The sequence below is a fragment of the Bos grunniens genome, chromosome 5, assembly GCF_055505025.1.
Source record: "Bos grunniens cultivar Pamir isolate PY7600 chromosome 5, Bosgru_T2T1.0, whole genome shotgun sequence".
Taxonomy (NCBI): Eukaryota; Metazoa; Chordata; class Mammalia; order Artiodactyla; family Bovidae; genus Bos; species Bos grunniens.
The window spans coordinates 119,975,580-120,046,762 of record NC_141169.1 but is presented as its reverse complement, the minus strand read 5'-3'; the positions used below and the strand labels follow the sequence as shown (position 1 = coordinate 120,046,762).

At 54.1% G+C, this 71,183-nt stretch overlaps 1 pseudogene; it reads left to right on the top strand.

The window, feature by feature from the left end:
• The first annotated feature begins 27,933 nt into the window (after positions 1–27,933).
• LOC147373280 (large ribosomal subunit protein eL38 pseudogene) lies at positions 27,934–37,264 on the top strand (annotated as a pseudogene).
• Positions 37,265–71,183: the final 33,919 nt, after the last annotated feature.

Genomic DNA, 71,183 nt, shown 5'->3' with positions numbered 1-71,183 from the left:
CCTTCTCCAGGGGATCTTGCTGACCCAGGGATCAAGGCCAGGTCTCCTGCACTGCAGACGGATTCTTCACCCTGAGCCACATTTGTTGATTATTTCGTTGACGAGCCTTATAGTACTAGAAAGAGAGAAAGGATAGAAGAAATCAAACAAATAAAACAAAGGCACGTTCACGGCCAGGTTAGGCCTGCCGCTTCAGGGATATAAAAATGATACAAAGCATTGAACAACCTTGTACCTTGGGGCAAGTTTACTCATAATAAATACACGGTGAGATAGAGAGAGGGTCCGCGGACATTTCCACTCTTATATGCACCTCGAATTATGACTAAGATGCCCCTACAAATAGGTGAGGAGCGGGTGGGCATTTCAATAAGCCAGGCAGGGACAACTGCATAGCCATATGGGAAGATAAAATTTTATCTCTCTCCCAAGCCACACACAAAAATGAATTCCAGATGGCATAAAGACCTAAACTTTAAAATCCTAGAAGAAAATGTGTTTTCTTATTCTTATTCAGATTCTTATTTCTTAAATAAGACACAAAAGCAAAAAATCTAGAAGAAATGAATAATGTATTTCATGACATCAAAATTTAAAACTTGATACAGCAAAATCGCGATAAATAATAAAGAAGGAGGAGGTTTTTATCCAATAAAATCAATAACAATTTTTATCGGGAATACACAAACAACTCATACAAAGCATCAAGGGGGAAAAGTAATAAAAAATAAAAAGGAAGATATAAATATGCAGTTCAGAGAGGGCGGACTCTAATGCCCAACAAACATGTGAGGAGGATTTAATGTCATTCATATTTAAAATGGCTAGATAACCTTGGAGACTTCAGATTTATAACCAGACAGTCGCAGGCACGGGCAGGGACGTGCTCCCGGTGGAGGCTCACGGGCCAGCTGAGGACCGCTGACGAGCGACACAGAAGCTGGGAGGCACCTCCACCGCCACCTCTAAGGCAGCTCACCCACGTGCCGGGGAGACAGGGACGTTCAGGCAGCATCATTAATACAGCAAATCTGCAGAAACAACCAACGTGCCCATCGACAGGAGAATGGACACATAAGCTGGAACATAACAAAATGGAAAAGCTTACAGTTGTTTAATTGAATAAACTGTGCGTGGGTACCTCGAGGAGAAAAGATCTCACAACACTGTGAGAACTGAAGATGCAAACTGCAAAATCCTACGTGTATAGCGCGTGGCAGGCGTGCATGCTAAGTCGCTTCCGTCATGCCTGACTCTATGTGATCCTATGCACTGTAGTCCGCCAGGCTCCTCTGTCCGTGGGATTCTCCAAGCAGGAAAACTGGAGTGGGTTACCATGCCCTCCTCCGGGGCACCCTCCCTACACAGGGGTCGAACCCACGTCCCGTAGGTCTCCTGCCTTGACGGGCGAGCTCTTTAGCACTGCCGCCGCCCGGGAAGCCCGTATGGCGTGTTACGCTCTGCATAAACGGCAAAACAAAAGCTGTGTGTGCCTCTGTTCACAGCCACAGGTGTGTGTAGAAAAACTGCAGAAAAAAAGAGGAAAAACACAAGGTTCACTGTAGGGAAAAGTCCTGGAGGCGTCCAAAGATGAGACCGGGACCGTCCAAATCCCGCTGCTCACCTAGGAGAGCTCACTTCCTATTTTCATCCTGATTTTCTGTGTTTAGGGCATTTTAGATTTACAGAAAAACTGAGCAAATGCTACCGCGGGTTCCGCATACCCACCCCTCTCCCACCGTCAGGGGACAGTGCCGTGCATTTGTTAAGTTGATGAGCCAGGACGGACAGCCCCCTGTTAGCGCGAGTCCACAGCTGACGCGCAGGGGATCACCCTCGGTGTATCTTCCATGGGTTTGGACAAGTGGACAATGCCGTGTACCCACCATTATCAGTGTCCTACAGAGAAGCTTTACTGCCCTAAAAGTCCTCTAATCTCCTCCCATTAACTGCTCCCTTGCTTGCCTGAAACCTCTTATAAACGCTGATCCTTCTACTGTCTCCACAGCGGTGCCTTTTCCGGAACGCCAGAGAGTTAGAATCGCACCATCTGTAGCCTTGTCAGACTGCCTTCTTTCACTTCAGTGCAGTCTCTCAGTCGTGTCTGACTCTTTGCGACCCCATGGACTGCAGCACGCCAGGCCTCCCTGTCCACCACCAACTCCCAAAGTTCACTCAAACTCATGTCCGTCGAGTCGGTGATGCCATCCAGCCATCTCATCCTGTCTCACTCTTTCACTTACTGATATGCATTTAAGGCTCCTCCGTATCTTTTCATGGCTTAGTAGCTCATTTCTCTTCAGGGCTTAATAATATTCTACCGTCTGGCTAAACCACCGTTTTTTATCCATCACCCACTGCAGGACACCTTGCTTGCTCCCAGTTCCGGGTCATGATGCACAGGCTGCTGTCCATGGTCGCCTCCAAGAACTTGTCCAAGCGACCGTGGATGGGTTCCGCCAGTGTGCGGCCCTGGAAGCCGCCGTCCAGGCAAGCAGAGCTCTGGATTCACCCGCGTACCTGAGGTCAGCTGTGAGCTCCCTGCCACCTCAATTCTCAGATGGCCCAAGAAGTCACTGACTGCCAGTTTGCCCAGCACTCCTCTTGCAGGGATGGAAGTGAGGGCTTCCGAGTTGTTTACAGGGTCCAGCTCCGCCCACAGGCCCTTGTCAGTTCCTCCCTTACTTCCGTGCTCAGTCTCCGCTGCAGGACGAGACCTGCTGACCTGAGATGCTTCATGCTCAAAGGTCCTCCGGGGAGTCCAGCGGTCGGCAGACTTCCCGCATGCCTGCCCGACACCCCCACGAGTGAAATGCAGCAGCTCAGAGTCTCCTCTTCCCCAGCATCTCAGAGCTCCTCCCGGCCCGGCCACAGAGCTCGCGGCCCAGGAGGGCCGGCTCTGCCTGGGGCGCCCGGCATCCTCTGGGGCACTTCCGCAGACTCCGGGCGCGGGGCTGCGCACAAGCGTGCCCTGTATTTGAACCTGACTGTCTTTGTCTCTCCTCTTCACATGAATATTTATCGCGAGGAAGGCCCAGCCAGCACGCCAGCGGCCCCATTCACGGAATCCATCAACAACTCCTTTGTGAAACCTGACCTGGGGACGGAGGATTGAGAGGGAATGAATGTGTTTCGTTTTCTGAATCACAAGGACTGTGATCAACAATGTTCAATGGGCTTTTGTTCTTCTATTTCTGTGGGACCCAGAACTTCGGGAGGGCAAAGTGATGGTGAATTGGTTGCAAGATTAAATGGAATCTTTGCCAATAGGAAGGGGGGCCCGGGGGCTTCTGTGCTCTGCTCCTGGGACTCAGGCACTGCAGCCCTGCAGGAGAAGCCTACCTGTGCAGAGCTGGGGCTCAGGGTCCCCCTTCATAGCACAGCCTTAGGGGCCAGCGCACCTGCCCCTGACCCCGGGGCCTTAGGGGAGGGCCCGAGTGCCAGAGACCCTTCCAGCCTGGACTCAGGACTCCTGTCCAAGCCTCCATCTGTTCACTGTCCAAACAAGTGCTCAGCCAGCCAGTCTGGGGGGAGAGGCATTTCAGACAGTCGGCGAAAGTCCTGCAAAGCAGCAGGGGAGCTGCGAACCCCGCTTTCAGCTGGGCCCCCAACGTCACACATGGCTCCCCAACCTCTGCGGTCCCAGCATCCACACGCAGCAGGGTCCAGAGCCCCCAGACCCTATCCTCCAGGGGCCAGGCATTTCCCCTCCAGCCTCTTCATCCAGCCAGCAGGAGGGAGGCCCCCACCCGCTCATGGCTCAGGACTATGCCTTCTTTCCCAGGAAGCCCACCTCCTTGGAAGCTTCTTCCCCAGCTCCACTGTATTTCGTCTTCCACAGCCCTTCAGAGAGATTTCTAGCAGGGACCCTGTGTGTGGGTGTGTGTGTGAGTGTGTCTGTCTGTCACACACACACACACAAGCACACAACCCACTCCTCCTATAACACACACCAGCTTCAGAGCCTCTTTCCCAGAAGGGTCCCAGGTGCCCTGGGCCGGGTCTTTCTCCCCAGGAGGTGAGAGCACCTCCCCAGGGACCGAAGCCCTGGGCCGTGAGGCTGCACGCAGGGCTGGGAGGCTGGGCTCCGGCCAGAACATGCGGTAGCCACCGCGGCATCTGTGGGGCCCTGGGGCACAGCTGGGCATGGATGTCTAGCTGGCTCCGGGAGCCCCGGCGCCCTGAGGAAGCAGACACATGTGTGATGAGCCGTGTCTCTGCGAGAGTGGAGCCACTGCGGCCGGGAGAGCTGTGGGCAGAAGCCTCCACCCCCGGTCCTCCCTGAACCTTCCAAGATGGCCATCAGGACTGGCTCCGTGACACGGCACTGAACCGTATCCACCTTGAGGAGGAGTTTATGGGGACTTAAATCCCGTGGGGTGAAGAAGTAGATTTTTGTCATCAACTGCACAGGAAGTTAGATCACAGCTTAAACATCCCGCAGGGCCCGGGAGTGGGTCTCCAGGCAGACGGCACATGGGCTTCCCCAGTGTGACTGCAGCTGTGGTCCACGCGGCTCCGGAGACGGCTTTAGGGCAAGATGGACGCTTCGACAGGACAGGTCCTGACGGCAAGGTGGCCGTCGGGAAACAGCTCCTCTCGACACCCGTGACCCCTCCACGTCCGGTTCTGACGGCCTCTGCACCAGCACCCTCCGATGTCACCTGACCAGAGCTGCCCTCTCCCGGCTGCCACGGCCAGAGGGCCCTTCCCTGGTGGGAGACCGGAGAGGCCTGGGGGCGTCGCCCACACCCGCCTCCAGGGCCATCCGCACCAGGGGCTTTGAGGCACGATTCAGGCTCCAAAGTCCTCTGTAGGGTCAGGCTGGGGCCAGGCTGCCCCCCAGCCACGCCCGGACACGCGGGAGGGGCCCGGCCAGCATCCTCACGGGAATATCCAGACCCTCCGAGTCCACCCATCCAAGCTGAAGTCTCATCTCCCCTCACACCGGAGCGTCTCTGACGCCTCCCATCTGAGAAACCGCACGGCTCACTCGGGCGCCCTGACTCGGCGCGATCACTGCTCCCATCTCTAGCTGTGGTTTCGTCAGTGAGTGCACACCCCTAGACGTGGAAGGCCTGCCTTTTCTTTTCCTTGGCATCCTTCACACCTCTTTCAATCCACAGCTGACCCAGCCTCTTCCTTCTCCTTACCACCGTCAGCTGGAGAAGCCACAGCCCCATCGGCGGGCTTTGTCTTCCGTGCTTTGCTGGTGGGCCCTCGGGTGCAGAGCTGCGTGTGCTTCTGTCCTCCAGGCCTCTGGGGAGTCTCAGAGTCGGCGGCATCCCTGGGCTCAGGGGCCAGCACCTGGGCAGGACCACAGGAGTTTCTCGGGTAAGGAGGCACCTGCTATCCCGTCTTCACTCTTTCTTTGACGTCAGCGTTACTGATGCTCAGCACTGAGAGGCACTGGTTCCCTGGGAGACGACAGTGGTACCTGTCTTCCTGTTAGCCGGACACACTTTGTAAGGAGGGCTGTCCTCACGTTCACACGTGTGACTCCGGCTCAGGTAAGGGTTTACTCTCGAGGGATCAAGGCCGGACTCTTCCACAGGATGTACCTAATCTTCAAGAAAATGGCTTTCTCTCTGCTGTCCACTGAGCGTTCTTTCCACACCGTCACCGGCTGTGTGGGACGGGCCTCGATCGATTGCAGGTCTTAGCACCTGGATGCACAGGCTGTGTCGTCTGGGGTCAGTGGTGGCCTCGTCCAGCCCCGGCGGCCCCTGAGTCCTGCAGACGTGGGCTCCTTCTGTCTGAATGTCCAAAGGCCCTGGGTCAGCCTCAGCCTGGGGAGCCAGGCTCACCTTGCAGGCTGCCCCCAAAGGCTCTGACTCCTCCCGGCAGGGCCTCGGGTCCCAGCTGCCAGGAGCGCCTTCTGTCTGTACACTCCTCCGATGTCCTTTACGTGAACTGGGGGAAATGCAGAATCTCTGCTGCTACCTGACGCCTCCAGCCCCCAGAGTGCAGCTTCACTTCTTTTCCATCACTCGACATCAACGGCAAAAGCCACTGCTGCGTCCTGAGCGTTCCCTCCTCAGGAGAAAAGTGTCCTGTGAGTGAGGACTCGGCCCTGTTCAGTGTGAGCTCCCGATCTGGGCATGGAGCGCATCCAGTGCCATTTACTAACTGAGCGAGAGAGCATTTACTGGGTATTTACTCTGTCTAAGCTATGCACACACACACACTCGCATTTACAATTCCCAGCAATATTATAAGTTAGGTCTTGTTATTTAACCCCATTTTAGAAAGGAGGACACCACTGCCTAAAGAGATAGCAATTTGCCCAAGATCAAATTTCCAGCCGTGCCGCCAGTTGCTGGCTCCAGGCTGCATCCCACGGACATGCTGAACCACAGGGGCACCAGGTCACCCCTCAGAGCCCAGGGTCGTCCTCACAGTGGCACTTCAAGAGGGAGGCGGGATGGATGTCGCAGGCAGGGGGCCAGCCCGCTTCTGTGGACGCCTCTATCGCACACTGAGGGAAGGTGGGAGGGGCCGCAGGGAAACGCATGGAAATGAACAGGTGATTCTTGTCTGGGGTGACCGACGATGTGTGAGTTTTATCATCATTCGTTTGTTTTGAAATGGAAACATCAGACAAAAATAATTTAGGCAGATACCTCAGGGTCAAAAGCCATCGCCCTGTGTCTCCACACTGGCGGGGTGGGGGGGTTAGCGTCCATGGGCCCCTGTTGTAGCTCAAGGGCAGGAAAGAGGCCCTTCTGCCCATTTCTAGAATAGCCTTGACTCACGGCTGTCATTTCCCGTGGGTTCAACGTGGCGTTCCTGGGCACCTGTTGTGAGCATAAAGCCCGCCGGTGAGGAAGCCCAGCCTCCTTTGTCAGACACGGGCCTCGGAACCTTATCGACTGTTGTTGGGCACCATGAGAAATGCAAGCTAGAAAGACAGAACCCTAGTCTCAGCTGTTTGAGCTGAAACAAGAGACAGGAGCACATTGGGGATGCACCTCACTGATTGTTCCTCTGTGTTTCGTACCCAGGAGCCCAGCAACGAGCCCACCCTGAGGGTGGTGACCAGGATGAGGAAGGGCTCAGGACTCCTACGTGAGGAGCTGGACACAGCTGCAGAGTCTGGTAGCGCCTGGTCGACCAGCAGTTCTCAGGGAATGTTGACTCAGTCGAGTGCACGTCTCTGTGACCCACAGATGCCCAGGCCAGCAGGTCAGAGGGGAGAGTCCAGCAGCCCCTTAGCGAAGGACACTCCCGGTTGACTGCTGCCTCTGCGTGCCCAGCAGCAGGGAGGAAAAGGGGTAGCAGAGGAGCCTTAACTGCTGGTGGGGTCAGTGAAATGCATTGGCCCAGAAGCTGAAAATCTGAATTCCAGAGAAAAACCTGTCTCCGTGGATGACAAGGTATCTATGTCAGCCTCTGTCCAGGGAAGAGGAACCCGGTCTGGGTTTTACAACAGAACTATAGGAGTTAAAAATCACTTTGAAAAAGAAGAGCAGATTTTCAGGACACATACCACCTGTTCTCAAGACTTGCCGAAACGCAGCAAACAGAGCCAACATGGTGAGCGCAGACACATAGATCAAGGGAGCTGAGCGGACTGTCCAGGAACTGACCCACAGAAATATGGCAGATCGATTTTTTGACAAGGATGCTAAGAAAATTTGTTGGGAAAGGACATTATTTTCAACAAAGGGTCACCAAGAATATATTGTTCTTGTTGTTCAGTCACTAAGTCATGTCCGACTCTTTGTGACCCATGGACTGCAGCATGCCAGGCTTCCCTGTCTTCACTGTCTCATGGAATTTGCTCAAGCTCATGTCCATTAAGTCAGTGATGCCATCCAACCATCTGTCGTCCCCTTCTCCTCCCGCCTTTAATCTTTCCCAGCATCAAGGTCTTTTCCAACGAGTGGGCTCTTCGCATCAGGTGGTCAAACTATTGGAGTTTCCGCTTCAGCATCAGTCCTTCCAATGAATAGTCAGGACTGATTTCCTTTAGGATGGACTGGTTGGATCTCCTTGCAGTCCAAGGGACTCTCAAGAGTCTTCTCCAGGACCATAATTCCACCATAGTTCGACCATAATTTCGACCATAGTTCGAAAGCATCAATACATATCATATCTGTATGAATAAGTGATGAAGCTGCATCTCTCACACCACATAGAGAAGGTAACTTGAAATAGATAGAAGGACTAGGCTGAAGTGATAAAACTGTGGACTATTTGAAAAAATAAAGATAAAAACATGTACTAACCTTGTGTTAAGATTTCTTATTAAGGTAGTAAACATGTGAATTATAAAAATTTCTTTTATTGTAAATGAGGCTTTGTCAAAATTAGAAGAAGACAATGAGGAGGTAAACCATGAACCGGAAGAAAAGAAAAAGTGGCAAAACAAAGACAAACGGCTTCTGCCGTGAATACAAGCAGAATTCTCACCACTCAATAATACGATGATGAACAAAACAGTGAAGAAACAGGCAAATATGTGAACAGATGCTTTACCAGAGAGGATAAACATGTGGCTAATAAGCACGTAAAAAAATGCTCAACATCATTAGCCTTCAGAAGAACGCAAATTAAAACCATGATGAGATACCACTTCACGCCCGCTGGGAGGGTGCAAATGTAAATGACTGAGAATACCCAGCGTTGCTGAGGGTGCGGAGCAGGTGGGATCTCCACGTGTTGCTGACGCGGATGGAGCAGGCCGGGCATTTGGAAAACGGTTCAGCAGGGTTTGCGAAGAAACTGGATGTGCCGTTACTGCTGGATCTGAGAATTCCAATCCCAGGTATTTTTTTGAAGCAAAGTGAAAACATATGCCTACTCAAAGACTTGTGCATGACTATTCATGCAGCTCAGCTTTATCTGACTAGCTAGGAACTGCAAAGAACCCAAGTGCCCATCGAGCGGTGCCTGAATGAACGCATCTTGGTGTGTCTATATTAAGGAAGAACACTCAGCGGTAAAACAGAATAAAATAATGATATTTACTGATGCCGCAGAGCAACATGACTGAGTCTCATCAGCATTATGCTAAATGAAGGAAGCCAGATGTGAAATCCCAGTGCTGTATGAGTCAAATCATATAAAAGTCTAGAAACACTGAACTGCGTTGGTAGAAAGCAGATCAGCGCTCGTGAGGGGCTGGGGTGAAAGGCTGACTTGATGGCCAAGGGCACGGCAGAACTTGGGGTTGATAGAAATGTTATATATCTTGTTATGCTGGTTGTGGTCGTGGCAAAACCCACAAGACTTTATAGTTTAAATTGGTACATCTTATCATACATAAAACATAATGAGGTAAAACAAAAATAAGCCATTAGAAGAGGAAAGCAATAACAACCTATACTCATTAATCCAAAACAAGACAGGAGTGAGGAGCAAAGAATAAGTGGGACAAATTGAAAGCAAATAGGAAGATTTGTTGGTGTTGTTCAGTCTCAGTCGGGTCTGGCTCTTTGCAACCCCGTGGACCTCAGCACGCCAGGCTCCTCTGTCCTCCACTGTCTCCTGGAGTTTGCTCAGATTCACGTCCACCGAGTCTATCAAGGGTGGTTCTATCTAGCCATCTCATCCTCTGCCCCTCCTTCTCCTTTTGCAGTCCACTCGAAACAAATCAGATCAAATATCCCTTCACCTATAAGTGATCCGAAGGCCCCAAATAAACGTCAGAGAGGGTTGGAGTGGATGAAAGCGCAACTCAGTTATGTGCTGCTTATAAAAGATGCAATTTAAATGCAAATAAGCAGGGGAGTTACAAGGAGAGCAAGTGAATAAGCGGCAAAGATCTCCTGTGGCGCACAGGGACAGGGAGATGTGGCCCTTGTTTTGCAACAACTTTAAACGGAGTCTAATCAATAAAAAGAGTCTAATCAATAAAAATATTGAATCACTAGGTTGTATACCTGAAACTAATTTTACATTGTAAATCAGTTGTATTTCAATTAAAATAAACTTTTAAAAAAGTAAAGGAGGCATACAGTGGAAGCCCTGTCGACCATCCGATATCAGACCCAGACGGCTGGGACAAGAAAGGGGAACGGGTAAAGGGAGGGCATGATGCGATTTAATGAAGAAGAATTCATTAAAAAAAAAAAAAAAATTACAGTCTTTGACGTGTGTGCTCACACACGAAAACGCGCTTCAAGCACCTGAAGCACAAACCCACAGAACTGAAAGAGGAAATAGATGTGCAATTGAGGGGGAGCTGTGACTGGTCCTGTCTCAGTAAATAACAGATCGTGCAGGGTAAACACAGCAGCAGTACCGCTAGTGAGGCAGAGAGGATGCGACCACAGCTCCACCCACTCAGACTGAAGTCTAGAAAACTACCAAACAAACGAGTCCACATTCTCCTTTAACGTTCACAGAATTGTCACGGAAGCATGCCATAAACTGAGCCTTACAGTAAATCTCAGTAAAGTACAAAGGACTGAAATCATATAAATAATACAGGTTTTAACTTTTTGATCATTTTTTTGATGCTTATTTATGTTGGCCGTGCTGACCCTTCCTCACTGTGCGGCCTTCTCCAATTGCCGGGCCTTCTCTTACCGCAGGACTCGGGCTTAGTTGCCTCACGCCGTGTGGGATCTAAGTTTTCCAATCAGGGGTCAAACCCGTGTCCCCTGCGTTGGCAGGTCCATTCTTAACCACTGGACCGCCAGGGAAGTCCCCCAGTTATATTTGCTAAGCACAGAAGAATTAAACTTAAAATTAACTATAAGATTGCTATATATAAATAGCCATATATGTGGAAGGCAAATAACTCACCTCGACATAATTCATGAGCCAGAGAGGAAAATCCAAAGGAATACTAAAAGAAATTAAGCCCAGTAGTAATGAACATAAAGCATAAACAAATCAGGGAGGAGGGATGTTAACTCTGTGAAAGAGTTAGTCACTCAGCTGTGTCTGACTCTTTGCGACCGCGTGGACTGTAGCCTGCCAGACTCCTCCGTCGTCCATGGAGTTCTCCAGCCAAGAATACTGGAGTGGGTTGCCCTTCCCTTCTCCAGGAGATCTTTCAGACCAAGAGATTGAACCTGGGTCTCCCGCATTCCAGGCAGATTCTTTATGTCTGTACTTAGAGGGAATTCTATAGATTTAAAGTGCAACTTCTAAAAATCGCATTAAAAAATAAAAGGTGTGTAGTGAAACAAGACAGAATAACAAGAAAAAAATTTTTCAATTTATAAAGAAGAAATGCTGAATTCAATTATATGTAATGTTATTTAAAGGAATTACAGAATAAAGCTGGAGAAGGAAATGGCAACCCACTTCAGTATTCTTGCCTGGAGAATCCCATGGACAAAGGAGCCTGGTGGGCTACAGTCCATGGGGTCGCAAACAGTTGGACACAACTGAGCGACTAACACACAACACACACAGAGTAAAGCAAATTAAACCAAAGAACAGCAGAAAGAAAATATTCAAGATCGCAGTAGCAATGGATGAAATTAAAAAAAAAAAAAAGCAGACACTGGAGAAAATGGACAGAGTCAGAAGGTTATTTGAAAAAATAAGTATAATTGATAAACTCCTAGATAAGTTAATGAATTAAAATGTTACAAAACACAAATTACCCATCAAGAATGAAAGGACTTAGCCACTCAATAAAAGTATAATAGAAAGATATCATGAACAACTTCTGCCAATACATTGTACAACTTAGCTAAGGTGGAAAAAATATGTGAAAAGCACAATTTATCAAAACTAACAAATGAAATAAAAAATGTGAATAAAAAACATTTCCAACAACAAAAAAAGTGTCTAGAAACTCATGCTGTATTACAGCCTTCGAACATCCATTTAAGAAATAACACCAATTGTGCAGAAACTCTTCAAAAGAATAAAGAAGGAAACTCTCCCGCACTCAATCTACAAGTCTAGTGTTGGTCTGATACTAAAACCCGACACAGATATTTCAAGGAAATAGAATTAGAGACCTCTATTCCCAGTGAAAGCGGAGCAGAAAATTCCAAACAAAATACTAGCAAGTAAAATCCTCCAGTATATCTGGCAATAATACATCATTACCAAGAATTTAAAAATCCATCACAATACTCATAGCTTTAAGAAGAAAAATAAAGGAGTTCAACTTTGTAAGATGTATTAGTTACAAATTTCAATTACAGTTCTATACATTAGAAACAAAGAAAGGAAAAGGAAAAATTTTAAATACTATTTCTATTTGAAATTTCATTAAATACATAGCATGAAAAAGTGAAAAAGTGTTAGTCACTCAGTTGTGCCCATCTCTTGGTGACCCATGGACTGTAGCCCGCCAGACTCCTCTGTCCATGGGACTCTCCAGGCAAGAACACCAGGGTGGGTAGCCATTCCTTTCTCCAGGGGAATCTTTGTGATCCAGGAATTGAACCCAAGTCTCTGGCATTGCAGGCAGATTCTCTCCAGTGTGAACCAAATTTTTATTACATTCGTAGCATGGAGGAATAAATCTGAGGAGAGATGTGCAGGTCTCTATGATAGAAACTGTAAAAGGTGATTGACAATGAAGAAGACGTAAACGCAGACAGATTTATCTTGTTCAGACTGGAAGATGACATTTATAAGATGCGAATTTCCTCCCCAATTTATCTGTGTTTGTGTCTTAGGGCTGTCGTAACGAAGGCCGAAGACTGAGGGGCTTTAACAGCAGAATCGAGTTCCCCCGCCGTCTGGAGGCTGGCTGTCCAGAACCCGGTGTGGGCAGGGCGGGTCCCTCGGGCTGTGGGAGGTCCGGCCCATCCCCACTCCCGCTTCTGCACAGGCACTTCCTGACACATGGATGGTCTTCCTCCCAGCTCCACACATCCTGCCTTTGCGTGTGTCTGTCTCTGGTCTAAACTTCCCCTTTGTACAAGGACATCGGCCTACTGGGCTAGTGGAACCCTCGCTTCCCCTTAGCGAATTTTTCTGCCAAGACTTTCTTTCCAAATGAGTTTGCCTCCACAGGGCAGGACGGGAAGATCCCAGCAGAGGGCAGGCCGAGGGATCGGCCCACAGGGCCACTGCAGCGGAGCAGGGTCGGCCGTGGCTGCAATCCACCGTCCTCCCCGTATTCCGTGCGGCTGCAGCTCATCAGGACCACAGACGAGGTGCTGCCCCGGCCCCGCGGCCTGACGGTCCAGGGAGGGACGCAGGCCGGGGACCCTGCCCGGCCCGGAGTGAGGGCCCCGGTGCCCCCACACGGGACCCCCGACAGCTGCCCGCTCTGATTGCCTTTCTCTGCCCCAGGACCCTCGTTACAGAAGCCGCCCACCTTCACGCCTCTCCTGCCCACTCACCTCGCCTGGGAACAGCCCCACTGCTGAGAGAGCCTCTGCTCTCAGACTCCAGCCCTGGCGCCCCAAGGACGGGACTTACAGCAGCCTCCTGGGCCCTCAGCCCAGCCCCAGGCCCGTGCTTCCGCCAGCACCTCAGTCCGCACTGCCCTTGGAGTTCTGGCCCCGGCTCTGCAATGCCCCCCACCCCCGGGGGGGCCCCCACTCCCGGCCACTCAGCCCAGGCGTTAGGAGGGGAGAGGGGCTTCTTCAGATTCTCTGGGGGGCCAATTCCTGAAGGAAGAATGCAAGTGGTCCCTGGTCGGTCCAGACCCAGGGCCCTGTAGGTCCCAGCAACGCTGTGCCGTTCCCACGGAGTCCTAACCAGTCTGTGCAGGACACAGGCTGCCGTGGGCTCTGGACAAGTGGACGAGAGGAGGCGGGGGGAGGACACTGGGCTTAGGGTCCACCTGGGCACGGGCGTGGACGGGCTGTGACCGGCCCAGCAGCGTCCTCCTGGCCCAGCAGCGTCCTCACCACGGCAACCACACCTCACAGTGAGGCACTGGGCCACCGCAGGGGTCACTGTGGCCACGGCTGGTCCTCAGAGGTTCTGCCTGGACGTGGTGGGTGCTCTGTGAGCTCAGCAGGGTGGGGAGCCTGGGGTCAGGTGCAGGGCTGGCCTCCCAGGCCCTCCCCTGAGGCCTGTCTGCCTCCAGACTGTGGTGAGGAAATGAGGCTGTGCCCTTGACTGTCTCCGTCGGTGCGTTTGGTCCCCAGTCCTGGTGGAGGACCAGAGTCCCACCCATATGGAGGTGATACCACTTCACAAAGAGTTGGCCCGTGTTCCCTGGAGCCCAAGGCCTGTTCCCCAAAGGGGGCTGGACTGCGGCCACCCACCCCCACCCCAGGGTCCCCAGTCTCAGGCTTTCCGCCTAAAACACGTGTCATCTTATGCACATCTCTTAGCTGCTGAGAGCTTCAGAAACACACAGGGTGGTGGGCTTCCTGGGCTCAGCCTCCCGCGGCCCGGGTGCCCTGGACAACGCCGTGTGTCCTGAGACACCCGGGCACAGGATCCGGGGTCTGATGCTGAGTTCTGCTCAGTCACCACGAAGAGAGCCCTGCCTTCCTCTCACGCAGAGAATGAGGGGTCTCCCAGGCGGGCAGGAAGCTGCCCTATGCGTCCGCAACAGTCGTGCCCCCGCTGCCCTCTGCCCCCAGACGGGCTCCATTCCAGAGCATAATGGGCAGAAGGTGTTTCATTTTCCAATAAGCAATTAAAAAAATGGAACACTGAAGCTGCGCTGGAACGGGGTTAAGCGAGAGAGCCCGGGTCATCAAGGAATTCTGGGTTTTATTTTATTTCCATGTAAGCATCCTAATCGTCTGCCAACTGGATCCGTCTCTTCATTGGAGGAGTTGGAGGGACGGTGCGCTCTCCCCCAAGTCTCATGGTTCTCCTTAACGGCTTACGCTCTCCCATCGGCCAGAGCCACGCGGCTCTGGTCAGGGCAGTTGGGGGGCGGTGGGAAGGACAGAGTGGGGGCCTTTCCGCCTGTGGAGACGACGCCGCACACACCCATCGTCTGCCTCCCCTGACGCCGTCACCCCATCCATCTCCTGTCGCCACCAAGACGGCCAGTCTCAGGCAGGGGGCGCCCGCGACCTTGCCTCTGTGCTGGGCATACAAAGGGCGTCTCTGACCTCTCAGGGCCCTCGACTTGAAGAAGCTGGAGCGCCTCCCTGTCAGGGACTTCACAGGCTCCCGCCAAGTCCCCACCTGTGTCTAGATGTGCGCTGGGCCTCGGGTGTCCTATCAGCTGTGTGGAGACCCAGGCAGAAAGTAGAGCAAAATCCAAGGGGTGGGGTGTGCACGTGTGCTAGTCGTGAACAACTCTTTGCAACTCTGACTGCAGCCCGCCAGGTTCCTCCATCCATGGGATTTCCCAGGCGAGGACACTGGAGTGGGCTGCCATTTCCTCCTCCAGGGGATCTTCCTGAGTCAAGGATCGAGCCTGAGTCTCCTGCTTCATGGACCCTTTACCCTTGAGCCGCTCCCCAGGGAAGCCGAGACTACCTGGGAAGGGAGGATTAGCAGTGAGCAGGTGGCCCGGGGCGGCCAGCGGGGTGTCCTCACCAGGGGCTGAGAGCCGGGCAGAGCCAGGCAGAGCCTTCTCCCCACCCCCACCCTGCTGCCAGGTGGGCTGGCTGCAGCGGCTCCCTTCCAAAGAGTGCAGTCAGGAAAGGGGAGGAGCAGGCGGCCTGGCACTCAGAGACACGCCCCAGGGCCTGGGTCCCAGGCGGCTCGTCCCGAGGCCAGTCGCCCCCAAGGGTAGCCCCCGTGGCTGAGCTCATCGGTGGCCCCTGTCCCCAGAGCTGGGTCCGCGAGTCTGTGTGACACTGTCCTTGGCCCATCTGGCGAGACGGGGGCCAGCCCAGTGCCACCAGGAGGCCCTGGCCGCCCAGTGAGGAGCCCTTTGTCACCTGTGGATGGAGCTGCCTCAGAAAACTCCGAGTTCTCTGGAACAGAGACTGAGCTGCCGAGGGCGAATTCATGTGTGTTTCTCATCATCATGTTTCTCGGAATATGAAGGATTAGAATTTTAAAACTGCCTGGGGGAAGGAGCGCATATCTCCAGTGAGAAAACAGCATCTCACCCTGCAGACACCTACCCTGCCCATGCCCACGGCTGCAGACTTCCCAACCCAGTCCTGCCCCGCCCACGCCCCGCCCTTCCCTCGCCCACGCCCGCCCCCGCCCATGCCTCACCCACGCCCCACCCACGACTGCCCGCCCCGCCCACGCCCCCGCCCTGCCCATGCCCCACCCCACCCAGATGCTGCGACATTAACAGGAAAGGATGCAAACTGAATTCACGGTCGTCCTCTCTCTCAGGGTGGGCTGCAAGTCACGATTTTGAAAGCCGCTGCGCCCCCCCTCTTGCCTTGAGAACCCCATGAACAGTACGAAAAGGCAAAATGATAGGATACAGAAAGAGGAACTCCTCAGGTCAGTAGGTGCCCAATATGCTGCTGGAGATCAGTGGAGAAATAACTCCATAAAGAATGAAGGGATGGAGCCAAAGCAAAACCAATACCCAGCTGTGGATGTGACTGGTGATAGAAGCAAGGTCCGAGGCTGTAAAGAGCAATATTGCATAGGAACCTGGAATGTCAGGTCCATGAATCAAGGCAAACTGGGAGTGATCAAACAAGAGATGGCAAGAGTGAATGTCAACATTCTAGGAATCAGCAAACTAAAATGGACTGGAATGGGGGAATTTAACTCAGATGACCATTATATCTACTACTGTGGGCAGGAATCCCTCAGAAGAAATGGAGTAGCCATCATGGTCAACAAAAGAGTCCGAAATGCAGTACTTGGATGCAATCTCAAAAAGGACAGAATGATCTCTATTTGTTTCCAAGGCAAACCATTCAATATCACAGTAATCCAAGTCTATGCCCCAACCAGTAATGCTGAAGAAGCTGAAGTTGAACGGTTCTATGAAGACCTACAAGACCTTTTAGAACTAACACCCAAAAAAGATGTCCTTTTCATTATAGGGGACTGGAATGCAAAAGTAGGAAGTCAAGAAACACCTGGAGTAACAGGCAAATTTGGCCTTGGAATATGGAATGAAGTAGGGCAAAGACTAATAGAGTTTTGCCAAGAAAATGCACTGGTCATAACAAACACCCTCTTCCAACAACACAAGAGAAGACTCTATACATGGACATCACCAGATGGGCAACACCGAAATCAGATTGATTATATTCTTTGCAGCCAAAGAGGGAGAAGCTCTATATAGTCAGTAAAAACAAGACTGGGAGCTGACTGTGGCTCAGATCATGAACTCCTTATTGCCAAATTCAGACTTAAATTGAAGAAAGTAGGGAAAACCACTAGACCATTCAGGTATGACCTTAATCAAATCCCTTATGATTATACAGTGGAAGTGAGAAATAGATTTAAGGACCTAGATCTGATAGATAGAGTACCTGATGAACTATTGACGGAGGTTCGTGACATTGTACAGAAGACAGGGATCAAGACCATCCCCACGGAAAAGAAATGCAAAAAAGCAAAATGGCTGTCTGGGGAGGCCTTACAAATAGCTGTGAAAAGAAGAGAAGCAAAAAGCAAAGGGGAAAAGGAAAGATATAAACATCTGAATGCAGAGTTCCAAAGAATAGCAAGAAGAGATAAGAAAGCCTTCTTCAGCGATCAATGCAAAGAAACAGAGGAAAACAACAGAATGAGAAAGACTAGGGATCTCTTCAAGAAAATCAGAGATACCAAAGGAACATTTCATGCAAAGATTGGCTCGATAAAGGACAGAAATGGTATGGACCTAACAGAAGCAGAAGATATTAAGAAGAGATGGCAAGAATACACAGAAGAACTGTACAAAAAAGATCTTCACGACCCAGATAATCACGATGGTGTGATGACTGACCTAGAGCCAGACATCCTGGAATGTGAAGTCAAATGGGCCTTAGAAAGCATCACTACGAACAAAGCTAGTGGAGGTGATGGAATTCCAGTTGAGCTATTCCAAATCCTGAAAGATGATGCTGTGAAAGTGCTGCACTCAATATGCCAGCAAATTTGGAAAACTCAGCAGTGGCCAGAGGACTGGAAAAGGTCAGTTTTCATTCCAATCCCAAAGAAAGGCAATGCCAAAGAATGCTCAAACTATCGCACAATTGCACTCATCTCACACACTAGTAAACTAATGCTTAAAATTCTCCAAGCCAGGCTTCAGCAGTATGTGAACTGTGAACTTCCAGATGTTCAAGCTGCTTTTAGAAAAGGCAGAGGAACCAGAGATCAAATTGCCAACATCTGCTGGATCACGGAAAAAGCAAGAGAGTTCCAGAAAAACATCTATTTCTGCTTTATTGACTGTGGTGGATCACAATAAACTGTGGAAAATTCTGAAAGAGATGGAAATACCAAACCACCTGACCTGCTTCTTGAGAAACCTGTATGCAGGTCAGGAAGCAACAGTTAGAACTGGACATGGAACAATAGACTGGTTCCAAATAGGAAAAGGAGTACGTCAAGGCTGTATATTGTCACCCTGCTTATTTAACTTGTATGCAGAGTACATCATGAGAAACGCTGGACTGGAAGAAACACAAGCTGGAATCAAGATTGCCGGGAGAAATATCAATAACCTCAGATATGCAGATGACACCACCCTTATGGCAGAAAGTGAAGAGGAACTAAAAAGCCTCTTGATGAAAGTGAAAGTGGAGAGTGAAAAAGTTGGCTTAAAGCTCAACATTCAGAAAACGAAGATCATGGCATCTGGTCCCATCACTTCATGGCAAATAGATGGGGAAACAGTGCAAACCATATCAGACTTTATTTTTTTGGGCTCCAAAATCACTGCAGGTGGTGACTGCAGCCATGAAATTAAAAGATGCTTACTCCTTGGAAGGAAAGTTATGACCAACCTAGATAGCATATTCAAAAGCAGAGACATTACTTTGCCAACAAAGGTCCGTCTAGTCAAGGCTATGGTTTTTCCTGTGGTCATGTATGGATGTGAGAGTTGGATGTGAAGAAGGCTGAGCGCCGAAGAATTGATGCTTTTGAACTGTGGTGTTGGAGAAGACTCTTGAGAGTCCCTTGGACTGCAAGGAGATCCAACCAGTCCATTCTAAAGGAGATCAGCCCTGGGATTTCTTTGGAAGGAATGATGCTAAAGCTGAAACTCCAGTACTTTGGCCACCTCATGGCAAGAGTTGACTCACTGGAAAAGACTCTGATGCTGGGAGGGATTGGGGGCAAGAGGAGAAGGGGACGACAGAGGATGAGATGGCTGGATGGCATCACTGACTCGATGGACGTGAGTCTGGGTGAACTCCGGGGGTTGGTGGTGGACAGGGAGGCCTGGTGTGCTGCGATTCATGGGGTCGCAAAGAGTCGGACACGACTGAGCGACTGAACTGAACTGAACTGTGCCCCCCTCTCCTGGGAAGTGGGGCAGACAGGATGATGGGGGTTACGGATGGTCAAGTTTGGTCCTGGAGGGAGCACAGGCCAACGCTTTGCTAACAGAAGGAAGGGACGAGACAGATGGGGGAATCAGAGAGACAAACAGATGGCCCCTGTCGGCAGGGACCAGCCCCCACCTCCAGGGCCTGGCAGAAGCAGCGGGCTTGGGGCACCGGGGAGATGGAAGGGGTGCGGGGAGGCCCAGCCTGCTCTCTGAGCGGGGTCCCAGGGGCCCTGCCCCACCACGTGTCTGCTTCAGGAGAGGCTTCCGGGAGGCGCATCCCAGGCTGGATTCACACAGGAGGCCCGAAGCCCGTCTTCCGGCCATGTGTATGGAGAGGAAAGGGCTCGAGGCCCTCTGAGGCCCAGGATACTCACCCCCCAGACCTCTGGCCGCCGGACCCTTGAGAAGGGAAGCCCCCTGGGTTTGCGGGGCTGGTGGAGAGAGAAAAGGGCTTCAAACAAAACCATCACAGCAAGAAGGCTTACAGCCCTCTGTTACCCTGGTCCCAGATCTGGGTACAAAACCCTACAAAACCATTCTGCAAGAATGCTGCACCCTCCCTGGGGGTCAGCACCTCCTGGGCACAGAGTCAGGTGGGGGACTCAGTCTCCTTTGAACCAGGCACCACATGAAGGGTCCTGGGAAGGCTAGGCCAGTTCCCAGGCAGCCGCCTCCAGGAACTGCATCCAGACCTTCTCCAGAAGGACCCCCGGGACCCCGCAGGAGCCCCAGCATTGCCAGGCACAGGGCAGGACGCCCCAGAACCTTCTAGACTCCACTCAGCCCCGCTGCCCGCCTCGGGCCTGGCGGGAAAGGCCGTGCGTGTGTCTCCCTCCCAGCTCCATCCTGGACAAGCCCGGTTGTCCACGTTCAAATCCACGCAAAGGCGGCTGTCAGCCTCAGGGGCCGGGAGGCCGGGCTGCGGCCGCCTGCCGCCGTGACGGATTTTACCGCCTTTCATGCTGCGGAGACGCCGCCCATTTGTTCTGCCTGAGATGCATCCGCAGGGCTGCGAATATAATAACTTCAGAGGAAACCGAAGCGGTTAGTGTGAAGTGATGGGCATTTGAAGGAGGCTCTCACTTGACCTGTGGGACTAATTTTTCAAACGCCATTTATTGTCTGACTTGAGCAAGTCAGACCCCCTCTGCGTGGGGCCGCCTCGCAGGCTCCATCGGGAGACAGCCAAGGATTTGGGGGTTTGCAACCTCCCATTCAGCTGGGGACCCCCTCCCCACTGTGTGACGCCTGCAGCCGGAGTGTCTCTTTTGGGTGGGGGGAATCGGGGACTGGCTGTCGCCTTGCGTCTGGGCGCTGCCTCCCGGGGTGCAGGACCACGCGTGCCGCGGGTTGAACGTCTCTGTTACGAGGACCTTTCAAGATGGCATTGCTTGTTAGGCAGACAGGCGCTGAAGCCCCAGGCAGCCTCAGGTGGGGACATTCATCTTGGAAAGAGTGGAAAACTGACGCTTTCCCATTTCACTGCCGAGAAGAAAAGTGAGCTTGTCGTCCGCCCCCGGACGGAAACCTCTGCCCCCGCCAGCATCCGCATCTTCATTAGATGGAGCGGGTGCTGGCGGCTCCTGGACACCGGGCAGTCGGGATGTGGGCGAAGTCATCGCCTCCTTTAGGGCCTGGAGCACGTATTTCACCCGCAGCTGTTCGGAGGTCTCGCAGAGCCCATCCCCGCCATTCTGGCTCCTGGCTCTTAATCCTGCCCATCTCTTGTCAAAACCCGTCACTTCAGGGTCTGCCCGACGTCCCTCCCACCAGGCCAGCCGCTTGCGCCTTGAGGGCCGTCTCTCCCAGGATCACGTCCACCCGCCCTCGTCTGTCCTGGGGGCGGGGCCCCGCTTCTCCCGCCCCGCACCCCCATCGCTCTGTCCCTCTCTCCTGTGTGGGCTCCTCAGCGCCTGGACCGCCCCCACCCCACGCCCCCTAACCCACCTTGGACCGCCTGTCCTGTGCTCATCCTCAACCTGTCCCTCCCGAGCCCATTCTCCAAGGGGCTGTCCTGAGTGCACAGGTGACCTCACCGCGGGCCGGGGCTGCACGCACCCTTCTCAATCAGTGGAATTAACTGGAACCAACCAGCTGGGCTGGTCTGGGTTGTGGCTTCCAAGGGCCGCGCGCCCTCCTGCGTGGTCTAAGGTTGAGATTGTATATCTGCGTGCATCCCTGACTATGACTCCACCCACGTGGCACTTACCTGTTAGGTTCTAAAGCTCTTTATAGTAGGAGGATCCTATCAGTGACGTCCACACAGCCCAGCGGGGCTCACAGGAGGCGCCCACAGGTCTCTGAGCCCCTGAGGATCCCTGCACACCTGGCGTCTGACACTGCCCTCCTGCCCCCTCCTGACCTCAGCGCCTCCCACGTCCTATCCCACCGGCCCCCTCCCAGGTCCTAAAAATGCCCAGAAGCCCCTGCTGTCCTGCCGCCCCTCCCAGAACCCTGTCCCTCTGGGCCCTTCCTGGACTCGTGTGGGTGCAGCCGGGAGGGGTCTCCTCATCCACCTGGACCCCCAGGCTCACAGTGGGCATTTCCTACATCACTGAAGGATGGGTCTATGTGATGCAGGACAAAGCCACTGAGTTTTGGTCCAAACCAAATGGCTCAGAATCAGGCCTTCCTGACTAGCTGTGAGATCGGGCATCATCTCTACTTCCCATCCCCTTTATGTGAAAACTGGGGTGTGGGGATGAGGTAAGGAGGTGGATGGGCTCCAGGTTGGTCGTTTACAACTAGTCTCCTGTTTGCATTCCCTGAGGCAAGAGAGAGGTGAGCTCCAGTCAAGGAATTTACAGCCAGCCTCCTGTGTGCCCTCCAAAACGGAAGTAGCAACAAAAACAGGGTTAATACTCAGTCTTCGCCTCTTGTAAACTTCCCAAGGTAACAATCATGGCAAGGGCAAAGAGAGGCAAAACCCTGTCCGAGTAAAGGATTAAGAGATCTCCGCTCCCCGGCTTTCTTTTAGAGCAAGAGAGACAGCACACACGTGCAGAAAGGCTCCTTGAAGTCAAAAGTCAGAGGATAATTCCAGGCCATAATGACTCTTGCTCCTCCCAGAAGCCTTTACTTCGAGATTCGTCTTGGCTGAGGGATGGGTGTGCACCCCTGGGGTGGGTCCTGAGACAAAGTAACCAACAAGGCCGCAAAGCAAGAAGATTGGCTTGAGGGAAGACAGTGACTAGAAAAGCTGCCCTCTTATAAAGGATTTAAACTTCCCAAAGGCGCAACTCTCTCTGAGCTTGCCAGTGTATCTTTCCGCATGTAATTTTATTTTCAATAAACTTCTTTACTCTGTACCTTCTGCCTCCTTGCCTGAATTTGTTCTTGACTAGGCAAGCGAGGACCCAGGACCTCAGCCCTAACTGCTGGGCCCTGCGGTCTAGTGTTTAGGACTCCCAGTCCTGGAAACTAAGACCCTGCTTCCAGCTGCCGCTTGCTGCAAGCTGCCGTTTACTGCTGAGTGCATCCGAAATCAGGGAGATCCATCTTAGTAATTCAGAGAAGCCACTTAGGGTCAGTGGAGCTGGGAGGTGTGAAGGTCTTTCTGGACAGCAGAGGTGTGGCACTGCCCCAGGGTGAAGCACAGCCGACAGAGCACAGATGGTGGTGAGTGTCTGATGGATGAGTGGGTGGATGGGTGGGTGGGCGGGTGGATGGATGGATGGGTGGGTGGGTGGGTGGGTGGGTGGGTGGATGGATGGGTGGGTGGGTGGGTGGATGGATGGATGGGTGGGTGGATGGATGGATGGGTGGGTGGATGAGTGGATGGATGGAAGGATACTTAGATGGATGATGGATGGATGGGTGGATGGATGGATGGGTGGATGGTGAGTAGATAGAATGATGGATGAATGATGGATGGATGGATGGGTGGGTGGATGGGTGGATGGATGGATGAGTGGCTGGCTGGCTGGATGGATGGATGGGTGGATGGATAAGTGGATGAATGGATGGATGGATGGATGGGTGAGTGGATGGATGGAAGGATAGATAGATGGATGATGGATGGATGGGTGGATGGATGGATGGGTGGATGGTGAGTAGATAGAATGATGGATGGATGAGTGGCTGGCTGGCTGGATGGATGGATGGGTGGATGGATAAGTGGATGAATGGATGGATGGATGGATGGATGGATGGGTGAGTGGATGGATGGAAGGATAGATGGATGTGTGGGTGGATGGATGGATGGATGGGTGAGTGGATGGATGGAAGGATAGATGGATGGATGATGGATGGATGGGTGAGTGGATGGATGGGTGGATGGTGAGTAGATAGAATGATGGATGAATGACGGATGGATGGATGAACAGAATGAATGATGGATGGACAGATAGACATGTTTTGTGGGCATCCCCACCCAGAACCGGGTCTGGCCCCTCAGTGACCGCAGAAGCTGCCCTGGAGGAAGTGCTCAGGGACACTAAGGGTGGCCCCCTCCCAGCCTGACCTGCCGCCTGAGGCCCAGTTCCCGGAGGTCAGTTCAGGGACAGCTCGGGGAGTATCTCCTCTCCCAGAGGCCCAGACCGGGTGGCCAGAAACCCGCTTACCTCGTCTCTATCCAGGGAGTGGACCGCTCGCTGCAGGGTGGGTGTGCCACACCTCCAGGGCCACCTGCGGGTCCCTCGTCACTTGGAGCAGAAGGAATCTCAGAACTGGATGGGAACTCGGCCTCGGGGACGCCCATTTCTGCCCCTGAGTAATTCTGGGCCTGCTGCGCTGTCCTGGGGGATCTTTGTTAGCAAAAGCAGTGTGACAGGATCAGCTGCAGGCAGCTGTGACCCCTAAAGACAGGATTTCAGTGGTGTTTGGAGCACAAGGAGGCTGGGTTCTCCACCAGCCTACTTCCCACAGGAGGCGCAGCCCCCAAGGCTCCAGTTCCTGTGCACGTGGCCTTCAGGTGCCCGGGGTGCAGTGGGTGCGTGTGCTCACCGCATCTGGGCAGCCACGTCTGTGTCCCTCTCCTGATGTCACCGAGGAAGCAGCGGGGTGCAGGCTTTCCTCTCGACGCCACCCCCCTTAATGCCCCTTGTGATGAAAGAGAGCATGACCCCCAGAGAATCAGATGCAGCAGTAGGACAGGAGCCCACGCGAGGCAGCGTGGACAGCGAAGGAGACGCACAGGCCAGGCCAGGCCTCTTCGCAGGGATGGCTGCGGGCACGGGGGGCCCAGGCAGAGAGCTGGTGAAGGGCGTGACCTCCAGTGACGGGGGCCCGATGCCACAGGGGCTGTGGCCACACGAAGGCAGGAGCAGATCTCACGCCCCGTCTCTCCAGCACGCCCGCCTGGGGCTCACTGGCAGGTCGTGGTTCCCTTCTGTGCCTGTGACCCTGTGAGCGGTCAGTGCACTTGACCTTGTGTGAGGGCCGATGGGAAGGCGGCCAACCCAGCGAGCTGGCTCCACCAACCAGGCACACGTGGGTGATGCAACACTCTTACAGCAAAGACTCAAAACAAGTGTTTCTGCGTCAGAACAGCGCCAGGGCGAGTCCGTGCAGCGCTTGGTATTTTGTCCATAAATAGATATAAGCACACAGGGGGCTTCCCATGTGGCACTGGTGACCTGCCCGCTGATTCAGGGGACATAAGAGACCTGGGCTCCATCCTGGGCCACAAAGATCCCCTGGACGAGGGCACGGCAACCCACTCCAGTGCTCTTACCTGGAGAATCCCACGGACAGAGGAGCCTGGCAGACTACGGCCCATAGGATCCCAAAGAGTCAGACACGCACGTGGACACGGATACCTTTGTGCATCCTTAACAGGAAACAATAATTATAATTAGCACCGAGGGTTTATTTTTAATATAACCCAGGGACTTTATATGACTTATCTTATACCTCAAACTCTAAAATGTTTGTTTTAGCTGAAATAAGGAGAAACTTTCAGATTTTCATCTTTCTGTATTTTTTTGTTGTTTTGGTTTGAAACAGAAGTGAGATCTCCCAGCGGTGTCTCCTTAGGGGGTGGGAAAGAGGCCATCCGCTCTCCAAAGCCCCACCCCCACCCCAGCGTCTAGGAAGCCCCCCCAGCGGCATCCTGGGCGCTGGCGGGGAGGGGTCAGTGTCCAGCGTCCTGGGTCGAGGGCAGTGTCCTCCGCTGGTGATGAAACAGAGGGGCCGGTGGGGTGACTGCCTGGGGAGAGGGGCTCCAAATGTTGCCCCTGCCCAGCTGCCTCCGAGTTGCTCCTGATTGGGCCTGGGGAGGGCCAGGGAGGGCTGACCCCACCCACACTCCACTAATCTGCGGCATGTGAGGTCAAGGGGTGTTTTTGTTTGTTTTTTTTTAGCAACATCAGCTGTTTCAATATACAGTCACCAGGATACCTGCTTCCAGCTCTGCTGGGAGGAGAGACAGACTCTGCAAAACAAAGCAGGAGGCTGAACCGTGGAAGAGGGGAGATGGGCCCAGCGCCTCTCGGCAAACAGGCGGGCTGACCGGGAGCCACCCCTCCTCCCGGGGCCCCTGCGTCTGGAGCCCCCAGGCCGGCCCTGCAGCACCGCGGAGCGGGCCTGGTGAGGGTGACCACGCGCTTTGTCGTGCAAACCCAGACGCTTGGCCCGGGGTAGACGTGTCTGGTGAGACGCAGGGGCAGCAGGAGAGGACCAACCAAAGCCACTCCGTGTCCCCCCCACTTACAGGCTGGCCCCTGGAAATAATGCCCACACTGAGAAGTGCAAACAAGTTCACCCTGGTGTTCACCCTGCCCTCCAGCTCCCCAGGACAGACCACCCATGCCCATGGAGGGGGAACACAGAGCAGTGGCTGCTGGCTCACCACCAACCCACAGTCTCCCACTTCCCCTCCATCTAGTGGATGCTCCCAAGTTTACCTGGGCACACGGCTGCCTAGCAAGGGATGACCCAGGTGTGGCCATGCGACTGTCTGGGCCCCCATGAGCAGAAGGGATGCACACCCCTTTGGGGCGATGATCTTCAAAACAGTGGGCATGTAGTCCCTTTGCCCTGTCCATCCTTCCAGTCAAATGAATTGCAGATATGATGGCAGGAGCCGGAGCAGCCACTCCGGGCCCAGAGTCAGAAGCTACCTGTTGAGATGGCAGTCACCCCACCAGCCCATCATTTCCTACCTTCTAACTGCTTAGTGAGGGCTATTTGTTACCCCTATTTAGATGGTATAAGTCATATAGGTTGAAGGAACATGTATCCCTAACAAGTTGGCGGGAACTCAGGTTTCCACGCTGACATGTACCAGGGCCGGTGCAGACAGCACCCTCAGGTGGGAGTGCAAAACCATTTTCACCAGTCCCTGCTCTTTCCTCTTAAGAAGTTTAGTGACCCCAGCCCTTCGGCCCTGAGGAAAGTCAGCTGACTACCCTGGGCATGTTTCCTCCCGGTGGTGATGCAGGAACCAGCTGCTCCTCCTTCACACCCCAGGGTCTCAGAGCCCTTCATTCCAGCCCAGCTCAGGGCACAGCTGGGGAGAGACTGTAGGAACCAGAGCACAACTAGCTTGGACCAGAGTGCCCTGTCCTTCTGATGCCCTTCATTTGGTAAGAATTGGCCCCGCGCCCCAGTGCCCTGGAGGTGTGGGAGCCCATGGGCACTTGGAGAGCCTTCTAGTCGTCATGGTTTTATCAGGAGAAAGAGGTTCCTCTGCATCCATGTCAGAACCATCGCTATGCCTCCTAAGACACCACTCGAGAGAAAGTGAGCAGAGCAAATGAAGGGTCACGTGTGCTTAACCCCTCGGTCGTGTCCTGACTCTCTGTGACCCCACGGACTGCGCCCACCTGGTTCCTGTGCCCACGGGATTTGTGACCCCATGGACTGTAGCCCGCGAGGCCCCTCTGTCCATGGGATTCTCCAGCAGGAATACTGGAGTGTGTTGCCATTTCCTCCTTCAGGGGGGTCTTCCCGACTCAGAGATCAGACCCACGTCTCCTGGCTCTCCTGCATTGGCAGGCAGGTCCTTTACCAGCTGAGCCACCAGGGAAGCTGAAGGATCATAAACTTTTCCTAAAATGACAAAGGAAAAAAAAAAAAAACAAACAACCTTGCAGATACAAGAACTGGACAAGAGGAGAGAACTTTCAGATACAAACGAGACAGTTCCCAGGGTGTACGTGTGTCCGTGCACCTGTGGGGGGTGGTGACCACCCACGCGGAGTCATGGGAACAGCGGAATCAAAGAGAGCCACGAAATGGGAAAATATTGGCACTTCTGGTCATGTGAAATCTAAAAAAAAAATTCTTGACTTTGAACAAAAGAGAAAATTACATAATGGTTATTATTAGATTGATGGCTGTTCCCACACCCAATTAGTACATGTTGAACACACATTTAAAAAGCAATCAGCAGGATCCCCATGATACTGTGTCTGGCTCTGCCCAGGTGACAAAGTTGAGCCTGGGGGCCCGCAGCCCACACCCTCCCCCGTCCTGACCCACTGCTCCGCAGGGACCACCTTCAGAGCCCCCACAGCAGAGGAGGGCTGCCCCACCCGGCTGCCCTGTCCTCCCTCCACCACTCGTCCCCCCACCAGATCAGCCCCTGCACTCCCCCCAGGGGCCTTCAGCGCTCCTGTGTCCTCCTCACCGCCCCGTGCTCGTGGGGCTCCGGCCATGCTCAGCTCCGCCCCCACTGCTGGCCCCGCCCCTGCCTGTGACCTTGGGTAGATCATCTCAAGGACAACATGGGACCCACTCAGTGCTCCAGCTTGGTAAGTGAACACTCCATAAACGGGAGCCTAAGGGCTGCACATCCTTCCTTCCCACCTGGCCTTGGGCCTTGGCGATTCTAAGTCTCAGCGTAGCTCTGGGGCAGGGGGACAACTCAGGCTGACCCGAGGTGACACCTGTGGGGCGGGGAGCCCACGCCTGGTGATGACTGACCTTCCGTGTCGGAGCTCCTCCAGCTGACACACAAATGTCCGTGAACTGGGGGCTTTCGGGGTTCATCCTCTCACGGTCAGGGGTCCAGAGTCTGGAAGCAACGTGCCCACAAGGCCATGCTCCCTCCTGGCCCTGGGCCAGGACCCTTCCTTGTGTTGATTTAAAAAACAGTCACAACCTGAAGGTTGAGAGTTGTGTTTTATTTGGTGGGAATTTTTGGACTTCAAGCCCAGGAGAGTAATCTCAAAGTAAGCTTGAGAAGTTGCTCTTAGGAGACTGGGGGGTGGCGGGGGTAAGAGTGGGTCACACAGAAGTTATACACAGAGGGCAGGTAGTCTGAACATCGAGGGATTATTGTTAGTTAGAGGAAACCACGAACTTCAAGTTAAGGAATGTAGCCCTTCTCTTTGAATGGGGGACACGAGGGTCTGGGCGCCCTGAAATTAGCGCTTTCACACGCACCTCCGCTCTCGGAGCCAGCATCCTGGGTTTGTTCACATCCCAGGCGCCCTTGGGCTCACCGTAAGGAGTGGGTGCCAACCCGTGGCTGTTAGAGCACAGGTAACTTTCTCCTTCCTGAGCGCCCTGAAGGGCAGGAATCACCGATGACTGTGACATCCTTGTTTACTGATACGACGGAAATGCTCATTTCTCACCGGGTTCTCTTGAGGCTGCTGGCAGCTCCAGGGGCCCCGGACTTGCGGCCGCCTCGCCTGTCTCTTCCTCTGTTTTCATGTGGCCCCCTCCCTGCTGCGTGTCTGAGTCTCAAAATCTCCCTTTTTTGCCCCTTATAAAGACGCCTCTCATTGGATTTAGGGCCTACCCTAAATCCCGGGTGATCTCAGCCTGATGCTTAATTACACCTGTGAAGACCCTTTACCCAAATCACATCACATTCAACGTTCTCGAGGGCTAGGACCTGGGCATATCTTCTGGGGCCACCACCGAGCCCACCTTACCAGCAGGTGTGGGCCCCTACAAGCAGATGTGCGCCCAGCCTCTGTTTTGAGAGTAGAAAATGCCCCTTCCTTTCTCCCCTTCCCTCTCTGTCCCAACAATGGAGGCCACCCCTCACCCCAGAAAACCGCCTGAGCCCCCAGATCTTTTCTCTCGTCTCAGAGCTCCCCGCGGCCATGCCTGCCGCTGCACCGGCTGCCCCATGCCTCCTCCCTGGCAGGTCTGCACTCCTCAACCTGGATCAGAGGCCCCGCTGCACAGGATATCTAGCCTCAAGGCTCAGAAGCACAAGCGGCGTCAAAGCCAGACCCGCAAAGGAGCGGGGTGTAAAGACAGCGGTGCAGAGTCTGCAACGGGAAGGGGAGGCACGGGCAGTCCGTGGCCTCCAAGGGGCACAAACCACAGCTGGGGGCATCGGGGGAGAGACTGACCAGGGCCCATTAGCCCGCTCTGCTCCGAGAGCTTGATTGAATGAGGTTTTTGGTTTGGCTTCGCTGGTTATTGTAGTTTTTTCCATTATTTCATTGTGCAAATTCCTAGTAGAGTCAGCAGAATCTGGAGGCAAACTGAGCAGCTACTGTGAAGTGTGAAAAATTACCCTCAATGAACGCAAGCAAACTATTTGCTTATGGGATCAGCGCGTGGAAATGAGGCCTCGGGGCTGGCAGGCCGGCCGGGAGCGGTCACCTTCCCGGAGTCGACTCGCGGCTCCCTGACTCCAGCGGCGGGCGGGATGTCCTGCTTCCCTCAGGGCCAGCACCGTATCATTCACTCGGTACTGCCAGCACCATTCACCGTGCCAACGACAACAGCTCCCGGGGGCGGGCAGGGCAAGAGGGGGCGGGAAACACATCCATCGTATGTATTCATTCACCGGGCAATTGCTGATTCCCACCCCACTCACTGGGCTGCCCCAACATGGGGCCTTAAATCCGAACAGGCTGAGAACAGAAGCAGGCCTCTGGGGGCCATGTTTGCTGTGCTGAGTGGATGCTCAGGCGCCCGCCGGACCTGCTCTGGATGACCTCAGCGCAGAGTCCCCGGTCCTCCCTGGGTCAGTGGTCCTCCCACTGGCTACGTGGCAGGATCCCCCAAGGGCTGTGACTGACATCACCACTGACTGATGTCAGGACGGACAGGTGGAGCCTGGGTGTCCACCTCCTTCCCACACGCATGGGGCTTCAGGAGCAGCCACAGCTGAGAGCCGTCCTGCTGGCCAGAGTGCTGGTTCAGCCTTAGAGGAGGCTGGAGGGGCCTTCATCATTAGAGCACGTGCCTGGATGGGGAGAGGAAGGCCTTACACACACAGAGGCTTCCTCTGACTGGCATGGGGGCTGCGCGGACATGCAGATGTCCCTTCAGTAGAGTCAGTGCTGGAAGAGGGAGGGGTGAGTTGGTAGAAGGAAGGATGGACAGATGACAGATGAGTGGATGGACAGGTGAGTGGACAGAAGATGGATGAGTGGATGCGTAGGTGGATGGATGAGTGAATGGATGGATGAGTGGGTGGATAGAAGATGGACAAGTGGATGGATGGGTTGATGAATGGATGAGTGGATGGACGGGAGGATGGATGGGAGGATGGATGGAGAGATGATGGATGAGTGGATGGATAAGTGGATGTGTGGGTGGAGGGATGGATGGGTGGATAGATGGATGGATGATTGGATGGATGAAGAGATGATGGATAATGGATGGATGGGTTGATGAATGGATGAGTGGATGGATGGGAGGATGGACGGGTGTATGGGTGAATTGGTGGATGGATGGATAGATGATGGATGAGTGGATGGACAAGTGGATGTGTGGGTGGACTGATGGATGGATGAGTGGGAGGATGGGTGGACAGGTGGATGGTTGGGTGAATGGCTGGATGGATGGATGGATGATGGATGGATGGACGGATGGGTGGATAGATGGAGGATGGGAAATAAATGATCATCACCCTTTGCTAGAAGATTGTTGAGAAGCGTAAGACAGAATCCCTTACCTTACAACACATTATAAAACCTTAACTTTTAAGAATCTGTAAAATCTATGGCTTACAGAGGCAGCAGGGGACACCGCGGTCAGTTTGGGGAGCGGGGAGGCCGATAACCCCCACTGAGCAGGTGTATGCTGCTGGCCTGGGACCTGGGCCGACCCACAGAAGCCCCCTCCCATCTCCCTCATCCTGACCCTGTCCTCACCCTGCCTCCACTGTCCTGAGGAACAGCCCGCACTCACAGATGCTTGACTGCTGCTCGAGCTTGTGCAGCCAGGAGATGGAGGGGCTGGACCCGAGCTCATCTGTGTCTGGGTGCAGGACCAGCGTTCCGAACACAGGGGACAAGGGCCCAGGGCTTGGCGGGCGTGAGGAGGCAGAGAGAAGGTGAGACCCTTCCGGGCCCCACGAGCACTAGGGGCGGTGGCGCCCGGTGGGAACGAGGACACATCCTGAGAAAGGAGGCAGAGGCGGGCAGGCGCCCCGCCCCGCCCCGCCCCCGAGTCCCGCCCCCGCTCCTCGGGCCTTCCAGACGGACCTGGAGCCCGTGGGGCTTCTTAAATAAATGTGCTTACGTTATACATCATTTGAATACACATTTCTCGCCTTATGCTTTTTTGCTAGTGACTTATTACTTACTGTGTATATTTATTTTAGACCATGGAAAAGATGTTAGACCAAAAGCAAATTTGAGCAATTTTCTTATTCAGGTTCAAAATGGGTTGTAGAGCAGCAGAGAGAACTCGCAACATCAGCAACGCGCTTGGCCCAGGAGCTGCCAGTGCAGGGGTGGGTCAGGAAGTTTGGCGAAGGAGATGAGAGTCTTGGCAAGGAGCGCAGTGGCTGGCCGTTGGAAGCGGACAACGGCCAACTGAGAGCCAACGTCGAGGCTGATTCTCCTACAACTGCACGAGAAGCTGGCCACTCTGGTCTCCGGGCATTTGAAGCACGTTGAAAAGGTGAGAAAGCAAAGTGGGTGCCTCGTGAGCCGACCAAAAACCAAAACATCATCGTTTTGAAGTATCGTCTTCTCTTACTCTACAAAACACCAAAAAAAACATTGCTCGATCGGATCCTGATGTGCAACAAAATGTGGATTTTATGGCAACTGGTGGCAACCAGCTCAGTGGTTGGATGGAGAAGAAGCTCCAAAGCGCTTCCCAAAGCCAAACTTGCACCAAAAAAGGCCATGGTCACCGTTTGGTGGTCTGCTGCCCATCTCATCCCCTACAGCTCTCTGAATCCCAGGGAAACATTACATCTGAGAAGTGCGCTCAGTAAACCGATGAGATGCACTGAAACCTGCGATGCCTGCAGCAGGCATTCATCAGCAGCGGGGCGCAGTCCTTTCCCACGACAGTGCCTGCCCCACGTGGCACAGCCAACGCTTCAGAAGCTGAGCGAATCGGGCTGCGAAGTTCTGCCTCATCCACCATATTCACAGGACCTCCCGCCAACCGACTACCACTTCTTCAAGCATCGCGACCACTTTTTGCAGGGAAAACACTTCCGCGACCAGCAGGAGGCAGACGATGCTTTCCTAGAGTTCATCAGGTCTCCAGGCACGGATTTGTACACTACAGGAATAAACAAACTTACTTCTTCTTGGCAAGAATGTGTTGATTATAACGGTTCCTATTTTGATTAATAAAGGTATGTTTGGGCCTAATTACAGTGATTTAAAATTCATGGTCTGAAACCACAGGTAGGCTTGAACCAACCTGGACAGAAGAGCTGCCAGACCAAGTCCAGGCTCCACTCTGACCCCCAGTCTCCTCGTCTGCAAAGCAGAGAAGACACTGACTCTCCATGCAGCAACCCCCTCGGAAAGCGGATCCCTTCCTGGAAGGGGTCGGGACACACACTCCTTCTCCTCCCAGGACCCCCAGCTTGCTCCTGGACCAGCATTAGAGAGGAAGGGAGGGTTTAGAGCAAGGAGACTGCTTGTAGGTTCCAGTTCTGCATAATGTCGGTATGCATTCGTCCAAATCCACAGGACGTCCAACACCAGGAGTGAACTGTGATGTAAGCCATGGGCTTTGGGTGATGAAGACATGTCAGTGGAGGCTCACCAGTTGTAAGAAATATCCCATCTGGAGGCAGATGTTAGTGGGATAGTGGGGGAGGCTGGGCATGCAGGTGGAGGCGAACATGGGAATTGTGTGCACCTCCCACTCGATTTTGTCTTAAACCTAAAATTGCTCTAAAAAGTAAAGTCTTAATTACAAAAAAAGAGGATGAAGAGGAGGAGGAGGAGGGAGACTGGCAGGGCAGGTGGGCGCACCATCCCCAGCCTCTCCCCGCCCAGGAGGCAGTGAAGCGAGTTGCCAGCAGGGGCGAAGCCGCAGCAGGGACCCAGCCCAGGGAGCCAGGAGGGGACACACACTGGGCTCCTGTCCCCCCAGCCAGCCATGCCAGCTGGTCCCCGAGACCACCAGCTACATTTCCAGGCTGAGATGATCAAATAAGCTCCTGGTGTTTGTACGTGAATCTCCAGGCTGAGAATGCCAACGTGGGTTTGATTCTGAGTGTGGTTTCCGCAGCATTGACAATGACTCTGTAAATCTGCAAAGTATGTATCTTTAATCTGGCATAATTAAATGCGGAGTTATTTGCAAATGAAATGTTTAAAACCAGCAGAGCTGCTGCAGTGTCCCCAGGCTGAATCTCTGGAAGCAGGTCTTGGCTGAGCGTCTTCTCCACCTGCCCCTTCTCCGTGACGGCTGGTGGAGGAACAGGAGCGCGGATGGGAGCCCCGAGGCCCCGCTCTGGGGGTGTGTCACCCCCAGCTTTGGCAAGGGAGCTTGCTCTGGTGGGGGCGGCGGCAGGCGGCTCAGCTGGCTCCCCAGCAATGCTCCAGGCAGGCAGGTGCTCAGGGGGTAGGAGCTGAAGTTTCCCGTAAGTTGATGCTTGGAGCACCCTTGCTGGGATGAAGGGTTGACAGCAGAGGATAAGTAAGTGATGGGCTCCTAACAATCCTTCCTCCTCCTGTCCCTTCCCCAGAGGGGGGCCAGGAGCAGGCAGAGCCCAAAAGAAGCGCAAGGCGGAGCTGGCGTCAGCGGGGAACATGCTGGGTCAGGGTCCGTGTCCATCCGCATGTCTCCCTGGACAGTGTTTGCGGATGGAGGGTGCGTACGTGTGTGTGTGTGTGTATGTGTCTGTGAGAGACATGCTGTTGGTGCAGGTTTTGTGTGAATCTGTGCAGATGTGTGTACCTGTGTGCAGGTGAGTGTGTCTGTGTGCAGGTGTGTGTCACCGTGTACAGATGTGTGCAGGTGTGTGTGTCTGTGGATCTGTATGCAGGTGGGTATGTGTCTGTGAGCAGCTGAGTGTGTGTTCAGGGAACTGGCCCCAGGAAGCCTGATCGAACCGGTCCAGGTGACACATTATTAGCTCCATCGTCCAGCAGTCACTCACCTGAGCGCGAGCTCCCAGGCAGACTGTGCCAGGCAGAGCCCACAGGTGCCAAGAGTCAGTGGAGGCCGACCGTGGGCTGTCTGGTGTGACAGGGCTGTGTCGGTGACAAAGGTCCTCCTCCAGCGACATCACTGGGGCATTTCAGGTGAAAAATTATGGTCCCGATACTGGCCTTAAAAGCCGTATTAATAATAAAAACAGTAACTGCAGCAGAGTTCACTACAACAGAGATAACAGTAACGCAGCCCCTGGCAAATCCAGGTAAATGGTGTATGTGTATTGACTGTACTGTTCTTGCAGCCTTTCACTAAGTGTGGAGCATTTTCAGTATAATACAGTAAGCGGTGAAAGTGATTTCACAGGGAAACAAAACAGGTGAAAGCTGGACATGGTCTGCACAGCAGGGCCACGTTTGTGACCACACAGAACAGAACAGGAGACTCAGAATCCATAACGACAAGGGGCTGGCCCGGTAATTGATACAACCAGTAGAAAGACACTACTGAATACACAGAGGATTTAAATGATCCGATTAGAGGGCGCACAGTGGAAGACACACGTACCATTTTACACCAAGACACGCAGACGACAGATCCCTCTGGACACACCAGAAACAGCACGTGTGCAAGCATTAGCAACGATCAGACCACAGAAGAACTGCCCAGATGCCGAAGAACCCGTACTGTGCAGATTATCCTTTTGGCCAAAGAATAATAAAATCAGAAACTATTGATTTTGAAGTATCATTGAAACCTAAACAACATGGAACTCTGTGTGTGTGTGTGTGAGTGTGTGTCAGTGTGAGTGTGAGTGTGTGTGAGTGTGTGTGAGTGTGTGTGAGTGTGTGTGAGTGTGTGTGTATGTGAGTGTGAGTGTGTGTGAGTGTGAATGTGTAAGAGAGTGTGTGAGAGAGTGTGAGTGTGTGTGTGTGAGTGTGTGTGAGTGTGATTGTGAGTGTGAGTATGTGAGTGTGTAAGTGTGTGAGTGTGTGTGTGAGTGTGAGTATGTGAGTGTGTGAGAGTGTGTGAGTGTGTGTGAGTGTGTGTGTGTGAGAGAGTACGTGAGTGTGTGAGAGTGAGTGTGAGAGTGTGTGTGTGTGAGAGAGAGTGTGAGTGTGAGTGTGTGTGAGAGTATGTGAGTGTGAGTGTGTGAGTGAGAGTATGTGAGTGTGTGTGAGTGTGAGTGTGTGTGTGAGAGTATGTGAGTGTGTGTGTGAGTGTGAGTATGTGAGTGTGTGACAGTGTGTAAGTGTGTGTGAGTGTGTGTGTGTGAGAGAGTACGTGAGTGTGTGTGTGAGTGTGTGAGTGTGTGAGAGTATGTGAGTGTGAGAGTGTGTGTGAGTGTGTGAGAGAGTGTGTGAGTGTGAGTGAGTGTGTGAGTGTGTGAGTGTGTGAGTGTATGTGAGTGTGTGTGAGTGTGTGTGAGTGTGAGTGTGTGTGTGTGTGAGAGTATGTGAGTGTGTGTGAGTGTGAGTGTGTGAGTGTGTGAGACAGTGTGTGTGTGTGTCAGTCACTCAGCTGTGTCCGGCTCTCTGCGGCCCCATGGACTGCAGCTCGTCAGGCTCCTCTGTCCATGGAACTCTCCAGCCGAGAAGACTGACGGGGTTGCGAGCTCTTTCTCCAGTGTGAATTTTAGTAGTGGTAGTTTTTAGTCACAAAGCTGTGCCTGAGTCTTGCGACCCCACAGACTGTAGCCCTCCGGGTTCCTCTGTCCACGGGATTCTCCAGGCAAGAACACTGGAGTGGGGTGCCATTTCTTTCTCCATGGAACTCAGTAAATGTGGGTAAAAACACAATCAGGTTGAAATTACAAAGAATTTCTAATGAAACTTTGCATTCCCTTCTGGGGCATGGCTAAAGCATAATTAGGAATTTGATTTTAAATATAGTTATCAAGGGGCTTCCTGGTGGCTCCATGATGAAGAATCTGCCTGCCAGTGCAGGAGACACAGGTTCAGCCCCTGATTCAGGAGGATCCCACGTGCTGTGGAGCAGCTGAGCCCGTGGACACAAGTACGGAGCCTGCGTTCTGGAGCCTGGGGGCTGAAACGACTGGAGCCCGGTGCCCTAGAGCCGTGCTCCTCAGCAAGAGATGCCCCGCAGTGAGATGCCCACTCGCTGCGACTCGAGAGCGGCCCCTGCTCGCCGTAACTCGAGAAAGGACAAGGGCAGCAACAAAGACCCAGCTCAACCAAAAATAAACAAATAAAATTAAAACAAATAAGTTAATATGCAGACCGGGGGAACAGAAGCTAAGTCTTCAAGTCAGGAGGTTAGGAGAAAACAAAGCAAGTGTCCCTCCCTTCCTTTGCCTTAAAGGAAAGAAGGGAATAATAAGACAAAGCCCAGCCAGCAGCAGCACTGAGCCCAGTAAGAGGAAAAAGCAAAGGCTGGATGTCTGCAGGTACTTATAAAGCAGGAAACTTTGGTCAAGACTAAGGTGAGAAAAAGGAGAGAAGCAACAAAATTCAGAACAAGAGGCGGTGACTACGAACATCACAAGGAGCTTTTCCGTTCTCGCTTCTCGCTGCTTGAAGTTCCTGCTCGCCGCACCTTGTCACCACGCCACGCAAAACTGAGGAAATCAAGAGCCTTCTGCTCACAGCCGGGCGAAAGCATGCCAGATCTGTCAAGATCAAGAAAAGTAAGGATGATGTGAAGTTTAAAGCTCGAAGCAGCAGATGCCTTTACACCTTGGTCATCACAGACAAAGAGAAGGCGGAGACGTGGACGCGGTCCCTGCCGCCCGGTTTGGCAGAGAAGGAGCTGAAATGAACCATGCTCACTGATTTGAACTGTATTAAAATATTTTAAATTCTCAAAAAAAAAAAAAGCACAAAGCAGGTAACATGCTATTTCTCCAAAAAGCTCTGTGTTAATGAGTTGGAAAACACAGACAAAATATATATATTTTTGGAAAATCTGAAAATGCCAAACTTGAACAAGGAGAAAGGAAGATTTGACTAGGAGAGGGGTCACTAAAGTCACCCCAAGGGGAGGCTCCAGGCCTGCGTGGCAGTCAGTGGTAACAGCCGCGGTGAAGGGCATCGTCACCCTTCCCAGGAAAATAAGCTAATAACCAGCTTTGGAGCTTCACTTGGTTTCCAGACTGGACAATTGCATTGTGAGGTAATACAATTTTAAGCCTGTTTTATTTATAACCATAGATGCAAAAGTCATAAACAAGTTGTTACTGAAATTCATGTCCATGTTGGAAAAAACTATCCAATATGATTATGATTTTCCCTCTGAATGTGAGCATGTCTCAAGACTAGAAAATCTAACCATGAGATTCCACAATTAAATGGATTAAAAGGTAAGATTTATGTGACTACAAGGAGAGATGTAGAAAAATGTTTAGGGTAAGAAAACCCAACACTGCTCAGGTTAAAAAAAAAAAAATCTATCAGAAGATTATCAGAAAAACTAAATCTATCAGAAGATCAGTAACTAAAGGGAACTCTCTTGGTTTAAGACCGTATAATAAAAACCTATGGTAAATACTATGCTTAAAAGAAATTGAAAATGGATTTCCAGTTAAATCAGACTAAAGAGAAAGTTTGCTCATTAGCATAACCACTGCTTGTGGCATCAGAGAACTTGGCAGTGGACAGATGGGTGTGAAGTAAAGTGCTTCTTATAAAGAGATGATCATATACATAGAAATCCAAACAGAAACAGAGATGAAAGCCTGGCACTAATCAAAGGACTTGGAAGGCTTCTCAGATGCAAGGTCAACTTAGCATCACTTAGCTGTGGACCTCAGTGGGAGCAATACCCAACTACAATGTTGATCCTAAAAAGAAGTATAATTTACTAAAATGACAACCCATTTTAGATAAACTAGTCCAACAAAGAACACACAAGATCTTTTGAAGGTTTTTTAAAGATTTCATTAAAGTGTATAAAATACATCCAACATGGTCTCATTCAAAATTTCATGTGGCTTATTTGGAGATGAGATTCTACAAAATGGTTCAAAATCATTCCAAAATACACATGAAATCGGCACAACTCTTATAAACTCTAGTCAACTCTAATAAATGAACTGCCAGCACAGGCAACTTGCCTCAGGGGTGTTATGACTCATGAAAAAGTTACACAAATAATTTAATGGACAAAAGCCGAGTGGCTGGACAGAGGAATGGGCAGCTGAGGCAGGAAGAGAGGACACATCAGTCAGGTCTGGATGTGGATGGGCCCCCGGCATAAGGTAGAAGTGGGGACTGATGGCTGATGACCACTCGAAAAGTTCTCAGCCACAGGAAATGTCCAGCAGGTGCTGAAATGAGAAAGACAGAAAATGCTGAGTAAGGCTAAGCAGCAAAGAGACCTTTCCTACAGGATCGACGAGATTGCAAATTGGGACAAAGACCTTAAAAATAAATAATAAAGCCCACAAAGGCTACAGTTAGGGCCAGCCCATGACTCAGCAATTTTAGACCTAGAGATACAGTCGGCAGAAATGCATGTACTGGGAGCAGGAAAAGATGCTGATCCTTATATTTGCCTCAGGGTCCAATATGACTGCTGGTGCTCCACCCATCACATTAACTTTCCCAGAAGAAAGCGACTTTCCATAATCCTACACTACACTCCTGTTACCACTTTATTGGCCAGAACCCAGTCACCTGGCCTTGACTATCTGCAAAGTAGGCTGGAGTATAGCCCCATAAAGGAGTGCAGGGCAATCCTACATAAAACCTCAGATCTATGGAAGGTTGTCCAGTTGCTCAGTCATGTCATTCTCTTTGTGAACCCATGGACTGCAGCACGCCAGGTTTTCCTATTCTTCACCATCTCCCGGAGTTTGTTCAGCTTCAGCATCGGTCATTCCAAGAAATATTCACGACTGATTTCCTTTAGGATGGCCTGGTTGTATCTCCTTGCAGTCCAAGGGACTTTCAAGAGTCTTCTCCAACACCACAGTTTGAAGGCATTAATTCTTAGGTGCCTTCTCCCTCCAGCCCTTCCTTCCTGCCTCCCAGGAACGCTTATGTCCACTTGTCCAAAATGCTCTGTCCTTTCAATGCACTTGAAGTTGCAAGTTGATCCTGCTTCCTGGAAAGACTTATTGCCCAACATTCCTTTTGTGAACTCCTACTTTATCCTCAACACCCACCTCACAGAGTCCTTAATTATTCCTCTGCATACACAGCTGTCCCCCAAGTAGAATGGGAACTTCTCAAGGGCAGGTACCAGTCTCATTGGGTCTGAATCTCTTCTGTGGGGCACACGTGGATACAGTCTGATAGTGGTTGAACTAATAAATGTTTACTTTCTAAAGTTTAAGCCTTCCCTTTTTGCCAGGGAAGTTCTGGCTTCGACGTCAGTGGGATGAAATGCAGTTGCCGTTTCCTGTGAGTTGGTTCCTGTGGTCTCAGCAAGTCCCCCCTCCTTTCCAGGATGCCCCCATCCACTCTGCTTTCTGTGTCCTGGTGGGGCTTCCCGGGGCAGGGCTGGTCTCCTGGGAGGGAGGACAAACCCGCCTGCTTCCTAATGGGGCGCCCACGCCTCCCAAGCATCTTCCAGGGAAATCACCCCTGGTCTCAGAATCAAAGTCCAGTGCTGCTGACCGGGGGGGTTGGCTGCCAGGGGCTGCTGGGCAGCTCTCTCTCTCCCGAGACCCCGGGCGCATCCCGGCCAGGCTGCCTCTGCAGGGGATGCAGCCTGTGCACCTAGACCCAGGAGAGTCTAGATCGAGGCGTGTGCTCCAAAGGGGAAACGCACCCCGAGTTCAGAGACACTGCAAAAAGGCTGGACTAGACCATGCATCAGTTTTTAAATTGGGTACATATTGAAATGATAATATTGGATAATTGGAGTTGAAATGATAATTGGATAATTAGATTAAATGAAAGAGATGATTAAAATATAAATATTTCACCTGTTTTCCCTCGCTGAGTGTGACCAGCAGAAAATTTTAAATTATACAGTTGGCTGGTAGCCCGGTCCCCTCAGACGGCGTGGGTCTCCCGGGCGGGGCAGGGCCCGTGGCGTCAGATTCACGGGGGCCCTCAGCTCTCACATTCAGACCCCACAGCTTCTGACGCACCCAGGTGACAAAGGGACGGGTGACCTGTCCCAATCGTCTCCCGTCTCCGGGAAGGACACGGAGGGAGCTTCCTTTGAGGCCTTGGACACAGAGGAGCAGGCACCCCAGACAGTCTGCAAGCCGACCCTGCAGGTGCTGTCTGAGCCCCGGGAATGTCAGACAGGGGGCTCCTCCAGGAGGAGGGCCCCACACAACTGCAAATCCAGCTTGGGCTGCCTCCACGATGGAAGCTTTGTGCTCCAACCTCGTGGCACCGGCATCGAAGCTCATGGTCAGCTGGATGGAAGGAATAGGAGGACACGTGCCTCACAGACCCTGGTGCCCGCCGTGACTGCCCGCCGCGACGTGCACCTGCAGAGCTAGGCTCAGGGGTGCCACTGTGACTGCCCACCACGACCTGGGCCTGCGGAGCCAGGCTCAGGGGTGCCGCCATGACTGCCCACTGCGACCTGGGCCTGCAGAGCCAGGTTCAGGGGTGCCCGCTGTGACTGCCCACTGTGACCTGGGCCTGCGGAGCCACAGTTTTGGGGGTGAACATGCTGCCCCCGCACTTACGCAGCCTTGGCCTTCCCAGGGTCTTGTCTGCACACCCGGGCCCCACTTTCCTGGCCTCAGATAAGGTCTGCCTATTGCTGCTCTGCACACCAGCTCTTACAAGCTCCAACCCAGAAAGGACCCCATGCTCTGCCCGTCTCAGCCCACGGAAGGAAGTAGAAGTCGCAGCCCGTGGAAGAGGGAAGGAACTCCTCTTCCTCAGAGCTGGCCAAGTGATCTGGGGTGAGTAGAGAACCACCAGGGGCTCAGGGAGCAGGACGTGTCCCTTCATAGTTGCGCAGGTCCTCCAGCCGGGGAGGCAGAAGGGCTGGGCCACGCCTGGCTCGCGGTTTGGGCTTAATTCAACTGCGGTGAGAGCCCAGGTCATACGCTGATGATCTTTACCTGACAGCGATTTCTCCAGCAGCTTCTATAAAATAGCCATGGTGGTTGTCTGAGTTTCTGCGTCCATCTCTACAGAGTGGACTCTTGGTGTCTGGAGACTTAGATGGTTCTGACTTTTACAATGGACCTACTGGGTTTGGAGCTGGCATCCAGTAACTATGGGCTTCCCTGAAGGCTCAGGTGGTAAGGAATCCACCTGCAATGCAAGAGACCTGAGTTCAATCCCTGGGTCAGGAAGATCCCCTGGAGGAGGAAATGGCAACCCACTCCAGTATTCTTGCCTGGAAAATTCCATGGACAGAGAAGCCTGGTGGGCTAGTCCATGGGGTCCCAAAGAGTCAGACACAACTGAACGATTAAACTTTCACTTTCCAGTAACCATGGAGACTTTTGTCTTGGGACCCCACTTCCTGTCGGTAGAATGGACTTCTAGCAGCATCTCCTAGCAGGGCTCGGAGGACTCAGCCACATGGTGCCCACAAGCCCCTGGGAACAGAGACAGACAGACAGAGGTTGGTTCTTCTTTCCACGGATGCTTTAGAAACAGACCCACATGGCCAGGCCTCCCACTCCTGATGTCAGGAATGACTGTGGGAAAGGCAGGCTGGTCATCTGCAGATCCTTCCAGACAGAGGATGGCATCTGAGCCCATGAAAGAAAATAAAGACCCAAAATCACCTTTGAAGTTAGGCGAACAGTAACAGAGAAAGCAAAGTAATGGTTTAAGGAAATGTTTAAAAATAGAAAACTAATAACTATTAATTTTAAAATAAATTAATTAGGCAAGCTTGAAAGAATGCCATTTTTTCCTGAACTGTCAGCGATGAGGAACTAACAGTGCCTCACAGATGACACTATAAATTTCGCTTATATTCTAGTGATTAAGCCAAAGTGATTTATTGGAGTTTTATGAGGGCATTTTCCCTCTGTAACTTAAAACACAGACTGTACCAAAAGCGCCCGCTTACTGCCGTTATTCCAACACTGGTTATATTCTGTTCTCTTATTTTGTGATTTATAACTTTGTTTTTCTCAAGATTCTAATCTTAACACTGTTGCTGTGCTGCGTGTGTTAAGTCGCCTCAGTCGTATCCAATTCTTCACGACTCCGTGGACTGTAGCCCGCCAGGCTCCTCTGCCCATGGGGTTCTCCAGGCAAGAATTCAGGAGCAGGTTGCCACGCCCTCCTCCAGGGTACACACAAAGGTATTTTTTAGGAAAAAAATTATTAATACGAGAAACAGTGACAGGTTGGAGAGGTGTTCTATTTGAGTGTGTGCGAGTGTGTGGGTGCGCACCTGGGTTAGATGCTCTCTGCTGGTGGGATCTGCCCCGGAAGGTGCGGAAGTTAGCCCCGCCCTCCGTTAGCCCCGCCCTCCGTTAGCCCCGCCCCCGTCACCCCCAGCACCTCCCCCGCTCGTAGAGTCACGCCGCTGACACTTACGCTACTGTCGTAAGGTCCGTCATTGCCAAGTTTGTTTCACCGTCACTCTACACGGAAGCACACTTTAATCCGTACACCACTGGCATTTTTACCAAGTATTCTTCCTCCATCGACTTGTTTGCTGTGGCCCAGCCATCATTAGAAGAAGGCAATGGCACCCCACTCCAGTACTCTTGCCTGGAAAATCCCGTGGATGGAGGAGGAGCCTGGTGGGCTGCAGTCCAAGGGGTCGCTAAGAGTCGGACACGACTGAGCAACTTCACTTTCCCTTTCCCTTTCATGCATTGGAGAAGGAAATGGCAACCTACTCCAGCGTTCTTGCCTGGAGAATCTCAGGGACGGGGGAGCCTGGTGGGCTGCCGTCTATGGGGTTGCACAGAGTCAGACACGACTGAAGCGACTTAGCAGCAGCAGCAGCAGCAGCAGCAGCCATCAGCTGGACCAAATGCCTCCCCGAGACATTCATATCTCCCGAGCTTCTGTTTAGGTGGGACTTCATTCACTTTGAGCACACAGAATCCTTTCTCACATGTCCGTCTTCGTATATAAAGAAACTTGGTTTTAGATCGACTGTACCCCATTCCCCACTGACCCTCAGCAGGCTCGCTCCTGTGCCTACACGGGAGGGCACGGGGCAGGGGATGTGCCCAGCCCAGCAGACAGCGAGACCCAGAGTCTGAGCCGCAATCTCTCAGCTCGTCCATCCCTTGCGGTTGGAGCCCATCTCTCGCCTGCTGAGATTTCATCCCAAAGTATGTGTTTCCAGCAGAAAGCAGAATCCATTGTGTATTTCAGAATGACTGCGGTTGCCTTTACAGTTCTGGGAAGCTTTACTTTTCCGGCCAAGAACCGCACTGCCTTTTTCCTGGAAGGTGCCCCAAGCAGACAGAGAAACCACACCCTGTCCTTGGAGCTAACGTGCTCCCCCAGGAACTGGAATGTCCTTTCTCGCCCCGAGGGTGACAAGGTCACCAGGAGGCATCCTATTCTCGGCTGATCTGGGTCAGCTCACTGTGGCGCGCGCTCCCTTCTGATGGACGAGCCGGTTCTGTGCTTCAGGGGAAGATTTTTCTTCTGTTTTATTTTCGAGGGCATTTTTTTCACGTCGGGTATTGCGGATGGCCCACATGTGTTCCCCGACCGCTAGCCTCTCCAGGCGCTCAGCCCCACCTAACTGCCCTTTCAGCACAGATCTCTCCAAACAGATCTCAGCCACGCCCTCTGTCAACAGCTTAATTTTCTCACGTCTTTTCTATTCATCGCAGTTCTAATGAATATTCTGGTTTGCAAATTGTGGCACTTCTGTCTCGGTTCTTCTTCCGAGCTCAGAAATCTTCATCATTTTCCTATAATTTTCTAATCATCTCATCTCGAGCTCATGTCCTGTGGAAACAGTGTTCTAATTAAGCCTTTAACTAATTCACAGAAAGCTTCCCTGCGTGGGCTCTTCTTTGCTCCAGTTCGCTTTTATAAGTGTTTCTACTGTATTTCTTTTCTCATGTTGCCAATTTCTTTCTCCTCCTTCTTCCTCTTTTGCCAGTAAGTTCAAGCAGTTGCCAGACCGTTTTTTTCTCCTCTGATCCTTCCTGAAAGTCAGGCCTCCCTGGACGATTTGTTCTCAGACAGTATAGCAGGACTTTCCTTGACCCCAGCTCACCGGAAGCCGTTTGCTTTTCCTTCTGGGAGATGGTTGGGCGGTTGGGTCCCTGCAGGTTTGTGCTGATGTTAGAGTAGACGGGGTTGGGAGGGAGGTGAAGGGTGATCCTCACACGAGCACCTGCACTCAGGTGGGGGTCCGCGATGCAGCCTTCCTCCTGTGAGATTTCTAACTAAACTTCAGCGGAGAAAGTGAGAGTGCTAGCCCTTCAGTCATGTCCGACTCTGTGACTCTGTGGACTGTAGCCCGCCAGGCTCCTCTGTCTGCGGGATTCTCCAGGCAGGAATGCGGGAGTCAGTAGCCATACCCTTCTCCAGGGACGCTCCTGAGCCAGGGATGAAACCTGGGTCTCCTGCATCGCAGGCGGATTCTTTACCGTCTGAGCCACCAGGGAAGCCCCACTCCTCCAGTTACCTGGCATTTATTCTGTCTCTGAAGAAACCCCTCCCCTGTTCAGCTGCAACACTTGGAAAATGGTGAGTCCTCAGTGGCCCCTCTGCCTCCACTGGCATCCTCCACGGAAGCACAGCGTTTCTGTTCTCAATAGTTTTTTAAAATTTACTTTTGATTGGAGGGTAGTTGCTTCACAATGTTGTGTTGGTTTCTGCCGTGCACCAGCACCAATCAGCTGTGAATGCACACGCACCCCTGCCTCCCAGCTCCCACCTCCCAGCTCCCACCTCCCAGCTCCCACCCCTCTAGGTTGTCACAGAGCTCCAGGTTTGAGCTCCTCGCCTCATAGCAGATTCCCTCTGGCTATCTGTTTTTCATGCCATAATCTATAGCTTTCCATGCTGCTCTCCTGATTCAGTCCACCCTCTCCTCCCCCCGCTGTGTCCACAGCTCTGTTCTCTGCATCTCCATTTGTTCTTGTTCAGTCGCTCAGTCGTGTCCGACTCTCTGCGACCCCATGAACCACAGCACGCCAGGCCTCTCTGTCCATCACAAACTCCCGGAGTGTGCTCAAACTCATGTCCGTTGAGTCGGTGATGCCATCCAACCATCTCATCCTCTGTCGTCCCCTTCTCCCACCTTCAATCTTTCCCAGCATCAGGGTCTTTTCCAACGAGTCAGTTCTTTGCATCAGGTGGCCAAAGTATTGGAGCGTCAGCATCAGTGCTCCCAGTGAATATTCAGGACTGATCTCCTTTAGGATTGATTGGTTTGATCTCCTTGCAGTTCAAGGGACTCCCAAGAGTCTTCTCCAACACCACAGTTCAAAAGCATCAATTCTTCTGCGCTCAGCCTTCTTTATGATCCAACTCTCACATCCATACATGACCACTGGAAAAACCATAGCTTTGACTAGATGGACCTTTGTCGGCAAAGTAATGTCTCTGCTTTTTAATATGCTGTCTAGGTTGGCTCAGACGGTAAAGCGTCTGTCTACAATGCAGGAGACCCAGGTTCGATCCCTGGGTTGGGAAGATCCCCTGGAGAAGGAAATGGCAATCTACTCCAGGACTATTGCCTGGAAAATCCCATGGACAGAGGAGCATGGTAGGCTACAGTCCATGGGGTTGCAAAGAGTTGGACATGAGTGAGGGACTTCACTTTTTCTTTCTTTCTTTCTAGGTTGGTCATAGCTTTTCTTCTAAGGAGCAAGTGTTTTTTAATTTATGGTGTCACCATCTGCAGTGACCATTTGCAGTAATTTTGAACCCCAAGAAAATAAAGTTTCTCACTGTTTCCACTGTTTCCCCATCTATTTGCCATGAAGTGATGGGACCGGATGCCATGATCTTAGTTTTTTGAATGCTGAGTTTTAAACCAGCTTTTTCTCTCCTCTTTCACTTTCATCAAGAGGCTCTTTTAGTTCTTCTTTGCTTTCAGCCATAAGGGTGGTGTCATCTGCATAATCTGAGGTTGTTAATATTCCTTCCAGCAATCTTGATTCCCGCTTGTGCTTCTTCCAGCCCGGCATTTCTTATGATGTACCCTGCACGTAAGTTAAATAAGCAGGGTGACAATATACAGCCTTGACGTACTCCCTTTCCTATTTGGAACCAGTCTGTTGTTCCATGTCCAGTTCTAACTGTTGCTTCCTGACCTGCATACAGGTTTCTCAAGAGGCAGGTCAGGTGGTCTGGTATTCCCATCTCTTTAAGAATTTTCCACAGTTTGTTGTGATCCACACAGTCAAAGGCTTTAGCATAGTCAACGAAGCAGAAGTAGAAGTTTTTTCTGGAACTCTCTTGCTTTTTCAATGATCTAACAGATGTTGGCAACTTTTCCCCTGGTTCCTCTGCCTTTTCTAAATCCAGCTTAGACATACAGAAGTTCTCAGTTCATGTACTGTTGAAGCCTGACTTTGAGGATTTGGGGCCTGACCTTGCCAGCATGTGAAATGAGTGCAATAACACCTCCATTGCTGCCCTGAAATCAGGTTCACCAGATCCATCTTTACAGATCCCATGTGTTGATAAACGGTATTTGTCTTTCTCTTTCTGACTACTTGACTCTGTACAACAGGCTCCGGGTCACTGGGGGCGCACGTGACTTTTTCTCTAGTAGTTCCTGCCTTCACTTTCCTCGGGCTGTCTCTGCACTTCTGTCTGCCTCTGTCCACATGTGGGAATGTTCTGGGGTCGTGGACCCCAGACCGCGTCTGCTCGATGGGACAGGGTGGGAAAGTGTCAGGAGATACATCAGAATCTGTTACTTTGGGGGAGCCACGGATTTTCAAAATTCATACAGTGCCTTGCGGGCTCCCTCTTCCCCTAATGCAGCAGCTACAGTTTTATAATAATTATATCATGCCAACCCTTCATTGCTTGGCTTTGCACCCCTGGTAAAAGGCGCAGCCCCGGCCCCACGACTGTGTTGTCCTCCTGGCTCAGCCCTCCCCTCCAGGCACCCTAGTAGAGCGCCATGAGCCGCCCACCCCTTCCTGACATTTGCCTCCGCCCCCGACACCCCCAAGCTGCCGTCCACATTCCTGGGCCAAACAGCCATGTCCTTTAATGGGCAGCAGCCGATCCTCTGTCCGCGACCTCAGATCCACTGCGACGCAGGCACTTTCAGGACCACGTGTTGAAACTTCCCCACCTCTGTTCCCAGGATCTGTTTTCGCCCCGTGAGACGGTGCCTTGTGAGGCAGGGGAACTGGGCCCCGACGCCAGCCGCTGCTGGCGGTGCCTCCTCTGTCCACCGGCGCATCTGTGAAACATCTCCAGGCAGAACTGGGGAGGATTAAGTGAGACAGTAGGTTTCAAACACCCGGCACAAAGCAGGTGATGAAAGAACCCGTGTCCCGACCTCTTCGGGCCCACAGCCCAGGAAGGCACCCCGCCTCTGCCAGCTCAGGAACAAGCGTTCCCCATGTTTGGAGCTGATGCAGGCTCTGCTCCACGGTCCCCGCCCTGCCTTCTAGTCCTGCTCTGTCTGATTCTCCCGGAGTCTTTTGTCCGCTCCCCAGTAGACTGATCTCCCTGGAGGAGAGGCCCATGTTACACCCCCAAACACCTCTCCTGACTTGCAATGGGCCCCAGGAGACATACAGGACACGAGAGCCCGCTCTGGTCACCTGACTCCCCTGCATACACGCCCCCACATGCAACAGTCCCACCAGTGGGGCTCAGGAAGGCTGAGAGATGTACACGCTTGCAGAGGACAGCCAGCAGGTCAGGATGCACCGCCATCCCCACCACAGCCGCTCGGCGACCGTGTGGCCAGGCGTCCCACCACGTCTGAGACAGGAGCAGAGTCAGGACCCCGAGGGGCAGCCGCTGCAGTTCTTGTCAGGACAGACGCTGGGGCACAGCCCTCGGGGGAGAGAAGTCAGGATGCTTGGATGTGGGCCACCAGTTCAGAGAGGGCTTCCTGGGGAGGGAGGGGCTTCGGAGGTGACTTGGCTCAGCCGGTAAAGAATCTGCCTGCAACGCGGAGACCAGGGTTCCATCCCTGGGTTGAGAAGATTCCCTGGAGAAGGGAAAGGCTATCCATTCTATTCTGGCCTGGAGATTTCCATGGACTATACAGTCCATCGGGTTGCAAACAGTTGGACACGACTGAGTGCCTTTCACTTTCATACATATTTGGAGCTCCAGAGCATCTTGGTGGACCAGGTTCTCAACTTCCCCGACTCAGTGTGTTCCCCCGTGACAGGTTGGTGACAACCGGCATCACTCCCCTCAAAGTTCGTTGGGAGCGTCAGCTGAGGTAATCTAGGTAGAGCACCTGTGACCGGGGCACAGAACTCAATACCTGTGTCATCTGGATGGGTGACGGGCAATGCAGGAGAGAGAAATGATACAGGGGGAGAGCCGGACGAGAGGATGGATGGGTGGGTGGATTTCTAGTTTAGGCAGGTCCCATACCGGGCAACAAGGAAGCAGTAATGTGTAAAAACGGATGCAATCTCTATTCTCATGGAGTTTGCAGCATAGCAGGATGAGTAGACATTATTCAAATAACCACACAAGCAAATGTGGACATGAGGCTGTCCTGTCCGCAGGAGAGCTTCACAGCTTTGTGAGGCTCCATTGAGGGGGACCTAACCTGGTCTGTGAGACCAGGAAGTGCCCCCAGACGGGATGATTTGAGCCCAAAGGCGTGTGGGCAGAGAGAAGGGTTAGCATTTCCAGCTTATGTGGGGCATCCCTGGGGTGGGTGCAGCGGGCAGAGCAAGGAGCGGGCTGAAGACGACTCCAGAGCTGCAGAGACGGGCGGACGCAGAACTGGCCAACCTGGTGCTCCAGGGACGTGGAGCGGGTGAGGGTCTGGGAGGAGTCAGGCCCGGTGCCCGGGTTTCTGGCCTGGTCTATGGGGCGACCTCGCTGCTATTCCCTGGGAGAGGGGAGACTCAGGAGCTGGGTTTGGGTGTGAGAAGGCTGGGCACCGTGAGACAGCCCCGAGGGGCTCCCGGGAAGGCGTGGAGCTCAGGGCAGGTGGGAAGGTCTGCACATGGTCCACGCTCGAGGCTGCAGGGCCTGGTGAGGTCACTCAGAGAGGGCGTAGGAGACGGGAAGGACGAGGTGGTCTCGTCACCCTGGAGGGCCTCTGTCACCCAGGGGCTGGCAGGAGAGGCAGTGCAGCCAGGGGCAGAAGGAGCCCAAGGAGCCGTTGGGAGGGACAGCGAAAGTTGTGGGGGGAGGGAGCTGGGGACGGGGGGGCAGGTGGGGCTGGGGTCGTGGCTGCGGACGGGGGAGCAGGCAGAGAGGGTCCCGTGTCCGCTGCTCACGGACACGGACATGCATCCGAGCCGAGGCACCTCCCCAGATGTGTGCTCTGGAACCTTCTAGAAGCTCTCCAGCCACCCCGGTCTGCTCACTGTCAGGAGCACTCAGAGGGGGGTTTTGCCCTGTGCAAAAACACTCTTTTCTTTGTGGCCCTTGAACCCTTCAGTCCTTGGGACACTTAGAGGATGCAACCTCAATGTCCTAGTGGTTCTGGAACCAATTAATACAGAATCCTGTGTCGTATGTTGCTTACCGGCTCTTGGTCAAGGCTTCGAACGGGGGGTCTTGTTCATACATGCGCGGGCATGCGTGTGTTTTATTTCTCCTCTCAGCCAAATCACTCACTTAAAATCTGTATTTCAGTGACTTCCCTCGTGGTCCAGTGGCTAAGATGTTGTGCTCCCAACGCAGGGGGCCCAGGTTTGACCCCTGGTCAGGGAACTACATCCCCCGTGTGAAACTAAGACAGAGCAAGGAGCGGGCTGAAGTGCAGCAAAAAAAAAAAAAAAAAAACTACTGTATTTCATTTCTCTTCCAATTGATGCATCACACACACACACAAATCCCCTAACGTACTATTACAGAATGCTGATTATAATCTCCGTAAGTCCTGATCTCGGAGAAGGCAATGGCAACCCACTCCAATACTTTTGCCTGGAAAATCCCATGGATGGAGGAGCCTGGTAGGCTGCTGTCTATGGGGTCGCATAGAGTCGAACACGACTGAGCGACTTCACTTTCACTTTTCACTTTTCATGCATTGGAGAAGGAAATGGCAACCCATTCCAGTGTTCTTGCCTGGAGAATCCCAGGGAGGGCGGAGCCTGGTGGGCTGCTGTCTGTGAGGTCGCACAGAGTCGGACACGACTGAAGCGCCTTAGCAGCAGAAGCAGCAGCAAGTCCTGATCTTACAGCGATCACAGCAACCACAGCTGTAACCGCTGTCCTGTGGGGATGGAGGGCCCCGGTCCCTGCAGACGACTCGCTTGGGGCCTTGGGTCTGCCCGGAGCCCACAGGCTGTCCTCCAACCCCGGGGCCACCAGACGGAGACCAGCCGAACCCACCCAGGTCTCAGCCTGGGCCTCCAGCCCCTCCCGCCGACCCCGCCCCCTCCCGCCGACCCCGCCCAGTCCAACGGCCACGCCGGGCCCTCGTCCCACCTGGTCCTGGAGCGTCAGAAGGGCGCACTCTGTAAGCAGGGCAGGGGGCTGAGCACGCCACCTGTTCCTGCACGCCCCGCCCCCCCCAGCTTTCTCACTGACGGCTCTGCCTCTGAGGGCCTCTGTGCCTGGCCCGTCTCTACAGCAAGCGGGGTCCAAGGGGAATTTCACCCCCATTCAGCCAGAAGACCCTCTGAGTCTGAGTCTGAGCTGGAGGCCCAGCCCTCCTTCCATCTGGGAAGCTGCGGTGGGGTCGGTGTGGGGTCGGGACCAGCCCTGGGGGTGGGGGTAGGGAAAACAGCCCAGCCACGAGGCTGCAGGGATGTCACGGCCGGACGGCTCCAGGCCTTCTGTGGACTCCGTCGCAGGAGTGAATACACTTAATGGTCACCAAGCCTCTAATTCCGTTGTTTTATGATATTAAAACCTGTAATTTCATAGAACTTAGCCCAGCGAGAAGTGCCCACCTAACACCCACTGCAATTCTCGGTCACTTGCCGAGGCTGACGGGGCTGGGGTCACCGCCTTGAGGCTATGCAGCCCCCTCCTCCTGCTGAGGAGGTCCAGCCAGGAGCAGGGGATGTGCAGACGGGGAGGGGGCAGAGATGGGGGCTGCAGGGCGGCAAGGGGAGCTCCGTGGGGCCCTCAGGACCAGCTGTTGGGTCCTGCGGTGCCCACGTGGAGTTGCACCTCCCAGGAGCTGCTGAAAGCCCGCCTGATGCTGTGAGGGTCTTGGCACAAACCAGGCCTGTCCCTGGGGGTTGACACAGGCCCCCCGGGGGAGAAAGCAGGGGAGGATGAGGAGCCTCCAGGCTGAGCAGTGGCTCGAGAGGCCACCTTGCCTGCCTCCCTCCCCAGGGTCACCGGGAACCTCCCTCCCACGCACACCCTCTGCGGTTGCGGCCTCCCTGTCTCCCTGGTGCCCCGAGGGGCCATGTGCCCTCGGGGATGACTACCGGGCCGTCGGCGAGAGCAGGCAGCTGCCGAGCACTAAACCCCGTTTCTGGCCGTGAAGAGCAGGTCCTCGGAAGAACCTGGGTACGGTTCTCTCTGGGCTGACCCGAGTCCTGGTCCAGGGACCTGGGCTCCGCTGCGTGCTCAGAGCCCCCCATTCCACGGCCGTGACGGGAAGACGGGTACTTGGTGAGACCCCCAGGGCCCCCCCTGCCCCACAGGCTCTGGTGCCACACGGATGCCCTCGGGCTTCGGGGGCAGCCCTGGGGGAGGGCTGCTGCTGCAGTGAACACCTAACAGGAAGCTGCCCGGTCACGCCTTCTGGACCCCGTCTGGGGCAGGAGCAGGAAGGGAGGTGATCTCCGGTGTCAAGGTGCGCTGGGGCAGGAGCCCAGGCACCCAGCCACACAGGGCCTTTCACTGTGCGGGCCTGGGGTCAGCGTGCCCTCCGCCCACAGCAGGGACCCAGCTCCACCAAATCCCCCTCCTCCCCCCTGCCTTCCCCAGGCCCCTGGGGCCATGAGGGCGGCGGGCTCCGTGGCTCACCAGGAGGTCATGAGCGGTGCTCCCACGTGGTCCGGGGCGCACTCCCGTGGCCAGAACCGGCCGTGGGGCACGTGGAGCCGTGGAGCACGTGGAGCCGGGCTCTGCGGGCCCAGTGGGTATGCGTCCCGGAGGCGACTTCCTGCCCGGGCTCCTCTCCTCTGAGTTTCAGAGAAGCCACAGGACACCTGCCCAGCTGGCAGGAGGGTGCTGCCCAGGGTGGGTGACCTGGGGTGGAGTCTCTCCTGGCGCTGTCCCCCAGGGCAGGTGACCCGGGGTGTGTGATGAGGTGGATGACAGGGTGGGTGATGGGGTGGGTGACGTGGCTGACCCAGGGTGGGTGACCCAGGGGGGGTGATGGGGTGGGTGACTTGGGGTGGGTGATGGGGTGGGTGACGGGGTGGGTGACCCGGGGTGGGCGACCCGGGGTGGGTGACCCGGGGTGGGTGACCCAGGGGGGGTGATGGGGTGGGTAACGGGGTGGCTGACCCAGGGTGAGTGACCTGGGGTGGGTGATGGGGTGGGTGACGGGGTGGGTGACCCGGGGTGGGTGACCCGGGGTGGGTGACCCAGGGGGGGTGATGGGGTGGGTGACGGAGTGGGTGACGGGGTGGGTGACCCAGGGTGGGTGACCCGGGGTGGGTGACCCGGAGGGGGTGATGGGGTGGGTAATGGGGTGGCTGACCCAGGGTGGGTGACCTGGGGTGGGTGATGGGGTGGGTGACCAGGGATGGGGTCTCTCCTGGTGCCGTCCCCCGGGAGGAGGGAGGAGCAGGCCTAGGGGGCTGTGAGGGTCCGTGGTGAAGGGTCTCTGGGCATCTTTTTGGGCATCTAGGTCAGGGGGCCCATGATGCCCACTCACGCAGGCCGTTCACGCCCCCTCCCTCCAGGCGTCCGGGCACTGTTACCAGGACAAAGGCATCGATCTCGGCTGAGAGAACGCTGAGATGTATTGACAGAGAGGTTTGCTTCGATCCAGCAGGAAGTAAGGTCGGTGGCCTCCTGGGCAGGTGCGCAAACCAACCCCTCGCCTAAGGCAGGGTCAGGATCCACTCCTCCTGGCCTCAGTCAGTGGCCTGGCCCCCACTGTCCACGCTTGAGGTTATTCCAGCCAGCAAGGCAGGGAGGCCAGTGAGCCAGTGAAAAAGCCCTGGTCTTGGGGGCCCAGGAGCCCAGGTCACGGGAGCCAAGGACAGGGGAACCCAGGATGCGGGGGCCCAGCACAAGGGGGCCCAGGAGCCTAGGTCACGGGGGGCCTAGGACATGGGGGCCCAGGGTGCGGGGCCCAGCATGCGGGGGCCCAGGACATGGGGGCCCAGGTCTCAGGGGCCCAGCATGTGGGGGCCCAGGTCGCAGCAGTCCAGGACATGGGCCTCGTGGGCCCGGGGACTGGCAGTCAGTCCAAGGCCGAGCACACAGCAGCTCTGGGCCGGGCCGACGCTTCCTCTCCAACTCAAAGCCCCTTTGTGAGCAGACAGCCTGCCTGCTGCCCCATACTCACTGCCCATGAGCAGAGCAGGCCAATGGACCACAGGGCCGGGTGGCCCAGCCCCAGAGCACGGCCCGGTCTGAGGGTGACCTTCCCATGTGCCTCCCTTTAGGCCGGCTCCCTCCTGGAAAGTGGACATGGGGCTGCAGCTGGAAAGACCACCCCAGGGTCTCTACCTCCTCCTCTCGTCTCAGACTGTCCCAGGGGAAGGGCGCCCAGGGAAGGACTGGGGCAAGGAGCCCCACTGCACCCCCTGTGGTCCAAAGAAAGCCCACGTTCCCTCTTGGAACTCGAAAGGGTACCCCTCTAGACAGACAGTGCTTGGCCGGACGGAAGCAGAGGTCAGTTCTGAACACTCTGCCATGTCCTGGGGTCTTAGATGGGTGCACTGGGGTCCAGGGGCCCCACACAGCCTTCGGGTACATTAATGTGCCCGGAGACTGTGTTTCCCAGACAAGCCGAGGCTTACCGCAGCGTTCCCCGCAGAACCATCTCAACGACAGGTGACCGGGGGCTGGAGGGGCACGTGTACGCAGCAGGGGAATCACCACGCTCTCCCCTGGCCTGGCGATGCTCACAGCACTCTGCAGGCCTTAGGCCCACAGAATGAGAGCCCAGCCCACGAGGGTGGGCAGGCGAGGCTGCAGAGGGCAGGGGGCACCCGGCCCCTGGACCCCGGGGACAGGACCCCGCTGTCCCTCTGTGGGGGCCCCATTTGCTCAGGAGCTGCATGCATGTGGACGAGGGCATGTCAGCAGATGCTCGCAGAGACGGGCTCACCTTGGGACAGAGCAGAGATTCGGAGATTCAGGGGCCGGTACATGCTCTGACGCAGCAGGCAGAGTGTTTTCCCGACCCACCCACCTTTGCTCAGCAGCTTCTGACCCACACACTCGCTGTGTGCCCACCTCCTCCAGGGCCCCCTCCCAGCTGGGGGCTTTGAGGAGGGGCTGCCTGGCTGGCATGTACAAGGAGACAGGGAGAAAGCCAGAATCTAGGGGGCTGGAGGTAAGCACGATGGGAGTGAGCGCTTACGGTGAACAATGTCGGATTTGTGATCTCCAAAGCAGATTTAGCTTCTGGACCAGAGATCAGGCTTGATCACTCAAGAGCCTTTGTGCAGTAGAGTTTTATTAAAGAAGGACAAGGGACAGAGGAAGCTTCTGACACAAACATCAGAAGGGGGTGGAGAGTGCCCCATCCCTCGTCTTAGCAAGGGAGCGATATACTTTTAAATTTGTTATTGCAATAAATCAAAAGAATGTCTCAAGGTTGTAAAGATCTTACTAGACCCACTCCCATAGTACACATTTTAAGATAACAGGATTAGTCAGAAAGTTTTCAGGAAGGAGAAACATGTCCTTAAGCGGGATACATTGCTGTTATATAATCCTTACTAAGGAATGTAGAAAAAGACGTTTGTCCTTTCCTCCTCTTTGAGAGCCCCAGACCCCTCTCTCCTCCTCGGGGACCCCGGACTTTTTACCAACCTGCCTTGAACTTGACTCTCCCAGGAGGTGGTGGCCCCGCAGGTCCAGGGCGCCTGGGCTGGGCGGGAGTGGGGCTCGGCCCTGAGGAAAGAGGGAACGGCTGGGGTGTGGGCCGGACACACACAGAGCAAGGGGTGCCTCTGCTGGCTTCAGTGTTCTTTTTAATAAAGTTTTATTGGCATATAGCTGACTTACAGAATGTGTTAGTTTCAGGGTTCCAGCGTACGCCCACTCTTTTCCAGCCTCTTTTCCATATAGGTCATTACAGAGTCTCAGGCGCGCTCCCTGCTCCATGCAGCAGGTCCTTATTGGTTGCCTGCTTTACATCTAAGGGTGTGTATGTGTCAGTTCCAGCCTCTGCAGGTGGAAGAGACACTTGTCTGCTCAGCAGTGCCAGAAGCGCTGGTTTGATGGAGGGGAGGAAGCTGAGATGACCCCAGGGAGACAGGACAAGGAGGACAGGTGTGGAGCCTGGAACCCCAGACTCCTCCCTCCCAGAGAGCAGCCCTGGGGCAGGAACTCTGATCCCCTGCTTCCTACATGGGGTGGGGCCCGAGGCCCAGAAAGCAGGTGATCCAGCCGTGAAGGGGGCACCAGGCAAGGGGGCCACAGACCCGGGGCAGCAGGGCCCGCAGATACCAGAGAGAGGCGGGGGAGTGGAGGGGGTCAGAGGGGAGAGGGGGGGAGAGATGCAGAAGGGAGGGAGCAGGGAGACCCTCTGGAAACTGAGCTCTGTTCAGAGTGCCCTGGCCTTCTGTATCAGCGGTGTGTGGTCACCTGCCCGGGAATGAGACCCACTCCGTACGAGAGACGAGGGGGCTACAGACGACGGGGAGGCTCGGGGCTCCAAGGCTGCAGGACCCCTGGCCTGGGGTCACAGAGACAGCCTCCTTCCCCAGGATGACCAGAGGGGCTGCAGAGTGGTGGGAAGAGGCCGCCCACGGAGGGGTGGGCGTGGACACAGCATGGCCCTGCCTGGCCCACCCACGGGGAGACACGCGGTGGAGCCCCCGGGGGTCTCCCAGGACCAGCTTCTCCCACCCCGACCTCAGAGGAAGAGCTGTGGTCATGGAAACCGCTCCATCGTCTGAATTTCAGAGCTGGGAATATTTGAGTCAATCAAGAAATTCAATTAGCGGAGTGACATGTTGTCACGCGTGGCTCTGCCGCCCCGCTTCCCATTTTCCGGGAGATAATTGGTGTATTTGCGACAAAACTGCAATTCAATATTTATCAGCTGCTGCTTTTCAATAAAGGAATACTCGGTTAAACCCTCTCCTTAGGATGTTATTTTTACTCAAACCTGCTGACACGTGTGTCCTGGTTCTGACCCCGCCAGTGACTCAGAGATGGGGGGCGAGGCCAGGGGCACAGAGGCTCAGGCTGTGGAAATCTGTGTCCACAAGGAGGGGGCAGGCAGCACCCTCAGAAAGGCCAGTATCCAGTGGGGGGCCAGGGCCCCCAGCCCAGGTCCCACCTCGTCACCCGCGTCCCGGTTGCACGGAGGAGAAGCTACCTGCTGATCCAGAGGGGCAGAGGAGCCGCGGCCAGCAGGGGCAGGGGGCTCTGGAGGGGTCAGGGCCCAGCTCCCGGGTATAAGTAAGGTCCGGGCCCGGGGTGGCCTCAGGACCGCAGGCAACAGTCCTGATCACAGACACGGAGGAGGCGGGTCTCACACGCTGTTCCTGCTCGGTGCAGCCACGGGAGGGTCGGGAGCGTGACCCCCGGATCATTTCATGACCACACAGATGCCCCAGGCACCGTCCTGCGTGCGAGCTGTCACGGCTGTGGTCATCAGTTCTCTGGCTGTAAAGTTTGATCAAAGAATAATAAACATACAGACCGCCTGCAGGCCGGAACTCTGTGAGGTTGCCTGGCTGCTCACGAGGTCCCCGGGACTTCCTCCTCCCTCCTGTCCCCCTGCCCTGGGGTGGGAGCCCCCCCAGGACACCCCACCCCACCCACTGCTCCCTCAGGCCCCGCTGTTCCCCGCTGTGGGTGGAGACAGCGTGTCAGATGAGAGCAAATCCAGACCTGAAGGAGGAGAGATGTGATGTCGAAGTCTGTCATCGGGGGGTGGGGGGGATGCCCTCATCTCAGGCTCTGTGAGGTCCCAGCACCAACAGGAAGAGGCTTGCCCGGCCTGGGGAGGTGGGTGGGCAGGGGAGAGGCTGACAGCAGGTGGGGACCCCAGCCCTGAGGGGGTCTCCCCACTTCAGTAGCTGTGCAGGACCAGAGGGTCAGCCCCACGAGGCTGGGGTGGCTGGATGGTCCTGCTGCCCTTTTCCAGACCCGCCTCTTCAGGCCCAGGGCCCCGCCATTCTGCGGGAACCTTGGGTTTAGGAGGAGAAGACAGAGGCCGTGTTCCATCAGCCTCGGTTCCCAGATCTCCCCCGGGCAGCGGCCAGTCTCCTGGGGCCTCTGGGAGTCCCTCCCGAGTCGGCATCCAGCAGGCTGGCCCAGTGGGCAGAGGCCGTGTCTGCTGCCGTGATGTGGGGGAAACAGTGAGTGGTGAGGAGGCCAGGCAGTGAGCCCCCCACCTCCCGTGTTAAGTCCCCAGGGCTGAGACCAGGACCACCCCCAGCATCCAGCTCAAGGGCCCTCGGGGCTTGGGGGGGAATGCACGGTGGACCAGGGTCAGACCGTCGAGCACCTCAGAGCCCTTGTGCAGTTCTAATCTACGGTCTCACAGCCTTCACGCCTGCGAAGCAGCTTTCATGCTCCATCAACTCCCAGCTCCTTCCACCCGGGTGGGGCCCGCCGTGGAAGCCCCATTGTGGACATGGGCACGCGGCTTGGAGCCTCACTGTGGCCGGTGGGGCTGTGCTGGGGGGCTCCGTGGGGGCCCCAGGACGGCTCTGCGGAGGGGAGGGGCCACCTTGCCCGGAGACACGGAGAAAGCTGGGGCAGTGATCAGGATGCTTCTTTTATAGTCTTTTCTGCACAGGCAGGATGCAGAAAGTGGAGAGCAAATGGGTTCAGAGATTATCTACTTTTATTTAAGGGAAAAAAACCCCTTAATTTTGCAAAATCCACTGGTGTGCTGAAGCTGGCAGGGATCCTGGGCTCCGTTCAGGAAAAGAAAGGCCTGGCGGCTGGGAACAATGTCCGTGGGCAGGCGTCACCTGCAGGGCTAAGTGCCCAGAGGGCGCGTGGTTCCCAGGAGGGCAAGGGCTCTCCAAACGCCAAAGTGCTCCTGTCTAATCCTGCGGAGCGAGAGCTGGCTCAGCGCCACCAGACCCCAGAGGTGAGCCTGTGTGCCTTGTGGGTGGGGGTGACTCTGCAAGAATGCTCCCTGCGATGGCCACGCCCTCACAGCCTCCAGGGAGGAACAGAGGTCCCCTCTCTACAGGGTTTGAATTTGTCCTTTCAGAACTCACTCCCTTTTCCACCCCCGCCCTTGTTCATTCATTCGAATCCTGTAGGCTCCATTGCCTGGGTCTGAACGTTCGAGTCCCACCTGAACGTGTATGTTGAAATTCTCGCCACGGTTATGGTATTGGGAGGTGATGACGTCATGAGGGTGGGACCCTGGGAATGAAATTAGTGTCCTTAGGGAGGCCCCAGAGAGCCCCTCACCCCCGCCACCTGCAGACCTGGCAGAGAGATGCCAGCCGGGGACCAGGAGGAGGGCTCTCCCTGAACCCACCCCTCCAGCACCTCGAGCTCCCGGCCTCCAGAGCTGTGGGAAGTCAGGTCCTGCTGTTAGAAGGCCCCCAGCCTCACGAGAGCCCAGGCCGCCTCGTCCCTGGGAGAGCGCAGAGGGCACGAACCCTACACAGGCCGGGACCCAGGGCTGGGGCTGGGGGCAGAGAGGGCAGAGACATGGGTGATGGGCTAGGGAGTGTCCGCCAACGCCAGCAACCACCGGATGGCCAGCAGAACACGTCACCCCAGAGGCAGCGCCGGGCCGGTCCTTGGGAGCACGACGGCCCAGCCCTGTGGGGGGGTCCCCATTATCCCCCGTCACCTCGTGAGCAGAGCGGCAGGAAACACATCTCCAAGCCCAAGGATTTGCCCCCAAGGTTGCATTGCCCAGACCAGCAGCTCCAGATGAGACTGCGGAGGGGACAGCCCCCCGGGAGGCCTTGCTGGTGACAGAGGAGGAAGGGGCCGTCCCAGCTTTGGGGCCCCGCCACCTGCCCCAGCCTGTCCACCCTCCCCAGCCCTGCAGGGAGCAGACCGTCCAGCCTTGAGGACCTGAGTGACATGCCCTCAGGGCGTAGACGGAGGCTCCCTTCAGACACAGGGCTCGAGGGGCCAGGGAGGGGCGGCAGCTCAGAGCAGGAACCAGTGGAAAGGGGCCAGAGGGACAGACGGGGCAGCTGCTGCCCGCAGGGGCGAGAACGGGGGTGACTGGGGGGGGACCCCCGTACCAGCGGCCTCCCCGGAAGGCGGGGCTGCTAAGGGAGCGGCGGAGCTGGCCACTCCGCTTGTGCTGACTCCGGGGGCTTGCTGCTGAGACAGCGGGAGGTGCCGGGAGGAGGCAGGGGTCTGGCGGGTCTCCCGTGGCCCTGACTCCATCCTCGGGGCGTCAGAGCGGGGCCGCCAGCTCCCACGGCACAGCCCTCTTCACCCAGGGGGGTGGGCAGCGGGCTCTTTTCCCATCCCCACGAGGGGCTCAGCCCCTGGGAGCAGAGCCCAGGCTCCAGGCGCCCCTTCTGGCCGGTCACTGCTGCAGCAGAGGCTGTGAGACCCTGGCAACCGCTCACCTCCCTGGGAAAACCAGGCAGGAATCAGAGGCTGCTGGGGTCCAGGCCAGGGCGGGGTGTGGACAGGGGAGTCAGGGGCAGAGGCCCTGGGTCTGTAACCACTTCCGTGACCTTCATCATCACAGGGTGAAGACGGAGGCCATAGTCCCCCCTCCGCCCCCAACTGGAGACGCGAGTTTGCTGGAGAAGTTTCGCCCAGGTGCGGGGACCCCGAGACATCACAGCGAGGACCCCCACCACTCCTTTGGGCCCTCAGGACACCAGCCCCCGGCTGCCTCCCCTTCTGGTGGTGGGTGATGCTGGCACCGATGCTGCCCACCTGAGCCAGCCTCCCACCGCGCCGCGGCAACTGTGCCTCCGGGCTGGCCTCCCGTACTGGGCCCCAGGCCCTGCCTCCAGCCTGACGCCCCACGAGCCCCACGTGGGGACCAGACCTCGGCTCACAGAGCATGAAGTCGGGACCCGGGAGGGGCAAGCCTGCTGGGCCTGAGTCCTGGGCCACGCCCAGGAGCAATCCACCCGGGAACGGCCAGACCGCAGCCCGACACCAGGACCCCGGACTCCAGGAGGACGTGAGAGGAGGCGGTGTCTTGAAGAACTCTGGTCTCGAAGCCATGAGGCGGACTGAGTCAGTGACAAAGCCCGCCTGCCAGCTCGGGGGCCGGGGTGGCCGGGGCTCTTTTTGTTATTGTTGCGTCTCTAAGTCATGTCCGACTCTGCGACCCCATGGACGGCAGCATGCCAGGCCTCCCTGTCCATCACCAACTCCCAGAGCTTGCTCAGACTCACGTCCATCGAGTCGGTGATGCCATCCAACCATCTCATCCTCTGTCGTCCCCTTCTCCTCCTGCCTTCAATCTTTCCCAGCATAAGGGTCTTTTCCAACGAGTCGGCTCTTGGCATCAGGTGGCCAAAGTATTGGAGCTTCAGCTTCAGCATCAGCCTCTCCAATGAATATTCATTTACAAGGAGGCAAAGGAGATGAGAGCCGATGATTAAATGTAGCAGGAAATGTGCCAGGCCAATGTGAGAGCAACTTTAAGACATTTGTGAATAAAAAAAAAGTCAATTTACTCAAATGCAAATAAACTTAGCCTCACAAAGATGCTGATTCTGTTCATTTATAAATTTAGCACAATCACACACACAAAATACTAATGGGTTGCTTTCCCTGGGATTAGCTGGGGATTATTTGAGTGTCATATGGGGAAAATATAAGCAGAAGCAACCGGGAAAGATGTGTGGGTGGGGGTGGCTAGCTCTCCACATCAAAGTGCCCCTGAAGCCTCCACTGTGATCCGTGCGACCCTGGACTGAGGGGACAGACAGACGGACAGATAGAGGAGCAGAATGGGAAGTACAGAAAGAGACGGACAGAGCTGGGTGGGACAGGCATGGCCCATGACAGGCGGGACCAGGAGAGACCAGGAGAGGCCCCTGAACCTTAAGTGCTGCCCTGGGGGGTGGGGGCAGGGCACGGCATCGCCCCCCGCCCTTCACAGGCTCACCCTCAAACCAAGCAAGTTCCAGATCACTGAGAACAGGAGACAAGGAAAGAAAAAGCAAAGAGAACTCAGAAGAGCGGAGCAGAGCAGGGCAGCCGCTCCAAGGCCTGGTTCCTTGGAGGCACCGGATGGATCCCACGTCCTGGGCTCCCCCTGCCCTTGGCAGTGCCTGAAAACACAGCCAGGAGACAGGAGACGGGGCCGCAGCCAGGGGACTCGGCTCCTGCCTCGTTCTGAATAACCCCAAGGAAAAGTTCTCGGAATGGATGTGCTCGTTCTGATAATCGGCCAATACGCTTGTCCTTCCACAAAGGCATGGGGGTGGGGGAGGGCTCCGAGAAAGACAAAAATCTCCTCTTTTAAAGTACTATCCTTGTTTGTGGAGTGGAATTAATATCTCGTTCATAGCATTTGCTATTGTGTATCTGTCTCTCTCAATCTGGCTGCAGGAGGTGACCTCCAAATACAGCTAATTTAATCTGCAGAAATCACCCTGCAATTGACTTTCCCGAAACTGATATTAGATGAAATCTCTATTCCAATGAGCCTGCCTGTCATTAACTATTCCCCGTGAAAGGCCTAATGTACAACGTTTAAAAATCTTCCCTAATGTTGTCAGATTTCATAAACGCGCTCTTTTATTAAGGAATTAGCAGCTCGGGCTGAGGGACTCACTGATGAACAGGCAGATCCTGGGATCTTGCCCTGGACAGACAGGCTCCCGGGGACGGAGGCTGAGAGCAGTGGGCAGCAGAGATGCTGACGCCAGCTGCCCAGGGATCAAAAACGGTGTGGGGACCCCAAGAGGGCAGAGGGAAGGGGCTGGACCCTTGCTGAGCTGGCTTGGGGTCCCCAGGGACACAGGAAGGCTGTGATGGCCAGGTTCAGCCTGTCCACCTGCCCCCGGTTCTGGGCCAGAGCTGCGCCACGTGGGCGCCGTGACCACGGACACACCCCCGTGTCGGGAGTGCTTATGCTTCCTAACCGGGAGCGCCTGGCGCCCTGCTCACCCACAGGTGATCCACACGCCTGTGCTCTAGGTCGGGCGGGGCGGTTGATCTCTGACCCCAACTCAAAGCCTCTCAGCGCTCTCTGGGTTGGGACCAGGGAGTCAAAGCGCTCTGCCCTCCCCCTCCCCTCTCTGAGCTTGGTGCCCACGTCTGCAAACGGGCGCCACGCTGGCCCACCTCCTGGGCATGCTGGAATTCCAGGAGGCCATGCTGTGGGGGTCAGCCCACCCCAGGCACAGATGAAGGGCTTCCTGCCCGTGACCTCAGATTAATACTTTGACTAACACTTTCACCTCCTGTATCTGTAAGATGAGTAGTAGGGGGGTGGGCTTGTCCAGAGTCCTGTAGCTCATCAGAGCCTGCTGGGGGCTGGGGGTACCCAGGCCAACCCCTGGTTCCCAGTTCAACCAAGAATTACATCTGCTTTCTCCTTGGAAAACATGCGGGCAAGAGAGGAATGGGGTGAAACATTCAAAGTGTTGAGAGAAAAGGCAGCAACCTAAAATTCAGAAACCTGAGTAATTGTCCCTCCTTCGAAAGTGAGGAAACACAGCGCCTGTCTCAGAAGAGCGAAGTCTGAAGGCGATTGTGTCGGCACACATGCCTTGTGAGAAGTGTCAGGGAGATCTTTAGAGAGAAAGAAAATGCTGCAGTCCAGAGACTCAGACCTACTTAAAGAAAGGCAGAGTAGAGCAGGACTAACTGAATGGAAAATGAGAATTTATTTTCTTTTTCTTAATTGAACAGATTGCAGTTTGTTACAAATAATGCTGCCAGCGTATTCGATCACATATTCTTACACCTACGTCTTATGTACATATCCTTGGAGAAGGGAATGTTTACCTATTCCAGTGTTCCTGCCTGCAGAATTCCATGGACAGAGGAGCCTGGGATTGCAAAGATTCAGACACAGCAGAGCAATTAACACACACACATATGTACGTATATCTATGTTTACACAAAAAAATGAATGTCAGAGTAATACAAGTGAGGGAGGATTAGAATTTTTTGACTATTACTCGGCACTTGAACCACCCTTTGGCGGTATAGTATATACTGAACATGTTCTTGGATCTGTTGTAAATGTATGCTGCAGACTGTAGGCAATCTGTTAAAAAAAAGTTACAAAAGAAATACAACTGATATGCTAAGAAAGGATATTATATAAAAAAGCTCAATTAAAACCACAAAAGGCAGATTAAAGAGTGGAAGATAAAAATAGGAAAGTGAAAGTGAAGTCGCTCAGTCGTGTCCAACTCTTTGGGACCCCATGGACTGTAGCCCACCAGGCTCCTCGGTCCATGGGATTTTCCAGGCATGAATACTGGAGTGGGGTGCCATTGCCTCCTCCAGGGGATCTTCCCGGCCCAGGGATCGAACCCAGGTCTCCCGCGCTACAGGCAGACGCTTTACCGTCTGAGCTACCAGCTGAGGCCGCAGGTAGAAAACAGGTTTGGTTTTGTAGAAGCTGAAAGATTATTCTAAAATGTATACAAAAATTCAGAGTCAAAACTAGATAATACAGCCTTGGAAAGGAGCAGGCTGGCCAGGCTTCCCCGTTGCATCTAGTGTGTCCCGTGAGCTCGCGTTCAGGGCCGATGCTGTGGGAGTAAATGACTCAGCGTTGAGTAATTCAGGAGTGTGGTTGCTTTCAGGACGAGGGTGGGATGGGTGAATGGGTCTGCAGGGTCAGAGCGGGAGCGGGTCCCGGGCAATCTGCCCTTTACTCCCTGGCGCTCCTCCGGTGAAACTGAACTAAGACGCACCTTCGCGTGTGCGCTCAGCTGCTCAGTCACATCCGACTCTTTGTGACACTGTGGGCGGTAGCCCACCAGGCTGCTCTGCCCGTGGGATGTTTTCAGGTGAAAATACTGGAGTGGGTGGCCATTTCCTCCTCCAGGGCATCCTCCCGGCCCAGGGATCAAGCCCTCGTCCCCTGCGTCTCCTGCACGGCAGGCAGATTCTTTACCACGGAGCCTCGCGGAAGCCCGACATGCGCCTTATGCATTAGGTATTATTCTTTGTGTTAGAAGGTTTACAAACGGTGATCCCTCAAGCTTGTCACCACAGCTGTAAACAGTTGCAAAAATGTGATTTGCATGATATTTCAGACATTGAAACAAAACTGCTACCATCGTCACTTCTGGTTTTTGCAACAGAATCTAAGCATATAGCAATGGATGGACACTAGGCATCTATTTTTTAAAGACTTCAGTAAATGCTACTTTTAAGTTGAAATGGAAGCACTTAATTTTTACCTTCCTCTCATATTTCTGTTCTAGTTCTCCATTAAATCGTAAACTAATATATTTTTTTGCATCAGGGTTTTCGGTCACCCTATCATAATTCCGTATCATAACATGAATAAATATGTATATAAATTGATATTTTTAAATATCCAGATGTCATTGGGCTCTAAATGCTAAATTTTCTTCTAGGTTGAGTTATTATTACAATATTTTCACAACAGTAGGTTAAAAGCACATGAAGGCAGTATACATTTTGACAAACAATTAGCAAACACAAAAGGTTTTTTAAATGCATCTCATCCCCACGTTTAAATCACACCCTCTTAGATGACTAATTGCTGGAATGAAGCGGCATTCACTTTTCCCCCCTATTTTTAATTTTTAAAATTTAATCTAAAGCACTGCGAACATGCCTATATAAATAAGATGAGAATGAAGGGAACTTTTTCATTCAATGAACATCATTTGGTTGAAGCTGGACGTTGAGCTCTGTGCCAGCGAGCACGCTGTATGTGGTACCCACACGTCCCCCACCAGGATGCGCACCCATTGTGTGATGTCGACAAGGGGTCTGTGCTCCCTTCCCTGGAAAAGCTGCCGGCCTGGGGCTCTGGGACTCTGAGGCTGGGGCACACAGGAGATACGTACTGTCTCCCACCGCGAGGATGACTGACACCCCAAATCCAGAACACGACAGGTGTCGAGGAGTGAAATGGAATAGGACCCTGTATCGACCTTGGCCCTCAAGTCCACGGCCTGCCTTTTGTCTGGAAAACAAGTAACCAAGAGTAAATTCTTGGTCTTTTTAATGGTTTTATGGTCTATGCTGAGGTTTCTGATCTCCCCTGTTATTGGTTAAACATTCAAAACCAAATGGTGAGGAGGGCTTCCATGGTGGCTCAGTGATAAAGAATTCGCCAGCCAATGCAAGAAACACGGGTTTCGATCTCTGGCCCCGGAAGATCCCACACGCCATGGAGCAACTAAGCCCATGTGCCAGAGCTACTGAGCCCTCGCCCTGGAGCCCGTGTTCCAGAAGGAGAGGAGCCCAGGCCCCGCAACGAGAGAGCAGGCACCACTCGCCGCTACGAGAGAAAGCCCAAGCGGCAATGGAGACCCAGCACAGCCAAAAACCAACCAATAAATAAAATTCAAACACACCCAAACGGGCTCTGGGTCAGCATGTCACCCCGAGTCGCCCCGCGAGCGGGGTCCGCGTCTCCTGCCCCGTTCCATTCACGGGGCCGCCACCCTCAGTGTTCTGTGGGACGCGAGCTGGTCAGCACAGCTTTACCTGGGAATCTGCCCAGCTGGGAGAAGCGCCTGGCCTCTTTTCTCACCACGTCAGGTTTGCAAACTTTGCAGGTTGGGCGAGTGCAGATCCGGCTGAGGACGGAGCCCGGCACCTCCCCTGAGCCCTCAGGCTACCCCCTGCCCCACTCCTTTCACTGCCTCCACAGCCAGGGACGTTTGTGACATTGTACAGGAGGCAGGGATCAAGGCCATCCCCCAAAAGAAAGGCAAAAAGGCTACATGGCTGTCTGAGGAGGCCTTACAAACAGCTGAGAAAAGAAGTGAAAGGCAAAGGAGAAAAGGAAAGATATACCCATCTGAATGCAGAGTTCCAAAGAACAGCAAGAAGAGATAAGAAAACCTTCCTCAGAGATCAATGCAAAGAAATAGAGGAAAACAATAGAATGGGAAAGACTAGAGATCTCTTCAAGAAAATTAGAGCTACCAAAGGATTGTTTCATGCAAAGATGGGCTCAATAAAGGACAGAAACGGTATGGACCTGACAGAAGCAGGAGGTATTAAGAAGAGGTGGCAAGAATACAGAAGAACTGTACAAAAAAGATCTTCATGACCCAGATGATCACGATGGTGTAATCACTGACCTCGAGCCAGACATCCTGGAATGTGAAGTCAAGTGGGCCTTAGGAAGCATCACTACGAACAGCTAGTGGAGGTGACTGAGTTCCCCCTGAGATATTTCAAATCCTAAAAGATGATGCTGTGAAAGTGCTGCACTCAATATGCCAGCAAATTTGGAAAACTCAGCAATGGCCACAGGACTGGAAAAGGTCAGTTTTCATTCCAATCCCAAACAAAGGCAATGCCAAAGAATGCTCAAACTACTGCATAATTGCACTCATCTTCAGTTCAGTTCAGTTCAGTCGCTAGTCGTGTCTGACTCTTTGCGACCCCGTGAATCGCAGCACACCTCCCTGTCCATCACCAACTCCCGGAGTTCACCCAAACCCATGTCCATCGAGTCAGTGATGCCATCCAGCCATCTCATCCTCTGTCGTCCCCTTTTCCTCCTGCCCCCAATCTCTCACAGCATCAGAGTCTTTTCCAATGAGTCAACTCTTTGCATGAGATAGCCAAAGTATTGGAGTTTCAACTTCAGCATCAGTCCTTCCAATGAACACTCAGGACTGATCTCCTTTAGGAAGGACTGGTTGGATCTCCTTGCAGTCCAAGGGACTCTCAAGAGTCTTCTCCAACACCACAGTTCAGAAGCATCAGTTCTTTGGTGCTCAGCTTTCTTCACAGTCCAACTCTCACATCCGTACACGACCACTGGGAAAACCATAGCCTTGACTAGATGGACCTTTGTTGGCAAAGTAATGTCTCTGCTTTTTAATATGCTGTCTAGGTTGGTCATAACTTTCCTTCCAAGGAGTTAGTGTCTTTTAATTTCATGGCTGCAGTCACCATCTGCAGTGATTTTGGAGCCCAAAAAATAAAGTCTGTCACTGTTTCCACTGTTTCCCCATCTACTTCCCATGAAGTGATGGGACCAGATGCCATGCTCTTAGTTTTCTGAATGTTGAGCTTTAAGCCAACTTTTTCACTCTCCTCTTTCACTTTCATCAAGAGGCTCTTTAGTTCCTCTTCACTTTCTGCCATAAGGGTGGTGTCATCTGCATATCTGAGGTTATTGATATTTCTCCCAGCAATCTTGATTCCAGCTTGTGCTTCTTCCAGCCCAGCGTTTCTCATGATGTACTCTGCTTATAAGTTAAATAAGCAGGGTGACAATATACAGCCTTGACATACTCCTTTTCTTATCTGGAACCAGTCTGTTGTTCCATGTCCAGTTCTAACTGTTGCTTCCTGACCTGCGTACACATTTCTCAGGAGGCAGTACTCATCTCACACGCTAGCAAAGTAATGCTCAAAATCCTCCAAGCCAGGCTTCAGCAATACGTGAACCGTGAACTTCCAGATGTTCAAGCTGGTTTTAGCAAAGGCAGAGGAACCAGAGATCAAATTGCCAACATCCGCTGGATCATTGAAAAAGCAACAGAATTCCAGAAAAGCATCAACTTCTGCTTTACTGACTACGTCAAAGTCTTAGACTGTGTGGATCCCAACAAACTGTGGAAAATTCTTAAAGAGATGGGAATACCAGACCACCTGACCTGCCTCTTGAGAAACCTGTATGCAGGTCAGGAAGCAACACTTAGAACTGGACATGGAACAACAGACTGGTTCCAAATTGGGAAAGGAGTACGTCAAGGCTGTATACTGTCACCCTGCTTATTTAACTTATATGCAGAGTACAGCATGAGAAACGCTGGACTGGATGAAGCACAAGCTGGAATCAAGATTGCCGGGAGAAATATCAATCACCTCAGATATGCAGATGACACCACCCTTATGGCAGAAAGTGAAGAGGAACTAAAGAGCCTCTTGATGAAAGTGAAAGGAATGAAAAAGCCGGCATCTGGTCCCATCACTTCACGGCAAATAGATGGAGAAACAATGGAAACAGTAGAAACTTTTTTTTCTTGGGCTCCAAAATCACTGCAGATGGTGATTGCAGCCTTGAAATTAAAAAACTCTTGCTCCTTCAAAGAAAAGCTATGACCAACCTAGACAGCATATTAAAAAGCAGAGACATTACTTTGCCAACAGAGGTCTGTCTAGTCAAAGCTATGGTTTTTCCAGTAGTCATATATGGGTGTGAGAGTTGGACCATAAAGAAAGCTGAGCGCAGAAGAATTGATGCTTTTGAACTGTGATATTGGAGAAGACTCTTGAGAGTCCCTTGGATTGCAAGGAGATCTAACCAGTCCTTCCTAAAGGAGATCAGTCCTGACTAGTCATTGGAAGGACTGATGCTGAATTTGAAACTCCAATATTTTGGCCACCTGATGTGAAGAACTGACTCATTTGAAAAGACCCTGATGCTGGGAAAGATTGAAAGTGGGAGGGGAAGGGGGCGATAGAGGATGAGATGGTTGGATGGCATCACTGACTCAGTGCACATGAGTTTGTGCAAGTTCTGAGAGATGGTGGTGGGCAGGGAAGCCTGGAGGGGCGCAGTCCACGGGGCCACAGAGAGTCGACAAGACTGAGCACACGGCACACACACACTGGCCTGCTGCACATGAAGCCGGCCCGGAATCACCTGGAGGAGGAGCCGCTTAGCTCAGCGAGGCAGGCAGCGGGTTCGCTCAGGGAGGTCTCAAGGCTAGCGTGCCTCCAGCCCCATTGTCTCAGCCAGCCTACAGGGACTATGTGCACGCATGCGTCCAGCTTCCGTCCTGGGGTGACGAGGCAGCCTCCCGATCGCCACACCCTGGGCAGGGCTCACGCGCCCTGAGGACCCCTGAGGGGGAGCAGGTCAGGCGCTGCCTGAGCTCAGCTGAGCCCTGGGGGCTGGGGCTCCCGGGGAGGCAGGGCAGGAAGGGCAGCCTCCCACGGCCGGTCCCCAGGCCTGGCTGGCTATGGGGGTCTCTGCGGGAGGCTCTCTGGCCCCTCTCCGTCCTCCAGCAGCAGCGCCAGCACCTCCGGAGGCTCAGAAGGACCCATACCGGACACGTGGAAGCGGGTGTCGGCCACACGCTGGGCTCCAGGTGGGGTAACTTCTCCCAGTGACATTCATCTGAGCCGTTACCATCACCTTCGGGCAGGCACTGGCCTGGGGTTCTGTGTCACCAGCTGGGTTCACATCCTTTGACCTCTGGGTGCTAGGGGGCAATGCCAGGATGCCTGTACCCCTGAGCGCCCCGGGACTTGCTCCAGAGAAGCGCGCTGGGACTGTGGGACCTGACCCTTCACCCCGAACTCTAACCAGGTGCCCCTTTGACAGAGCAGCCCGAGCCTGAAGGGTTGCAGGCATCTGACCTGGACAAGGTGCCAGGCTTGTTGGGGTGCAGCCGTGGCTGAGGCAGGGGCAGGGAGACACAGGTGGGGGACAGACGGGTCCCCTGCTGGGTCCTCCTCCCTGCCCTGAGCTCTGCAGGGAAGTCCAGGGCAGGGAGGGCCCAGGAGGCGTGGGTGTTGGGCTGGGATGAGGACTGGGGCATCTGAGGACAGGCGAGGCTGGGGCTGCAGCAGGGGCCATGTGACAGACCAGGGGGCCCGGCTGGGGAGGAGCGGACAAGGGGCGGCCCTGGAGCAGAGAGCCAGCTCTCCCCGGACTCCTCCAGGAAAAGCAGAGACAGACATTAAGGAAAACAAATGTACCCTCCAATCCCGCTGTGTTCTTAAAGGCACTCAGGGGGCAGGATTTCATCCCATTAAATAATTCACTCCGACACCAAAAACAACAGTGGATGTTCTTCAAATGGCCGAGAAGAAACCCGTGAGACCCCGGGGGCTGAACCCGGGGGGCTGGGGGATTTGTTCTTCCCCGGGATCTTGGCCTCCAGCCAAGCACAGTCCGGGCCAGTGAGCCCGTCTGGCGGAAAGTCATCGGGGGCCGGGTTGATAAAGTCCTGCTAACCCTCCTCAGGTGACCCAGGCCCACCCGGTTCTTTGATGCAGGGAATCAAATCCAGTGAACACGCCTGTTTTCTCCATCGGGCTTGGAGAATGTGGACCAGGGGCTGGCCTGGTGCTCGCTGGGGAAAGCCACTGCTGCAGACGGTGTCGAAACCAGGCACCCTCCTGCGGCTCTGTAAAAATAACCCCGGGTTTCCCTGACTCGCCCGCTGGCTCCTGGGGGATCCCAGCGTCTGCACACCTCCTCCGGGTGGCGTGTCCGGCCGTGAGGTCAGGGCTCAGCCCCGAGCCGACCTAGCCTCTGTGCCCCCAGCATCTTCCTGAACACTGGCTGTGCAGGGCTGGGCACCTGGTGGGCAGGGCTGACAGCCTGCAGGACACGAGACAGGACACCCAGAGCCAGGTGCGCCCCAGGACGGGGAGCTGGTCCTGGAGAAAGTGCCCCGTGGGGGAGAGGGCGGCACAGGGTGGGACCGGAGAGGAAGCGGCTTCAGGACAGCTGCCCGACTGTGCAGCCAGGAGGCTGGACGGGGTGGAGCTGGACGTGGACCCGAGGAGGACCACCC